At 39.8% G+C, this 72,089-nt stretch overlaps 1 protein-coding gene across 1 annotated transcript; it reads left to right on the top strand.

The window, feature by feature from the left end:
- Positions 1-33,148: 33,148 nt before the first annotated feature.
- Positions 33,149-45,661, top strand: LOC307065001 (uncharacterized protein; the record flags this gene model as incomplete). Its single annotated transcript, XM_079721736.1, has 4 exons — positions 33,149-33,184; positions 43,608-43,745; positions 44,326-45,305; positions 45,394-45,661. The coding sequence occupies exons 2-4, from the start codon at positions 43,608-43,610 to the stop codon at positions 45,659-45,661; spliced, it is 1,386 nt and encodes a 461-aa protein (XP_079577862.1). The 5' UTR covers positions 33,149-33,184.
- Between the last annotated feature and the right edge of the window lie 26,428 nt (positions 45,662-72,089).

Raw genomic sequence — 72,089 nt, 5'->3', positions numbered from 1 at the left:
AACAAACAAAAACCAGAATTATAAAAGCATTTGCCATAGAATATGATACAGAGCATTTCTACGTTTACTGTAGACTATGACTAAATAACGGGGATAAAGGTGACAGAATAACATTTTACATTATATGTTCTAAATATAAATATAATAAACTAACAAAAATGAAGCAGAAGGAGAAAGTGTATGGAAAATAGAGTAAGTCCACTGACTGTCTTATATAAGTATACAATTTTAAGTAAAACCTGGGAGTAAAAGGATATCACTTCAAATTAGATATTGAGGAAGAAAGAAGATGGGGAGAGTGAAAAAGTGTTCAGCAAATTCCATTATTACTTAGAGTAGGGGGTGAATAGACAGTATATTTAAAAAGGAAGGGGATACATATTACATGAAGATGTTACTATAAAAGTAACATTAGAATGAAAATACAAACCCTTCTCAACATCAAAATATATTCCAGGAAAAAAAAAAAGCAAATACAATGACAACATAGTGAATGTTATTTATGTACAAGATATATATTTGCATAAATGTGACATAAAGGAGTGTGGCAGACTGAGGTCAAACATACAATTTATAATAACAATGTAAAAGGCTTAATTCACTATTGAAAGAACAAGTTTTCATACTGGGTCTATGTAAGTCTACGCTTTTTACAAGAGACATTCAAATCCAAGAGATGCAGAAAATTATTTTAAAAGGGATGAGTGGGTAAATAAAAATCAGGAAACTGCAGATTAAAACAAAATTTAAAAAGCAGGGTCATTATCTTGATTCCTGACAAGATAGAATTTGTCAAAAAGCATTAAATAAGACCAAGAAGGAAACTTTAAAATGTCAAAGGCTATAATTTCATAATGAAAATATAACAATTTTTAGTATCTATACTTTCAATAATGTAGCACAAGTCTCATACAAGCAGGAACTACAGTAGATACAAGGACAAATTTATAAAAAAACAGAAATAATAGGGTAAAGGGTACTTTTAGAGTAGAGACAAATTAAACAACACATATATTAAAATATAACTCTTTATATATATAATCTACTAATATACTAACCCAACAATAAAAATATACATTCTACACATGAAATATTTAATATTATGCCACAAAGAAACCCTCAATACATTATTCAACAACAGAAGTAATACAAATCGCATTCTTGCTGGCACATATAGTATCAATGAATGTTGCCAGATCGCTGTTGTTTTTGTTGCTGTTGTTGGAAATTAACAACAGACATATACCCTATTAAACAATTTTTGGATAAAAGGAGATGAATACAAAATGAAATTACAGAACTTTTAGAAAAAAATGACAAACGAGATACCTAAGGACCTAAAGAACACAACTGCATGAATGCTCCAAGGAAAATTCAGAGCCTTAACTACAAGTGAATAAAAATTAAAATAAATGAATTAAATGTACCAATTGAAAAGCTAGAAAAATACCAATGAAGGAAAATATATATATATATGTATGAATTTTAAAAGGTACAAGAAGAAATTGATGGCTAAGAAAGTAGAAAAGTAGTACAAAAAGTAAATAATAAGAAAATAAATAAGCTATTTCTTTGAATAAACTAGGTAGAAAGCAACTAACCAGCCTAATTTTTAAAAAGGTAAAAAAGGTACACATGAGAAAGCACAACTACACAAAATAAGAAATAACAATGGGCAAAAGATATAAACAGATAGTTGACAGAAGAAGTGCAAATGATCCTTAAATATATAAAAAGATGCTAAGGCTTGTTCATACTAATAGAAACACAATTAAAACTATATCAAGATACCATTTCTCACTGTCAGCTTGGCAAAATTCTGAAAGAGAATAGACTTGAGACCAGACTTTCTGAGAATAGACTTCGTCGACAAGGCTGTGGAAAAGAGGTACTACCACATTTTTCTGATGAGAGTGCAAAATGACACAGCCTCAATGGAGGGAATTTGGCAAAATTCATCGTTATTACATCTGCCTGTTTTGCTCTTGCTGTTTCCCCGGACCTGAAGTAGATCTTGGCAGATAACAGTGTTCAAAAATTATTTGTTGAAAAAAATGGAATGACTTCACCTTTTTTTCCCACATACATTAGTTAATATAATCTCTATGCAGACCTGTGACTATGGAAAGGCAGCTATAATCAAGCTCATATCGAATAAGAAAATGGAGTTTCTTTAGTGCTGCCAAAGTCATGCAGTTAGAAAATGGCAGAGGTAGGACTAAACTCAGATCTTTTGGCTATAAACTCAGTGACTGATCACGCCTCACAGAGAAAAAAGGGCACAGGTATGTGTGAGGATCTACCCAAAGGGGTTGGGAAGGAGTCACACAGAGTGGCCCTTCCAGGTCCACCTCCAGCCCCAAAAGGGGATTCAGGCCATGAAAGCATGGAGCCCACTGACGCCTTGGAATAGACCCTACTCTCAGGATCCACATTCTCAGGGAGCTTCCAGGAAGAGGAAGGGGGCTACACTGGAACAGTCAGGGGAAATATGAAGACACATGTGGTTCTGAAAAAGAAGTCAAGCAACCATGAGTCATGGAGAGGCAAAAGCAGGCAGCTCTCCTCTTCTAACCCTCCCTATGTCTTGCTGGATGGATCTGGAAGCTACCATGAGATTCCTCATCCCCCAAGTTTTAGGTATAAATGAATAGGGATTCCTTATAAATATTAAACACTGGAATGGATCAAATCAGAGACACATTCATGGTCAACCTTAAAAAGAAATAATGGTGTCAACCTTAAAAAGAAATAATGGTGTCCAGGTCAACAGAATCTGACTGCAACTTTAATGTACTCACCTTTCATTCAGAAGGGAGGAGGGTTATTCAGCCAATATAGAAAAGGTGAGTCATGGAGCCAGTGAGGCAGGGCCCATATAAGCAGTCTGTCTAGGCAAGAGGGCTACCTCCCATTGACAAGGTCTATGGCGGCAGTGGAGCTCCATCAGGTGAATGGCTGGATGGATGCCCTTAACCTCCAAATCAAAAATTGAACTCTGGGGCCTCCCTGGTGGCGCAGTGGTTGAGAGTCCGCCTGCTGATGCAAGGGATACGGGTTCGTGCCCCGGTCTGGGAGGATCCCATATGCCGCGGAGCGGCTGGGCCCGTGAGCCATGGCCGCTGAGCCTGCGCATCCAGAGCCTGTGCTCCGCAACGGGAGAGGCCACAACAGTGAGAGGCCCGCGTACCGCAAAAAAAAAAAAAAAAAAAAAAATTGAACTCTGCTCCTCTGGTCATGATATGGGTCCCTGTGGGAGAAAGCACTGTCCAGGGGATATGAGTGACTAGTCTTTTCAACGTTCATGTTCCTTGTTGTAAATCAATCAACTGAAATCGTGAAGGTCGGTCTTAGTCTCTGGGCTTGGCAGATGTGAGTCTGCCACTCAAGAAGGCTCTCATCCCAGATTCAGAGCCTGGGGACCTGTGTGTGTGTCCTAGCCCCTGTGAACCAGGGCATTTGTTAAGGTAACAAGGCTGCTCCCTCCCTAACATGCCTCTCCTTCTCTCAGGACTTACTGGCCTTCTTCAGTCGCTTAAAGTTTCCGCACAGATGCTTCTTTCAAACAATGTGCATGTTATCTTAGAGCCACGAGGGAAAACTTGTGGAAAATACACAGGGGCTTGATGGGAATGGAGTTTATTTTTTCACATTCCCTGAGATGGACTCTATTCTCTTTGAAGGATGGGAGACTCAGCCTTCCCCATCATATCAAACAAATTAAAATGCACCTACAGGCCACTTACGTATAATTTTTACTAATTTGGGGGAAAGTTTTAATAATTTTGTTTCTGAAATTATTTATATATAAGTAATACATTTACCTGATTTTAGTTATGATTTCTTTGCAATTACAGTTTGTATTCTTGAGAAAAACTATTAAAAATTGCTTAACAAGTAAGAATTTCTTGTGATTACTAAATTTAACAATGAAGCTTTATTCATGAAGCTTTATTTCTAGATCTATAAACTTTTATAGAATTTAATTTTGCACATTTTTTATTTTGGAGCAGACATACATATATCACATATAGGATGACATCTATTTATTTTTGACTCAAACATCTTGTTGGCCTTTGAAAAGCTCAGAAGCCCCAGTGATACGGTTTGTCGCATGTCAAGTATCCTGTCCCCCTGAGTTGGGTACGCGGGGCTGAAGCCCCATTCCAAATGCCCCACAAACCTTTTCCACCAGGTACTTTCCTTTCACGTAGAAAGGAGGTATACTGCACTGCTGCCCCCTGGCGGTACTGAAGACTGATGCCTCTAAAGGAGCTCCTGCAGGACATTTGCTTACGCTGGAAAGGGAGATGGTATTAGAAACCGGGACAGGCTCAGTAGTGTGGCACTGGGCACAGCAGCATGTGGAGGAAGTGACCCTGAAATCCCAGCAGTGACCCACCCCAGGCTTCTCTGAGCTGCAGGGATGATAGTGGGCGTGTATATGTGTGTCTGTTTGTCGGGCGTGCCCTTCACAGAGCTGCTCCCACTGACAAATGGGCTCCCAGCATCTGGTTTGGGGCAGGCCCTGCCTCATCGCTCTATAGAGCTAGATGTCTTGCCAGGGCTGTGGCTACACTGGGCAGGGACAGCCCTATGCGTGCCTGATTATCCCACCTGGGAAAGTACAGTTCTGGAGCAGCCCATGCAGAGAGGCAGGGAGGTAAACATCCCTTGGCTCTCCCGCCTCAAGGCAGAAGACAGCTGTCTGTGCACTTCTCCTGGGGCCCCTGAGACCAAGGCTGCAGCCCACCCTTGTCCTAGCCACTCACAGGACCACTCTGGACTCATCTCCCAGGGCTGATGTAGGCCACTCGGCTCTGTGTGGAGTGTTCTCAGTGTTCCCCATTTTACACAAGCTACAGGCAATAGATGGTGGTTCCCTTCTCCACATCTCCAGGAAGTGGGCAAAGTTTGGGTGGAGCAGAAACATCCTATTCTTATGTATTTCTTAGCAGAGAGAAAAAAACTATGGAAAAAAAAAAGCCAAATGGCTTTGCCTCTATTGTTGCCTGAATGGTGAGAGGCTTGCGGATCCATAAGGCTAGTGATTGTGGAGGGACTGAGGAGAAGGACTGGGACCCGTTGAAACAGACATGGCTAAACTCTCAAGGCAGCACCACCTCCTATCCATCAGGGCTGAAAGGGGCTCCTGAACCTTCCTCTTCAGCACTAAATAGATGACCAGGGGACGAGGCTCCCCATTCCCTGATGCCACCAGGGTAGCTGAGGCAGTTCTGAGGCCCATGGCTCTGGGTGAAATGTGGAGGAATAGTTCTTCTACTTTATCTGGGGATTCTCCAGAAGACAGCTGACATCACAAAGATAAAATGAACCCAGCTCTAATAGGAATGCTTGTTGGGGTCCTGGAGGCCGTTATAGTAATGCATGCCATTAGAAGCCTCCTCCTTCTCTTGGAGAAAAAAGTAAGACCCATTATGGTAATGAGGCAGCCTGGTGCTGTTCCAGACCCAGAGTTCTGCTTGGGCTTTGTGTCATCCCTTACTGAGCAGGTAGGAACTCAGTCAATGCATGTTTTTAAATATCTTAAATAAGAAAAAAAAAATCTTTTTTTTTTTTTTTTGGCAGAGCTGTGCAGCTTGTGGCATCTTAGTTCTCTGACCAGGGATTGAACCCAGGCCCTCAGTGGTGAAAGCATGGAGTCCTAACCACTGCACTACCGGAATTCCCAAATCCTTTTTTAAATTAAGAAAATTTAGTTTCAAACCATTATATGTTTATCATAGAGAAATCATAAAAGACCCAGCAAAGAGATGATACAAAAAACACCAACAATAAATCCCTTCCACACCCTCCTCTTTATGCAAATTACCATGTAAAATAGCTATATGAAAATGTACATTTATTATTACATGTGCAGATTACTATGGAAATTATATTTGTAAATTATACATCTATATGTAAAACATATAAAAGTTATAATTCTATGAAAATTACATTTATACATATATGCACATACACATTATACAAAGATATATGATTGCAGAATAGCTTCCATGGACTTTTTCCAGTGATTTAGAGCATCCCATGTTAGTAGTGTTTGGTGATTGAGATGAGTGCTAAGGAGCCAGGTTGTCAGGGTTCAGACCTCAGCTGTGTACCTTACGAGAGGTGTGTGCTTGATCAAGGTACCTGTGTTAGTTATCTCACCTCTGTAAAGTGGAGAAATAATGGTATCTCCTCATAGTAGTTGTGAGGATAGATAAATCCATACATAAAAAACTATATGTATGCTTGGTACACGGCATGGTAAGCACTCAAAAATGTTAAGAACTGAATAAAGCATTCTTTAAGGCCAGCTATTTATAAAGCAAAGGATGTTTGAAGAAGGAGGAGAAGCTGCAAATGGTCCTAATCTGCTTGACCTTGATCCAGTATAGAAGATTCTCACGGGTTGGGCTTTCTTCCTATGAGGATAATTATGGCTTTTAGCAGTTGCTCCGGACCAAGCCTCAACTGTGGAGACTTCCATCTCCAAGAAAACCTAAGGATTAGGGCTGAATGTCACAGCATTACTCCAAATGTACCCATGTAACACCAACCCTCCACCCGTCTCTCTCAAGCCCCTATCCAGTCTACCAGGGTAAAATCAGTTTCTCACTGGTCCATCTCTCTCCCTCTCAGGATTACTAGGCTGTTACCTAAGAAGTGGGTAGGGAGTGGATCTCTAATTTTTTCACAAGACTCAGGAAGCGGACCAGAGGATGTGTGTGGTTGGGGAAGGCATAGTCAACCATTAGGGCCTTAACTTTTGCATCTGACTTCGAGAGGCACATTTAACAAACTAGAACAAGCTGGGCCACAGTGACCAGAAAAATCAATCTTTTGTTTTATGAGACCTACTCATCATTTGGGTTCTGTTTTTTTCTTCCAAGGGAAAGTCACCATCCACAGAGGAAAAATTCCCTTACACAGGCTGAAATCTACCTTGTCTTTTAATCCTAATCCCAAATATAAATAATCACAAATAATAAAGATGGGATTCTATGCTACATGCTGATTTGTATATTACTATAAATTTACTGAGTGCCAATTTTATGCTTGGCATATTATAAAATGAACCAGACCTAGTCTCTCTGTCAAGGAACTAACGTGAAATTAGTAGGTATAATGGAAAATATATTGAAATAACCAAAGAATCTTAGCTCAGAGAGCAAAAGCCCATGCTGTCACCTTTGGGCCCCTCCTAAACTAACCTTAGCTTTGGTATGATTCCAGGTGGCTCCGTTACAGCCATCGTCAATCCTGAAAATGGCTCTTTGGGCCTCATTCTCTGGTGCAGAGAAAGATGTTTTGTAAAGACGTTTTGTAACTCTACTCACAAAGACTACAACACCCTCCCCACCAAAAGACACTCTCTGTTATTTCATCAGGGATCTTTTCCACTGCCCACCACTCACAGCAAGCACATAGTTACCCTTATAAAACAGAGGACTAAAATCCACTTCTATTTTCCATGATACACCAGCTAGGAACTCACTGCTCTAATTACCATCTATTTTGTGTTAAGATCAGTAACCATATATATTGTTGAAGTGTTTGTATTATGAAAGGGTGTTGTAATATTTAATTGCACCTCCTTTCCCACAAACAATGAAAGATCAAGTCATGCCTTAACATAACATAGGGTATTATTTATCCCCACTTAAGCAGTAATGCAGTAATCTGAGGTAAACCACAGATTTATGATTTTTCCACCCATGACCTGATCTTTCTCACTTAGCTGGTTCTGGCCATCTGCCTCCCCCTTAGAGTTTTGCCAGCAGAATAAGGTGCTGATTACTCTGCTCTCCACCCTTACATAAGCACCTCACCTAGGAGGATGTGGGGCCTGCAGGTGGCTCTGCTGTGTTTTGTGGGATCTGTTGAAATAAATCAGATTATCTAGTTCAGTAGCATGTCACAAGTGCCAAACCCACACACCTCCATAGGGGAATATGACCATCCACCAAATGGAGGCACCTTTCATCCCCTTATACAGAAGGACAACCCTTACCTCTCCCTGGATCTAGGAACTAACAATAAAATGTGCCTATGCTTTTCATTTTGACCTTGCAACCTTGCCCATCTTCTTTGTCTCTCCTATCTCTCAGGGTTCTGGTCTTCTCCTGAGAGCATCGCGGTGTAGTGGAAAGAGGCCACTGCCAGTCCCCAGGGTCAGACTGTCAGATAGACATTGGCTGAGTCCTGGCTCTACCGCCTACCATCTGCATAACTTTAGAACCCAGGTTCTTTCTGAGCTTCAGTTTCCTCACTGGAAAATGAGGATCATCATATATATCTCCCTTATAGAGTTGTTGGGAGATTAACACCATATGTAAAGCATGTAGAGATGCTTAACAAACTCTCCCCTCTCCATCTGCACTTATCCCTACCACCTCACCAATCTACCTCTTACTTTCTCATACAAGAAAATGCCAGTTTCTGTTCTTTTCCTCTAATAATACTTCCCAAATCTTCTTTCTAATCTATATATCCACAACCTTAGCCAGATAAGTTTCTTGCGAAGCCAAGACCAGAAGTGTGTTATTGGTGGGTCAGTTACCTGGGATGCCAGGTTGCAGAAAGAATGAATTATTTTTAATAAACATTAGAGTAAAGTGGGCAAAACAGTATTGAAGGGTACAAAATTGGAGAAATTTTATGAAAAAAAAATTTATGAATATGCATCAAAAGCTTTTAAAATGTTCATATCTTTTGATAATGATTTTACCTCTAGGAATTTATCATATTAAGGAAATAAACAGATATATTCAAATATTTATGTATAGAATGTTCATTATAGTATTGTAATAGTGAAAAATTAGAAATAATCAAAATATCTAAGAATAGGATTACAAGGTAATGGAGTAAATACTAGGCAGACATTAAAAATCAGGTTTTAAAAGAGTTTATAATGACATTGGAAAATGATCACAATTTGATATAAAATTATGAGTATATTATCAATTTTTAAAATATATAAAACACTGTATTACCACATGAACCAGCAATTCCACTTCTGGGTGTATACCCAAAAGGAGTGAAAGCAGGGACTCAGAACATATTTGTAAACTCATGCTCATAGCAGCATTATTCACAACAGCCAAAAGGTGGAATTAGTTCAAGCATCCATCAGTGGATGAATGGATAAACAAAACGTGGCCTGTACACATACAGTGGAATTTTATTCAATCAAAGGAAGGAAATTCTGACACATGGTACAACATGAATGAATCTTAAGGACATGATGGTGGGTGAAACAGGCCAGTCACAAAAGGACAAATAGCATATGATTCCACTTATATGAGGTACCTGGAGTAGTCAGACTTAGAGACAGAAAAAAAAAAAAGGTGGGTGCCAGGGACTGGGGGGAGGGGGGAATGGGGAGTTAGTGTTTAATGGGTCTAGAGTTTTAGTTTGGGAAGATGAAAAATTTCTGGAGACGGATAGTGGGGATGGTTGCATAACAGTGTGAATGTACTAAATACCAAAGAACCGGACACTTAAAAATGGTTAAAATGGTAAATTGTATTTATTTTTTTATAATAGAAAAATTATATATACATATGTATACATATACATTTATACAATACATGTACACACAGACACACGCATATATAAATGAAACACTAAAAAGCTGTAAGTGTTTCCCTGGTGGCGCACTGGTTAAGAATCCGCCTGCCAGTTCACGGGACACAGGTTCGAGCCCTGGTCCAGGAAGATCCCACATGCCGCGGAGCAACGAAGCCCATGCACCACAACTACTGAGCCTGCGCTCTAGAGCCCGCGAGCCACAGCTACTGAAGCCCGCGCACCTTGGAGCCCGAGCTCCGCAACAAGAGAAGCCACCGCAATGAGAACCCCGCACACTGCAATGAAGAGTAGCCCCCACTCACCTCAACTAGAGAAAGCCCACGTGCAGCAACCAAGACCACACTCAGCCTAATTAATTAATTAATTAATTTCAAAAGCCAACATGCTCATTTAAAAAAAAAGCTATAAGCCAGATGTCAGCAGTGAGTTGTGAAGTCTGAATTGTGAAATTATAAGAGATTTTTACTTTCTTCTTTGTATTTTTTTGCATTTTACAATTTTTCTATCATGAACACGTATTACTTTTTTCAGGGAAAAATCAGTGTTTCTTTAAACCCATTGGAGTTTCCTTGAACGGCCTCCTTGCTTTGGCCAGGGAGGAGGAATGTCCTACAGGCAGATGCACGTGCTCCACAGCAGGAATTTCTCCTCTCCAGGCCTGTGCTCTGCCTTTACAAGGTGGTTTCAGGCTAGCAGACCTCATAAACAGCCTCTCGCCCACACAAGAAATTGTTGGAGTACGAGGTCTCTTAGAATTTTGTAGGTGAATTTATGGCCGTTTCATGAAGGATTCCTCCCTTTGGCCCCAGAAACTATGTTGGGACTGTCCTGCCTGACTTACAGCCAAGAGTCATGTCAAGGCTGCGTGTGGCAGCAGCACAGTGCAGTGAGAAAAGTGCCACACAGGAGTCAGCCACAGAATTCTGCAGTGTGACCATCAGCCAGACCCTCCCCCTCTCTGGCCCTTTCTTCCTTCAGTGATAAGATGAGGGGATCAGACAAACCACGACCCCGTTCCTTAAACCAAGCTCAGGCCTTGCTTGCCCCAGGGAGCCTGAGCTGATGAACTCCTCCAGCCTCTTAGGGGCACTTCAGCAGTCATGGCTTCAGATGCTCCTCTATAAAGTGATGGTCAAGATTTGCCTGTATGTTCTTGAGTGATTTGCATGCGAGTCCTCAACAATGCCTAGGAGTCAGGGTCACAAAGTCTTCCAGTCCCACTTGCCCTTCCATTCCCAGCAGGGAATCTCATTCATTTGCAATTAAATGGGCCTCAGGCAACTCACAAACAGACCCTGCAGTGTACTGAGCACTTCCTCTGCCCTATTTAGAAGCCACCATTGGTTCCCCTTTGCCCTTAAAACAAATTCCAAATGAGGACTTTATTCTGATAAATAGTCACAAGGCCCTATCTGGTCTGCTTTCTGTCTTCCTTTGCCAGACTCAACTTTTGCTTTATCCCTGCTCTGCCCCCGTTTGTATCCTTACCTTCTGGCTATATCAAGCTTCCAGAAATTCCCTAACACACCATGCCCTGTTAAGCAGGGGCCTTTTCATACGCTGGTCCTTCTTCCTCCAGCTGGTGAATGTGATACCCTTCAAGACCCAACTTGCATAGTAACAGCAAACATTACCAGTCCCTTACAGTGTGACTAATAATGTTCTAAGTGCCTTACCTGTAATAACTCATTTTTTTTGCACATAGCCAAATCCTGAGCAGGTTTTTTTTTCTACTGCCTCGCTTTTCTAGTTTTCTGCCTATTTTCTTAACATAGTTCTTTACCCTTCCAGTTGATTCTATAAACCACTAGATAGCCTTCCTATGAAATGCTATTCTGCCTAAGTGAGCCAGAGTTGATGACTGCTGCTTAAAACCAATCATCTTATCTTATAAGGTATTTATCTAGCAAGCCTCCACTGAGTGTCACTGAATTCCAGGCACCTGTGCTGGTGTAGAGGGAATACAAGGCCTCAATTCTGCTCATGAGGAGCTCACATCTGTATGAAAAAAAAAAAGATAAACAGCAATGTGAAGTAATTAAAGGTACTATGTGAATACCTATGAACATATAACTTAACTCTATGGGAACTCAGATGGGGAGTCTGAGAGGGCTTCACAGAAGAGGTGACATCCAAAGAAGCAACGCAGCATCAGTGGCCAGAGTGGGCTCTGAAGCTGGACAACTTGGGTTCACATCCCGCTTCTGCCACACTTTGGATATGTAAGCTTGGGCAAGTTGCTCAATGTATTTGGTCCTCAGTTTCCTCATCCATAAATGAGTGACAATAAGAACATCTACTTAGTAATCATCTCTGCAGCCAGTGCAGTCCGCAGGATCTGTCTATGGAACATACTCCCAGGACTGGTGCCAGCACCATCTGCTTTCTCACCAACCTTACATTGCTGTGGAAAACCATCTGTCTCAAGCCCAAGCCTCAACTCCAGTCACTAATTTATTACTTAGGCTTTTCCCCTAAGTAATGGGGTGGCTGGAAGGGTCATTCTTTTAGTCTTGGACCTAGAACGTGGCTCAGCCTCTCTTTGCTGTTTCCAACTTGACTTGCACTTTAAAAGGTTAAGCTAACATTATTTTAGGCTTAGCTTTCTTATTCACTGAAGAAAAGTCTCTTCATTATGAGTCCAGAATCCACTCTTCTGAGCCTATTCTGAATTGTTCTCTCCAAAGCCACAAAAATACTATGCATTAGCCTTCTAGATTCCCCTAAAAACATCCTCCTTAAACTGAGGAGCCTGGTATAGTAAAAACTCCTAGTCTTCTAGAGTCAGAGAGATCTGGGTTAAATTCACAGATCCTCTAGCTGTGAGACTTCAGTCAAGTCACTAAAACTTCCAAGTCTTTAATATCTATTTCATAGGGTTATTACAATGCCCAAATAAAGAAGATATGTAATAAAACTGTTTTGAGTCTCTTCTTTTTAATTTGCTCCTATTATGTTCTTTATTCCCATTTTGAAATATCTTCTGATGGTCCCATCCCCAGCCATTCTTATTGCTGCCTGTTGTCCCAATTTCTCTACTTTCAACTTTTTCGACTAAAAGTCCTATCTCCCAAGAGTCATATTTCTGAGTTTCTGGTGCTACTTCCTTGGAGCTGCTTGGCATAAAAGCCATGTTCATTGTTCATTCTATTTTAGCTCAATAAAAGTATTTTCATTCCCAATTTAAATGTACATCGTAATTATTCTATTGAATATTATGCTGAAAAGATATGGCATTGAACTTCCACATGGCATTTGGCAAGATTTCTTATACTATCTTTGTGACAAGTTAGAGGAATCTTGAATATATGGACAATTATATTTTGCCAAAACTAAAGGTGATGACTAATGAAATAGAATCTTTATTAAGAAAGCATATAGTATGATGCCAGCAGCCTATCCACATCTTACTCTAGTTAACATTTCTATTAATCACTTGAATGCTGATTTCTAAAACAGACCAATCAAATTTACAGATGACAGAAAACTGGGAAGGTTAATAAACACTTTCAAGTCAGAAAAGGTTTTCAAAAATATATATATATATATCTTAGCACGTTGTATTGATGCTGAATAAAACAAGAAGTTTAAAGGGGGCAAATGTAAAACTCTTTCTTTGACTCCAATATACCAGCAGCACAAGTGCAGGATAAGATTGGTTTAGCAGTAGTCACTCTCCCACAGTCAACTCAGTAAGATTTTATATTGTTATATAATTATCTCCCTAATCAATATAATCTTAGGATGCTTAAACGTCTAGCTTTAGAATAAGGGAGGTAGTGGTCTTCCTTTATCTTATGCAGCTAGATCACACCTCTGGAGTTGAATTCAGCTAAGGGTGACACATTTTAAGAAAGATATTGGTAAAATGAAATGGTTCTCATCTCAAGGAGCTCACATACTAGGTGATTAGTGTTGTGATAGAGGCAGATTCAAAATGGGGAAGAAATGACTAATTTTGCCTGGGGGAGTCAGGAAGTTTTCACAGAAGGGAATGAGGCTGAAACTGAATCTTAAAAATAATGGGGAGGATTTTATCACCAGCAGAGTACGTCATTTGAGGCAAAGGGAACAACACACACTTGAATCCCCAGGGCAGGGATTAACTCAGTGGGTTAAGAAGTAAATGGAGGACTTCCCTGGTGGCGCAGTGGTTAAGAATCCACCTGCCAATGCAGGGGACACGGGTACGAGCCCTGGTCCGGGAAGATCCCATATGCAGCGGAGCAACTAAGCCCGTGTGCCACAACTACTGAGCCTGCACTCTAGAGCCCGCAAGCCACAACTATTGAGCCCTCATGCCTAGAGCCCATGCTCCACAACAAAGACAAGCCACCACAATGAGAAGCCTGCACACCACAACGAAGAGTAGCCCCCGCTCACCGCAACTAGAGAAAGCCCACGCACAGCAGCAAAGACCCAACGCAGCCAAAAATAAATAAATAAATAAATAAATAAATAAATAAATAAATAAATAAATTTATTTATTTTTTAAAAAATAGAGAATATTGAAAGCAACAAGAGAAAAGTGACTTGTCACATACAAGGGGTTCCCCCATAAGACTATAAGCAGATGTCTCAGCAGAAACTTTGCAGGAACAAGTGAAATGATATATTCAAATTGCTGAAAGAAAAATTCCTGCCAACGAGGAATGCTATACCAGCAAAAGAGTCCTTTAAAAATGAAGGCGAGATAAAGACTTTCCAAAACAAACAAAAACTGAGGGAGTTATCACCACTATACCTGCCTTACTAGAAGTGCTAAAGAGAACTCTTCAAGTTGAAACAAAAAAATGCTAAGGGGGGCTTCCCTGGTGGCGCAGTGGTTGAGAATCTGCCTGCCAATGCAGGAGACATGGGTTCGAGCCCTGGTCTGGGAGGATCCCACATGCCGCGGAGTGGCTGGGCCCGTGAGCCACAACTACTGAGCCTGCGCGTTTGGAGCCTGTGTTTTGCAACGGGAGGGGCCGCGACGGTGGGAGGCCCGCGCACCTTGATGAGGAGTGGCCCCCGCTCGCCGCAGCTGGAGACGGCCCTCGCGCAGAAACGAAGACCCAATACAGCCAGAAATAAATAAATAAATAAATAAGTTTAAAAAAAAATGCTAAACAACAACATAAAAGCATACGAAAGTATAAATCTCACTGGTAGGGGTAAGTATATAGACAAAAAGCAGAATAACATAATAGGTTGAGTGGTGTGTAAGTCACTTTTAACTCCAATATAAAAGTTAAAAAACAAGGTATTAAGAAAAACTATAAACACAAGAATTGGTTAATGTAAACACAATATATAAAAAAAGAAAATTCTGACATCAATAACATGGTGTGTGGGAGACTGGTTCAAGATGGTGGAGTAGAAGGATGTGTGCTCACTCCCTCTTGCGAGAGCACCAGAATCACAATTAACTGCTGAACAATCACCAACAGGAAGACACTGAAACTCACCAAAAAAGATACCCTACATCCAAAGACAAAGGAGAAGCTGCAATGAGACAGTAGGAGGGGCGCAATCACAATAAAATCAAATCCCGTAACTGCTGGGTGGGTGACTCACAAACTGGAGAACACTTATACCACAGAAGTCCACCCACTGGAGTGAAGGTTCTGAGCCCTATGTCAGGCTTCCCAACCTGGGGGTCTGTCAATGGAAGGAGGAATTCCCAGAGAATCAGACTTTGAAGGCTAGCGAGATTTGATTGCAGGACTTCGACAGGACTGGGGGAAACAGAGACTCCACTCTTGGAGGGCACACGCAAACTAGTGTGTGCATCAAGACCCAGGGGGAAGAAGCAGTGACCGCATACGAGACTGAACCAGACCTACTTGCTAGTGTTGGAGGGTCTCCTGCAGAGGTGGGGGGTGGATGTGGCTCACCGAGGGGACAAGGACACTGGCAGCAGAAGTTCTGGGAAGTACTCCTTGGTGTGAGCCCCCCCAGAGTCTGCCATTAGCCCCACCAAAGAGCCTGTAGCCTCCAGTGCTGGGTCACCTCAGGCCAAACAACCAACAGGGAGGGAACTCAGCCCCAGCCATCAGCAGACAAGCAGATTAAAGTTTTACTGAGCTCTGCTCACCAGAGCAACACCTAGCTCTACCCACCACCAGTCCCTCCCATCAGGAAGCTTGCACAGGCCTCTTAGATAGCCTCATCCACCAGAAGGCAGACAGCAGAAGCAAGAACTACAGTCCTGCAGCCTGTGGAACGAAAACCACATTCAGAGAAAGACAGACAAAATGAAAAGGCAGAGGACTACGTACCAGATGAAGGAAGAAGATAAAACCCCAGACAAACAACTAAATGAAGTGGAGACAGGCAACCTTCCAGAAAAAGAATTCAGAATAATGATAGTGAAGATGATACAGGAACTCACTGGAATTCACTGCTGTGGAACAGAATAAAGAATAAAAAATGAAAAGAAATGAAGACAGCCTAAGAGACCTCTGGGACAACATTAAACGCACCAACATTTGCATTATAGGGGTCCCAGAAGGAGAAGAGAGAGAGAAACACCCAAGAAAATATTTGAAGAGATCATAGTCGAAAAATTCCCTAACATGGGAAAGGAAGTAGCCACCCAAGTCCAGGAAGCACAGAGAGTCCCAAGCAGGATAAACCCGAGGAGAAACATGCCAAGACATATAGTAATCAAACTGACAAAAATTAAAGACAAAAAAAAATTATTAAAAGCAACAAGGGAAAAAATGATAAATAACATATAAGGGAACTCCCATAAGGTTAACAGCTGATTTCTCAGCAGAAACTCTACAAGCCAGAAGAGAGTGGCATGTTATATTTAAAGTGATGAAAGGGAAGAACCTACAACCAAGATTACTCTATCCAGCAAGGATCTCATTCAGATATGATGGAGAAATCAAAACCTTTACAGACAAGCAAAAGCTAAGAGAATTCAGCACCACCAAACCAGCTCTACAACAAATGCTAAAGGAAATTCTCTAAGTGGGAAACACAAGAGAAGAAAAGGACCTACAAAAAAAAAAAAAAAACCCAAAACAATTAAGAAAATGATAATAGGAACATACATATCAATAATTACCTTAAATATGAATGGATTAAATGCTCCAACCCAAAGTCATAGGCTGGCTGAATGGATACAAAAACAAGACCTATATATATGCTGTCTATAAGAGACAGGACACATACAGACTGAAAGTGAGGGCATGGAAAAAGATATTCCATGAAAATGTAAGTCAAAAGAAAGCTGGAGTAGCAATATTCATATCAGATAAAATAGACTTTAAAATAAAGAATGTTACAAGAGACAAGGAAGGACACTACATAATGATCAAGGGAACAATCTAAGAAGAAGATATAACAATGGTAAATATTTATGCACCCAACATAGGAGCACCTCAATACATAAGGCAACTGCTAACAGCTCTAAAAGAGGAAATCAACAGTAACACAATAATAGTGGGGGATTTTAACACCTCACTTACACCAATGGGCAGATCATCCAGACAGAAAATTAATAGGGAAACAAAAGTTTTAAATGACACAATAGACCAGATAGATTTAATTGATATTTATAGGACATTCCATCCGAAAACAGCAGATTACACTTTCTTCAAGTGCACATGGAACATTCTCTAGGATAGATCACATCTTGGGTCAAAAATCAAGCTTCAGTAAATTTAAGAAAACTGAAATCATATCAAGCATCTTTTCCAACCACAACGCTATGAGATTAGAAATCAGTTACAGGGAAAAAAAGGTAAAAAACACAAACACATGGAGGCTAAACAATACATCACTAAATAACCAAGAGATCAGTGAAGAAATCAAAGATGAAATAAAAAAATACCTAGAGAAAAATGACAACAAAAACACAATGATCCAAAACCTATGGGATGAAGCAAAAGCAGTTCTAAGAGGGAAGTTTATAGAAATACAACCCTACCTCAAGAAACAAGAAAAATCTCAAATGAACAACCTAACCTTACACCTAAAGGAACTAGAGAAAGAAGAGCAAATAAAACCCAAAACTAGTAGAAGGAAAGAAATCATAAAGATCAGAGCAGAAATAAATGAAATAGAAACAAAGAAACAATAGCAAAAATCAATAAAAGTAAAAACTGACTCTTTGAGAAGTTAAACAAAATTGATAAACCTTTAGCCAGACTCATCAAGAAAAAGAGGGAAAGGACTCAAATCAATAAAATTAGAAATGAAAAAGGAGAAGTTACAACGGACAATGCAGAAATACAAAGCATCCTAAGAGACTACTACAAGCAGCTCTATGCCAATAAAATGGACAACCTGGAAGAAATGGACAAATTCTTAGAAAGCTATAAACTTCCAAGACTGAACCAGGAAGAAATAGAAAATATGAACAGACCAATAACAAGTAATGAAATTGAAACTGTGATTAAAAATCTCCCAACAGTGCTCGCTTCGGCAGCACATATACTAAAATTGGAATGATACAGAGAACATTAGCATGGCCCCTGCGCAAGGATGACATGCAAATTCGTGAAGCGTTCCATATTTTTGGCTTTCTGACCACCTAGATGGGTGGGATATGGAGGGTGGGAGAGAGGGAGACGCAAGAGGGAAGAGATATGGGAACAGATGTATATGTATAACTGATTCACTTTGTTATAAAGCAGAAACTAACACACCATTGTAAAGCAATTATACTCCAATAAAGATGTTAAAAAATAAATAAAATAAAATAAAAATAAAAGTTGAGTTTAAAAAAAAATCTCCCAACAAACAAAAGTCCAGGACCAGGTAGCTTCACAGGTGAATTCTATCAAACATTTAGAGAAGAGCTAACACCCATCCTTCTCAAGCTCTTTCAAAAAATTGCAGAGGAAGGAACACTCCCAAACTCATTCTATGAGGCCACCATCACCCTGATACCAAAACCAGACAAAGATACTACAAAAAAAGGAAATTACAGACCAATACCACTGATGAATATAGATGCAAAAATCCTCAACAAAATAGTAGCAAACAGAATCCAACAACACATTAAAAGGATCATACACCATGATCAAGTGGGATTTATCCCAGGGATGCAAGGTCTCTTCAATATATGCAAATCAATCAATGTGATACACCATATTAACAAATTGAAGAATAAAAACCATATGATCATCTCAATAGATGTAGAAAAAGCTTTTGACAAAATTCAACACCGATTTATGATAAAAAGTTTCCAGAAAGTGGGCATAGAGGGAACCCACCTCAACATAACAAAGGCCATATATGACAAACCCACAGCAAACATCATTCTCAATGGTGAAAAACTGAAAGCGTTTCCTCTAAGATCAGGAACAAGACAAGGATGTCCACTCTCACCACTATTATTCAACATAGCTTTGGAAGTCCTGGCAACAGCAATCAGAGAAGAAAAAGAAATAAAAGGAATCCAAACTGGAAAAGAAGTAGAACTGTCACTGTTTGCAGATGACATGATACTATACTTAGATAATCCTAAAGATGCCACCAGAAAACCACGAGAGCTAATCAATGAATTTGGTAAAGTTGCAGGATACAAAATTAATGCACAGAAATCTCTTGCAGTCCTATATACTAACAACAAAAGATCAGAAAGAGAAATTAAGGAAACAATTCCATTCACCATTGCACCAAAAAGAATAAAATACCTAGGAATAAACCTAAATAAGGAGGTAAAAGACCTGTGCTCAGAAAACTATAAGACACTGATGAAAGAAATCAAAGATGACACAAGCAGATGGAAAGATATACCATGTTCTTCGATTGGAAGAATCAATATTGTGAAAATGACTATACTACCCAAAGCAATCTACAGATCCAATGCAATCCCTATCAAATTACCAATGGCATGTTTTACAGACCTAGAACAAAAAATCTTAAAATCCGTATGGAGACACAAAAGACCCCGAATAGCCAAAGTAATCTGGAGGGAAAAAAACAGAGCTGGAGGAATCAGACTCCCTGATTTCAGACTATGCTACAAAGCTACAATAATGAAGACAATATGGTACTGGCATACAAACAGAAATGTAGATTAATGGAACAGGATAGAAAGCCCAGAGATAAACCCATGCACCTATGGTCAACTAATCTATGACAAAGGAGGCAAGGATATACAATGGAGAAAAGACAGTCTCTTCAATAAGTGGTGCTGGGACTTCCCTGGTGGCGCAGTGATTGAGAATCTGCCTGCTAATGCAGGGGACACGGGTTCGAGCCCTGGTCTGGGAGGATCCCACATGCCACGGAGCGGCTGGGCCTGTAAGCCATGGCCGCTGAGCCTGTGCGTCCGGAGCCTGTGCTCCACAACAAGAGAGGCCGCAACAGTGAGAGGCCCGCGCACTGCGATGAAGAGTGACCCCCACTTGCCACAACTAGAGAAAGCCCTCGCACAGAAATGAAGACCCAACACAGCCAAAAATAAATTAATTAATTAATTAATTTTTAAAAATAAATAAATAAATAAAAATAAAAATAAGTGGTGCTGGGAAAACTGGACAACTACATGCAAAAAGCAGCCGCATAGCACAGGGAGATCAGATCGGTGCTTTGTGACCGCCTGGAGGGGTGGGATAGGGAGGGTGGGAGGGAGGGAGACGCAAGAGGGAAGAGATATGGGAACATATGTATATGTATAACTGATTCACTTTGTTATAAAGCAGAAACTAACACACCATTGTGAAGCAATTTTACTCCAATAAAGTTGTAAAAATAAAAAAAAAAGAATGAAATTAGAACACTCCCTATCACCATACACAAAAATAAACTCAAAATGGATTAAAGACCTAAATGTAAGACCAGACACTATAAAACTCTTAGAGGAAAACATAGGAAGAACATTCTTTGATATAAATCACAGCAAAATCTTTTTTGACCCACCTCCTACAGTAATGGAAATAAAAACAAAAATAAACAAATGGGACCTAATGAAAGTTCAAAGCTTTTGCACAGCAAAGGAAACTATGAACAAGACAAAAAGACAACCCTCAGAATGGGAGAAAATATTTGCAAACGAATCAATGGACAAAGGATTAACCTCCAAAATATATAAACAGCTCATGCAGCTCAATATTAGAGAAACAAACAACCCAATCAAAAAATGGGCAGAAGACCTAAATAGACATTTCTCCAAAGACATACAGATGGCCAAGAGACATATGAAAAGCTGCTCAGCATTGCTACTTATTAGAGAAATGCAAATTAAAACTACAATGAGGTATCACCTCACACCAGTTAGAATGGGCATAATCAGAAAATCTACAAACAACAAATGCTGGAGAGGGTGTGGAGAAAAGGGAACCCTCTTGCGTTGGTGGGAATGTAAATTGATACAGTCACTATGGAGAACAGTATGGAGGTTCCTTAAAAAAAGAAAAATACAATTACCATACGACCCATCAATCCCACTACTGGGCATATACCCAGAGAAAACCATAAGTCAAAAAGGCACATGCAGGGCTTCCCTGGTGGCGCAGTGGTTGAGAGTCCACCTGCCAATGCAGGGGACACGGGTTTGTGCCCCGGTCCGGGAGGGTCCCACGTGCCACAGAGCGGCTAGGCCCGTGAGCCATGGCCGCTAAGCCTGCGCATCCAGAGCCTGTGCTCCGCAACGGGAGAGGCCACAACAGTGAGAGGCCCACGTACCTCAAAAAAAAAAAAAAAAAAGAATATACAAGGAACTCTTTCTAAAAAAATTAACAGAAAAATGGGAAATACATTTGAACAGGCAATTTATGGAATAGATAATCAAAGTACTTTAGAAACATACACAGAGATGCTCAAACTTATTAATTAGGGAAACACAAATGGAAATAACAGTGAAATAGACTAGATAAGCTAGGTGTCGGTTGGGGTGGATGTGGGTTTAGGAAACACTTTGGGTAGAAAAGTAAAGTAGTATAGCTGTTCCAAAGAACGGTCTCAGTATTTTGTCAAATCAAGCATATACATACCCTACTCTACTTTTGTGTTTAGAGCCTCAGAAAACACTTCTCAAACATCCTTAATGAACATAAAAGGATGTTCATTGTTTTTCATACTGGGGAATTGCAAGCCATATGAGTGTCCATTACTGGGGAAGCACATAACTATACAGATAAGTACACATCAGTGGCACAGTTACAAGCAATGGGGTAGATATACATAGAGCAGGATGGATGTTAAGTGAAAAAGGTAAGAAACAGAATGAGCTCTACCACATAATAGCACTTACATAAAAGAAAACTACATGCACACAAAAATAACAATGCATATTTTAAAGAACATATACAAAATAAAAAGATATACAGTAAACTCATTAGAACAATTGTCTAGTGGGTGAGGGACAGAGGAATGTGACTGAAGAATGGGGATATAAGTTAATCAATCAGTCAACCATTCCAAAAAAATCTGCATAGACCAATAAGGATAATATGCCATGTTTAACAAATATAAATTAAGTGAATGAATGCATGGATAAATAAATTGATCCAATGTATAATATAAATTTTTAAGTTAAAAGAGTTATCTTAGTTTCACAGGACAGTTACTAGACCTTTAGAGTTAGTAGACATCTTTAATCCTTACAATAAAATTCAACACAATTTGTTGTTGAACTGGAATTCTGGTTTTCTAGCCAAATATAACAGCCTTACCATATCCTAGAATTGATAACATGGTGGTAAAGTCAAATTGAGGCTTTGACTTTGTACTTGGCCATGAACACACTGCTTAGCATTTTTCTTGTTAAAAAAAAAAAAGGATAATATGCCATGAAGTGAGGAACATGATTAACTCAAATCTCTATAACTGGAATTTAAGAAAAAAATGTCCTTGGTGTCCTGGGCATTGATGGTCTCAAGTCAGCAAAAAGTCTGGGGTCAAAGTCTATGAAAAGTAATATTATAAGATCACAACACTGTCTATGAGAAGGGGAAAACACCTTGGGAAGAGTGAAGGCACAGGAAAGAATAAAAGACCTAAGAACAAATGGATTCTGGATCTCTGACTTCAGAAGATAAAAGGATAGTTAGACAAGGGAAAATTAAATCATCTTCTAAATAGGAACCATGCTTAGACTGCCAGGTAGCTTCCAATGTTGGATAGGGCAGGAGCCACAGACACACACTCCTCTTTCTGCAGGGGTTCCAGAAGCGGGCTTCCAACATCCTCAGGCAGGCCCCTACTCTTGCTCACAAAAGAATATATCCTTTAAAAAGAAGTATAATGTGATGATCTTTGGTTTGGAGGGAAAAGGAAGCCATGAAAGAATTGGCAGAGAGGGCTTGTTTTTCCCCCTCCTCCCCTTTCTCTATTATCACTCTTTCCTTAACATGCCCTAGTTGCTATGTTTTTTATATTTATTATATGTGCAGAACACAGTAAAAAGCAAATAGCAATTATAGCAGTTAGTTCTACTTCCATCTGAAGTAACAGAAAAATTCAACTCAAACTTTATTAAATGAAAAGGGGAATTTATTGGTTCATGTAATCAAAAAGTTCTGCATGGGTCTTGCAGACAGTACTCAATCCAAGGCTCAAATGGTATCATCAGGGTTGAGGGAGTCTCTTAATTTCTAGCTCTGCTTTCCTCTCTGCTGACTCTATTTTCAGGCAGACTGCTGACATATAGTTGCAAGATGGCTGCAGTAGTTCAGACTACATGCTTCCAGGTTCAAAGCTCAAGGTGTAGCGGGTGGGGGAGCATGGAATGATGTCTCTTTACTGGTGGTTTCCACAAGAGTCCTGAGATTCACTCTGCCTGAATCAGTCCAGGTTACATGCCCACCTACTGCTACCAGTTATATCCAAGAGACATTCTTCACCTCAGAGTCAAAGCTAGACCTTCCACCCCACCCAACCACATGGAATAAGAATGGGAAATGGGTGAATTCTGATGTGAAAATCAGGGGCTGTTGCAGAAGGTGGAATGTACAGAAAGGAGACAAATAATAAATGTACCTAGAGTAATTTTCACCAAGTTTTTTTTTAGTATTTTCATTTATCATTCACTGTTCCCTTAAAGCTACTCTTTTCCTAAAACAGATGAAAACCTTCTCCCTGATCTCCCAGAGTTAGTAAAGGAATCCAACAGACCACCCTGCACCTTTCAATAACCTCCACATTCTCATGGAAAGGGGATCAAATATTGAAGAAAAACGAAAAGAGGTATATTTCCTGCTCTTCTCTCGTGGTGAAAACGTGTAAAAATCAAATCAAAATAAGAATGTGTCACATTGAGTTACCAATTCTGTTAAGATTTCATAATAACATACTAGTAATTATCATTTATTGAACACCTGCTATAATGTCAGGCAAAGTGCCAGACCACTGACATATAATTCACTTAATATCGTTGACAACCATGCATATTATGTATTATTATCCCTACTTTAAAGATGAGGAAACAGAGTCAAGAAGGTTAAGAAGGGCTTCCCTGGTGGTGCAGTGGTTGGGAATCCATCTGACAATGCAGGGGACATGGGTTCGAGCCCTGGTCCGGGGGGATCCCACATGCCGCAGAGCAACTAAGCCCGTGCGCCACAACTACTGAAGCCCCTGCACCTGCAGCCTGTGCTCCGCAGAGGGAGGGGCCGCCATAGTGAGAGGCCAGCACACGGCAGCGAAGAGTGGCCCTGCTTGCCGCAGCTGGGGGCGGGGAGGGGGGGGCCACGCGCAGCAACGAAGACCCAACACAGCCAAAAATAAATATATATAAAAAAAATTTTTTTTAATAAAAAAAATAAAGGTTAAGAAATCTGCTCAGAATCACAGAGCTGGTACTTCGAGGAGCCAATAGTCAAAGGCAATCTGTAGGACTTGTGAGACTGGGCTCTCAACACTATACCATGGACTTTGGGATCTGGGCACCAATTAGGCACCAATATTGTGACCACAGTGTTATTTCAATGTAATCCTTTCATGTACCTCATCTGAAAAGTTCTTATAATTAGGAATTTCATGGAGAAAATGAAGTGATTAGTTGAGGATTACTAGATTTATACTATAAAAAGAACTGCAAATAGTCTTCTATGAACTGCTTTAAGCACAGATATATATGAAATGCTACCAGAGTATACTTTGCAAGTGTAACTGATGGCCTGGTTAGAAAAATGATAGAATGAGTTCAAGAGGCAGAATCTGGGAAATATGGGTTTAAATGATTAAACACAAATTGAGAACAAAAAATACTTCAATTTCTCAAGGACTGCCACAGCAGAGCAGAAAAGTCATCCTGAAAAAAGCCAAAGACAGAAGATCTAGGTTCCAGACTAACACAGTGGTTTGATAATCAACACTGTAGGATGCCAAGAAAAGATGTCTGATACAGCCCTGGAGGACTTTGCCCCAAGTTGTTAAGATATCCTAAAATGAGATAAATCCCTTGAAATGAATGCTTTTAGAAATTGAGAAAATCTGGTCATACTTTAGGCAACACTGGTAAAACAAGTAGAAATGTTGGTGGGCCAAGAGTCTACCTCTACTTCAGCAAGATCACCATTGATGAGGAAATCTATGAGGTTAAAAGAGCATTATTCATCTCATGAAGTCACATTTAAGGACTTCGGAGCCTTCGGTCTCAGTGATTCTGGACATATATGGTAGTTTAGAGTCTGAATGACTGCTTTTAATTTTTGCTGTAAGCAGAAATTATAAATAATATGCCAGAGTGGTTCTGATGTTCACCTTCTGAACCCATCAGTCCCCAAACTATTAGACTTCTGGCCCTATAGCTAAGCCGCATACATTATTCCGGGCCCTCCCCCAACTACACCTGGGTGACAGGGGCGTGATGTAGTCAATATCTGGAGCTGGGCTACACCAATAGTCATGGAGATTATCAGCCAAACATGTGCCTAATCTACAGGGTGTAGGTGGTGAATTATGAGTAACTAGAAGATTTGCAAGGGGGAACTAATGTCCAAGTTGATGAAAAGTGGGTGCAGAGCAGTTAGAGGGGTCTTCAGGTACTGGAAGTTCAGTGAGATCCCTCATCACCCAGTACAAGTACTGACCTTCAGCAGGAGGAATTTAAGAATGGAAGTTCCCCAAAGTTCAGGAATCAGCATCAGGCCACCTGTTTTACCACTCTGGCTTTGATCCCTCTCAGTGGTGATAACTAGGTCTCTGCTTGGTTCCTGGTCCTTGAGTGTCCCATGTTAGGAGCTCTTCTTTGTTTTTCTGTCTTCCCTACTTCCAAAATTAAAATCCTGCTACCCATGAGCTGGTATTGTTGATACCAACTCCCCATCACCTCCCCATCTAAATCTCCTATTCCTGGCTTCTCAATCATTGAGTTCTGTCCACCTGTCAGACCCTACTTTACTGAGGCTGCCCCTCCCTAACCTGTCTGCCTACACCAGCTATTGCCAGCCCCTCCCTAACCTGTCTGCCTACACCAGCTGTTGCCAAAACTCTAACATATTGCCTCTTGTTTTTTTCCCTCCCTCAACCTCTGTGTCCAATGCATTGTCAAGCTCTAATTCTGAAATGTCTCTTCTCTTCAATCCCACTGCCAACACCTTAGTTTGGTACCTCATTATCTCCCTTCTTTTTTCAAACTGGCTGCACCCTTGCCTGTATCAAATTCAATTCACCATCCATACTCCTACAGTTATTCTTACTAAATAAAAATCTGATTCTGTCACTTTTCTACTTAAAATTCTTCAGTTGTTCTCCAATGTAAATAAGATAACATCACATGACTTAGCATGGCTTTTGAGACCTTTCCATATGGCCTTTCAGGTCAATCTTCCCATGTTCTGTCCCACAAAATCCAGTAAATGCAATCTTTAAAGCTCAGCTCAAATATCATCTCCTTTTCAACTCTCTAAAGGAGAATGAGCTAAAATAAACAAGAGGGACTACATCAAACTAGAACTTCAAATAATACATTGAAAAGGCAACCTACAAGTTGGGAGAAAATATTTACAAATCATATATCTGATAAAGGGTTAATATAAAAATATATAAAGAACTCACACAACTCAACAGCAAAAAAGCAAATAATCCAATTTAAAAGTGAGCAAAGGATCTGAATAGATATTTTTCCCCAAAAGACATACAAATAGCCAATAGGTACACGAAAAGGTGCTCAGCATCACTAATAAACAAAGAAAGGCAAAGCAAAACCATGATATCACCTCACACCTGTTAGGACGGCTATTATGAAAAAGACAGGAGATAAGTTTTGAGGATGTGGAGAAAAGGCAGCACTTATACACTGTTGGTAGGAATATAAATTGATAGAGCCACTGTGGAAAACATTATGGAGGTTCCTCAAAAAACTAAAAATAGAACTACCATATAATCCAGCAATCCCACTCTTGGGTATTTAACTAAAGTATCAGTATCTCGAAGAGATATTCTCATACTCATTGCAGCATTAGTCACAATACCAAGATATAAAAACAACTTAAATGTTCTTCAACATATGAATGGATAAAGAAAATTTGATATAAAATATATATATTTATATATAATATATATAATGGAATATTTTTCAGCCATAAAAAAAGGAAATCCTGCCATTAGTAATAACACAGATGAAGCAAAGGATGTTACACTAAGTGAAATAAGAAAGACAAATACTGTAAAGTATCGCTTATATGTGGAATCTAAAAAAAGTTGAGTTCATGGAAACAGAGAACAGAATGGTGGCTGCCAGGACCTGGAAAGTAGGGGAAATAGGGAAAATGGGGAGATGTAGGTCAAAGCATATAGACTCTCAGATGTGAGAAGAATAAGTCCTGAGGATCTAATGTGTAGCATGGTGACTATAGTTAATACAGTATTGTACAATTGAAACCTGCTGAGAGTAGATCTTAGGTGTTCTCACCACAAAAAGAAAAGAGTTAACTATGTGAGGTGATACATGTGTTAATTATCTTTATCTTGGTATTCACTCCATAGTATATATTTATATCAGATCAACACACTGTACCCTGAATATATACAATTATATTTGTCAATTATTCCTCAATAATGTTTGGGGAAAAGTTAAAAAGTGGAAGAAAATGAGTTGCTTCCTCATCTGTCTTTCCATTATGATTTATAAATACCTTCACCATAACACATATCACATTGTATATATGTCTGTTTTTTTCATTAGATTATGAACCCTTTGAGGACAGGGAGAATGACTTCTTCATTGATGGCCCCATGACTGCTATGATGACTGGTAGGCAGTCAGCTGGTAACAGATGCTTGTTGAATGACTGAATGATCCCTGAATACTGTGACCTGTTCTTCATCTGAACTTCCCTCTGACACCTGCAGAAATTTTCCCTCCAGAATACACTCTAATCTATCTTCTGTCTATAATATCCCTATATATAAAGGGAGCATGTAAGAAGGGGAGTAGGAGCTTATTCCAAGTTCTAGCCCCTCCTGATCTTCCACATTCTCCTGTAATTACTGACGTATGCTAGACCCCATCTGAACAGGTGATATTGGTGAAGTCTGGTCATAATGGCTATAATGTCTCTGTCCTAGCTTGCTCCTGGATTCTTTTTTTCCAGTTTCCTAATGCTGAACCACTCTGTTATCAAAACTCAGTTTCTATGGAACATGGAATGGGGACTAGTCAATCCTTTAGTGCTGATACTAGTCTTTGCCAATGTGGCCACTCTGAAGATCTCATAATCCCTCTGTTCATAACCATTCAAAAATTAAGTCATGAAGGCTTTTTCTTTAACTACAATGAGATGATCAGTTGCATTTGTATCATCTCTTCTATTATTTTTTTCTCTTCTTACTTTGTCCCTAATTGTTAGAGAAAACTTTCATATAACACAGTACTGCATAGATGCTACTCCCATCTCACTCTAGAAAGCTTCTGGCCATCTCTGCATTGTACTTGAGGGGTGTAATAAACCACCATGATTTTTAGAAAAGTAACATCTTATTGATGTAAGTGCTCCTGGGAAACATTTCCCCACTATTCAAAAGACATGTCTTTAATCCTTGTTTTCTCTGTGAACGTCTCTCTCATATATATTCTCATTTTGTGTGTGTGTGTGTGTGTGTGTGCGTGCGTGTGTGTGCATGCGCGTATGTGACTCTTCCATCTGCATTAGCTGGAATGATGTGTTACACACACACACGTGCGCGCACACACACACATACAAGATTAAAGTAAGAAGAACCTGAGGTCACTAATGGGAACTTGAAATTTTTCCTTGGGCTCAACATTACTTTCTTTTACTATTGTCTTGGTAAATACAAGCTATGAGTAAAGGTGCTCCTGCCAGATACTGCTCCACCACTGGATAGCTAAGCAGGAACATCAGCTACAACTATGCCAAGGAATCCAAGAGAATATTCAACCTGGAAAAACTCCACCTCCAAAACAGCACCTCCCAGGAAATGACTACAACTCCTGTAGAAAATCATTTAACCACAAATTCCAACTCCCCTTCACTCCTACAGCCTCACACATCTCAAAGGGCTGTTCCCTTGAATTGTGACAACCTGACCCACATAAGCAGCCCAGAGGCCATATGGCAGCATAATGCCTTTCTAGCCCATTGGATAGGAAAAGGGAGGGACAACCACTAATGAATAATTGCAATTGAAATCCTATAATTTCTAACGTGTCAATAACTCCTGACATTTGGGGCATTTCTTCATCCCATAACAAATCCTGGTAGCTACAAGATGTAACTGTGGACACCTAAAATGCCTCTGAAACCATTTCATTGTCTGGTAACGACAAGGCAAAGAATAAGTTCTCCCTGAGGATAGAGAAGATGCCCCACATCCCAGAGTTTACTATTCCATGGTCAGTAATTTTAAAGGTTTAGGGGGGAAATCCTTTGGTATTTAAAGGTAAAAGCTAATATGCAAGAGGGATCAGGTCTGTTTGCAGGAAGTGGAATATGAAAATATACCCCATGTATATATAGGGTATAGTGGAAATTCCACTATAAAGTGGAATTGATAGTCCTGTTACCCCTGCAGTTAGTAAACTGCACTGATCAAATAGCCGTATGAGCTGAGTTTAATCAAGTCAGGCAAAGAAATTTACTTGAATCATAGAATCACAGCTCTCAGGTGGAAAGAGGGATTTATCAGACATCCCCCCCAGTGTTCCTCTACTTAATGACCCTCCAAAATATCCCTGTCTCATGCTCATCTCCCAGTAATAGATGTAACCTGGTGCAACACAAAGTGAATTTGGAGTGAAAAATCTGAGTTGGAGGCCTAGGTCTTGAATTGCTGATTAATCAGCCATGCAACATTTGACCTCCTGGTCGTCAGCCACAATGTGAGGAGCCTAGGCTAACTGACTGCCAGCAGCTCATCCAATTCCACATTCTCTAAGCAGTCACAGAGAAACATCTCCAAAGATAATTCTTTTCATGTTTGGACAATTCTGACTATTAAAATGTTCTTACTTATACTAAGCCAAAATACGCTTCCCTACAGTTTCTACCTATTTATCTGAGTTTTTATACAACCCAAGCATAATAAGAGCTTCTCGTATCATTGAAAACAGATATTCTTCTCCCACCATCTGCTTCTCACGCGGTTCCCTTTACCACCCATCTAGCCAATCACCCTGTTTACTTGACTCAGAACACATAACAATTTGACAACATCCCTATTGAGAAGTCAGTATCAGAACTGAATTTAAAAGCTACAGAAACAACCTGACAAGTGCTGAGTGAAGAATACCATCACTTATTTTGTTCTAATTAATGTGCTCTTTTAATGCAGTCTGAAATAGCATTACCTTTTGGGCTACTACATCACACTGCCACTACCACAATACCCCTTCTTTTACTCATGGCTTCTACCCTGCCCTTGTGAAGTTTAATTTAGAACCAAAGTCAGAATCTTACTTTTACTTCAGTAAGATTCACTTTTATTAAATTTGAGCTATTTGTGTGACATGCTAAAATCTCCTTGGATCTTCAGTCTATCCTAAAAATATTTGCCATCTGCCCACATTTTCTTTTCTTTTTCTTTTTCTTTTTTCTTTATTTCTGGCTGCACCATGCAGGATCTTAGTTCCCCGACAAGGGATGGAATCTGAACGGTTCCTGTGTTGGAACCGTGGAGTCTTAACCACTGGGCCACTAGGGAAGTCCCTCTGCCCACATTTTCATGCAAGTTATTGGTTAGAATATAATGATCATAACATGGTCAAGAAAACAATCCTGGAGCAGACTACTAGGACTGCCCTCTATATTGATAGGAACCTGTAAGATTTGTGTCTTCTGGGTGTTAAACATCAGATCCCAGATTACTCCATCCTTGCCACTCTCTAGACTCCACTTTTCTCAGCTCACTCACACTGCTGGCCCTGCAAACGATTTCCACAGTTAAGGTCACCCAGGACATAGGGCCCTTTGAGAGAAACCACTGTTTAAATTACCAAAAAATATAAGGAGAAAAGCTCACAGCCAAAGCAATGTGGTGTACTGGAAGTAATGTGGGAGTTGGAGTGAGAATGACCTGGGACTGAATCTTTGGTCTGTAACTTACTCACTGGGTAACCTTGTGCACCCCATCACTATCAGTTTCCTCATCTCGAAATTACAGGTAATAATAATGTCCTCACAGGGTTGTTCTGAGCGTTAGAAGAAATACGTGCAAAATCTTAGCACATTCTTGGCACATGATGGGCATGCAATATAGATTACTACTATTATTATAGCCTGGTAAGAGAGAGACAATAACAAAAACTCCTGGCACAAAAAGACAATTAAACGCAGGAAGAAAAGAGGAGAAAATGAAGAGCTGTGTTCTGTGGATGTTAACTAATGTTCCACAAAAGAAAAGAAAGAACTGGTGGTCTCTTAAGGTTAAAAACGAGGGCATTAAACAAAGTTTTTAAAACTCAGACATATGAATACCTCACTGACTCTAAAACAAGATCACCTCTCCACCCACCCCCCGCAACCATCCCACCCTTGCAGTTATTTGATCATGTCTCGGGAACTATTACAGGGCCCAAGAACACAAAAGATGATTCAAGACCCAGTCAATACCAGGGTGAGAAGAAACACAAAATGGGGCACTGGGCACTACAGACACATAAGTAAATAATTAAAATAAAATATCACCAGTTTTATAAGAGAGATGAATACAGAGTATGTGTGGGAACAGCGATCCATCTGGAGATGTAAGGTAAGGCTTTATGAAGGAGGTGGCGATTCTGGAGGATCTTAAAGGATAAAGATAAGCTAAGGTTGAGGGACTCCCCAGGTAGTAAGGACAGCATGTAGAGAATTTGAACAGCGGTGGACCATTAAAATAACATGCGAGGAATGTGGATCAGGCTAGAGTGACTTTCCCATAAAATACAGGTGATGAGAGAAGCAGCTAAAAAGATACAAATTCACTCCTACTGTGAAGGGTATAAGAAATTTGGAATTTTCCAGGCAAGCAGGAGTCACCAGAAGGAATGATATGATAAGAGTAAAAGATGAATCAGGCAGGCTAATAGTGGAGGGGCTAGTTATGACACTTTTTATTAATGTCCAATCCAAAGATGGTGAGGTCTAGAACTAAAATTGCTGCACTAGATATAGAGAACAGGCCTGCATATTAAGAATACAAGTCTAGGTAAAAGTGACATGTCATGACATGAGCATGAGGGCTAAAGAGAGGGAGAAATGGAAAATGACTTTGCGGGGTTTTGGACACTCAGTGGATGGAGATGTCATTGACCAATATGTGAAGGATGGTATATTTTGGTATAAGGCATGATAATGAGTTCAGTTTTGAACAGTATGGACTGAACTAATTAGGGGACATCCAAATGGAAACATAATCTGTTCAACATACAGTCTGGAAATTAAGAGAGAGGCCAAAGATAAGTGTCTCCTGTATATTTATGAGGTTAATGAGAAAACCCACAGGAAGAGTAAACAGGTCTCTGATACCCCAATGTAATAAACTTGAAAATGATTCTTGCCCAATAAGTTCATGCCAGCTCAGAGTGATCACTGCTTCTAACTCAAGAGCCCACTTTCTTGTTCTCTTTTGGAAAGTCAAAATTAAATTTGCCTACCTCCTCTGAATTGCATACTCTGTAGAAGATTAACATTCATCATGGCAAGTTCTCTCAGGATTCAGAGATGGAATTCATAGATATAAAGGGACAGGCAGGTAGGTGCTTGTGATGTTTGCTTAAACATAAATTGAATTTAAGTTTTTCAGAAATGTATATTCTACTCCTCTAGAGACAAGGATAAGGAAGTACACTTATCAATAGATATTTATCAACCACCCACCATTCAAAGCAGGGGTAACAACAACCACAACAAAACCTAGAAGGTGTGGACCCTGCACACTAAGAACCCATGCTAGCCAAAGTGTACCTTCCATAAAATCTCCAGTATATGAGAATAATGTAAAGCTAAATTTGGAACTTGGCAAAACAAGTACAGATGAGGACGTGAAGAAGTTGGGAGGCAAACACATTGCTAGAGAAATAATAGAGGTGGAGATATGGGTGGATCTGGGTTCGGTTAGGAATGAATCAGACCAACCTACAGAAGACGGCTCCTCCCTGGATGGACCTGCTATAAAAAGGCCATTATCCCAGACTTCAGCACACAGCAAGCTCCTTCAGGCTACATTCTACTTGCTCTTCTGGTGAAGGAAGGAAGTAAGTAAGAGGAAATACATCTAACCTTGTCTACTTGCTCTTAAGCAAGGTGGAGATCTGGATGGATGTGTGGTCTGAGGCTAAAAGTTCTGGATGTTTCGGGTTCTTTATTTTTAGTGGCAACGTTACTAAAAGTTTATTTTGACATAGGAGGAAGATGAGGGCACAACTTTGCTTTCCACAAGGCTACTCTCTTAATATTGCTGGATTATCTATTTATCCATTCACTGAACAAATATGTATTAACTACCTTCTATTTGCCAAGTGCTGCTTGGCTGATTATGTGGCAGTGAACAACGTAAACTCCCTACTCCTGGGAGCTTACATTTAGTAGGGGGAGACATTCAGTAACAATAAATGAATAAAAATTTCAAATAGTGATAAGAACAATGAAGAAAATAAGAGAGTGATATAGTAAAGTAATAGGAGGAGAGTACTTTAGATTGGAGGGTTAGAAAATGCCCCTCGGGGAATTATCTTTTGAGCAGGGATCTTAATGACAGACGAAACCAGTCGAGGCAAATGAGAGGATTCTAAAGCAGGAGTAAACTTGCTTTAAAGGACAAAAAGAAGCTAGTGTGCCTAGAGCATGTTTAACAGGAGGAACAGTGGTATATGGTGATGTCACAGAGCTAGACAGGGGTAGACCATGTAAACAGAGGAACAGTAGAGTTTGTACATCATTTTAAGTATATGAGAAGCCACTGGAGAGTATTAAGCAGAAGGAGTAAAAAGATCATTCTGAGCTGCTATGTAGAAAATAGGATAATAGGGAACGGTGGGAGCAGGGAGATGGGCTGCAGTTTAGATGAGAGATGACAGCGTAATAGAAATAGTGAGAATTTTTTTTCCCCACATCTTTACTGGAGTATAATTGCTTTACAATGTTGTGTTAGTTTCTGCTGTACAACAAAGTGAATCCGCTATATGTATCCATATATCCCCATATCCCCTCCCTCTTGAGCCTCCTTAATGGAATATTACTCAGCCCTAAAAAGGAACAAAACTAAGTTATTTGTAGTGAGGTGGATGGACCTAGAATCTGTCATAAAGAATGCAGTAAGTTAGGGGGTGGCGCAGTGGTTGAGAGTCCGCCTGCCGATGCAGGGGACACGGGTTCGTGCCCCGGTCTGGGAAGATCCCACATGCTGCGGAATGGCTGGGCCCGTGAGCCATGGCCACTGAGCCTGTGCGTCCGGAGCCTGTGCTCCGCAACGGGAGAGGCCACAACAGTGAGAGGCCCGTGTACCGGAAAAAAAAAAAAAAGAATGCAGTAAGTCAGAAAGAGAAAAACAAATACCATCTGCTGACGCACATATGCAGAATCTAAAAAAGCAGTACTGATGAACCTAGTGGCAGGACAGGAATAAACACACAGACGTAGAGAATGGACTTGAGGACATGGAGGGTAAGGGGAAGCTGGGACAAAGTGAGAGAGTGGCACTGACATATATACACTACCAAATGTAAAATGGATGGCTAGTGGGAAGCTGTTGCATAGCACATGGAGATCAACTCGATGATTTGTTGACGACCTAGAGAAATAATTCTTTGCTCAAACCAAAATCTAGAAGTTATGCGTGATTCCAGTCTTTCCTTTACACCACACTGATTCATCACCCTGACCAGCCAACTCTGATTATAAGACATGCCAATCCATCTTTCTCCCTGTCCACCACTATCATCCTAGTCGAGGCTATCCTTCACTCCCACCTCTATTATATGAAAATACCACAATTTATTGTTTTAATTGATAGATATTTGGGTTGTTTCCATTTGGGGAGGTATTATAAATAATGGGGCTATGAACATTTTTGTACATGATTTTTGGTTACAAATGTGTATATATTTCTACTGGGAATATTCCTAGGAGTAAATTACTGGTTTTAGGTATTACCAAACAATTTTTGAAAGTACTTCTGCCAGTTTATGTTCCTTCTAGCAGTGTATGAAAGATCCAGTTTCTCCATATTCTCGTCAATATTTGGAATTAGGATTCTTTTCCCCGTTTGTCTATTTTGTCATTTTGGTGGGGGTACTACTGTCTCACACTGTAATTTTAATTTGTATTACCCTGATGATTAACAAGGTTAACTTTTTGTGTTTATTAGTCATTTGGATATCCTGTTTTGTAAAGCTCCTCTGCTCTCTACCCATTTTTCTATTGGGCTGTCTGTATTTTTTGTACTGATTTATAGGAGTTATTTTTATATTCAGGATAGAGTCCTTTATTGGTTAAATGTGTTGCATATATCCTCCCACTCAATGGCTTTCCTTCTCTCCTTTAATAGAGTCTTTGAATAAACAGATGTTCCTATTTTTAATGCAGTCCAATTAATCCATCTTTTTCTTTATCATTAATATTTTTTGAGTTCTATTTAAGAAGTATTACTCTACCCCAAGTTCTTGAATATATTCTCCTATGTTGTCTCCTTTATATTTTTATATGTAAAATCCACCTGGGAACAAATTCATTTTTCCATATGGGAATTCAATTAACATAGTACCATGTATTCAAAAGACCATCCTTTCCCTGACAACTCTCACCAGTCTTTTTCATAAATTAAATGTGCATAATGATGTAGGTCTGATTTTGGATTCCTATCTTTCATTTATCCATTTGCTTGGCATTGCACTAATGTCACGCTGTCTTCTTTCATAATGTACTTTGACATCCAGTATGTCCACAAACTTGGTCTTCTTCAATGTTGTCCTGGCTAATCCTGGGCCCCCATATTTTAATATAAATTTTAGACACTGTAGAAAATTTTTCTATATACAGTAGTCACATCATTCTCAGTAATGACAGTTTTGTTACTTCCTTTCCAATTATTCTGTTTTTCATCCTTTGTCTTAACTGTTGCTCTGGCTAGGACCTTCAATACAATGTTGAATAGGATATTAGCAGGTGTACTGATCTCATCCCCAAACTCAGAGAGAAAAGCTTTCAGCATTTAACCATTAAGTATGATGTTTGCTATACCATCTTCATAGATATAATTGATACCTCTTATTTATAAAGCAAAATTAATATTGGATTTTATCAAATGTTTTTTTGCATCTGTTGAGAGGTTCATAGAATTTTTCCCCAGTATTCTATCAGAGTAGTTAATTAATCAGTTCTCAAATGTTAAACCAAACTTGAATTTTTGTATTAAAATTTTCTTAAGTATGATATATATTCTTTTTGTACAACACTAGATTCAGTTTATTATCTTCTTTCAGATTTTTGCATCTATATTTATGAAGGAAATTGTCTTGAAAATTGTTTCTTGTAATATTCTTGTCAGGTTATGGGTACTGAGGTTATGCTGGATTCATAAAATGAGTGTTCCCCCTTTTTCATTTCCCTCAAACAATCTGTGTGATGTTAGGGTTATTTCTTACACATTAAATAAAATTCACTAGTAAAGCCATCTGATTTGTAGTCACCCCTCCCCCCAACATGGAATATGTATTCATTTAAGATTTAATTTCTTTAATAGATATAGGAATATTTAGGTTTTCTATTTCTTGTTGTTTCCATTTGCATAAGAAGCATTTTTCTAGAATGTGTCTATTTCATTTAAATTTTCAAAAATTTTGGTTGTTTTTTATAATATGCACTTATCTTTCTAATATCTGTAAAATCTAGAGCAATGTCCCCTTTTATTTTCCTGATATTGGTTACTTATGCCTTTCTCCTCTTTTCTTGATTAATTTTTCAGGGTTTCTCAGTTTTATTAATTTTTCAAAAATCTTGGCTTTTTGGTTCTCTAAATTTGTTTTCTATTTCATTAATATCAGTTCTTACTTTATTATTTCCTTTAGTATACTTTCTTTGGGCAGAATCTGTTGTTGTTTTTCAAACTTCTTGAGGTGCATGGTTAGGTTATTGGTTTTTCAACCTTTCTTCTTTTTTAATATATGTATTTAAGCTATACATTTTTCTTTAGGCATGGAATGAATGTATCCCACAAGTTTTGCTATTTCATATTTTTCTCATACTCATTTATTTCAAAATATTTTCTAATTTCCATTGTAATTTATTCTATAACCTATTTGTTATTTAGAAGTTATTGCTTAATTTCCAAACATTGGACATTTTTGTAGGTTTCTTTCTATCATTGAAATCTAGCTTCATTCCACTGTGGTACAAAACAAATTCTGCATGATTTCAATCCTTTAAAATTTGTTGAAACTTGCTTTATGACCAGCATATAGTAAATTTTTTAAAGTCTCATATTCATTTCAGTAGGATGTGTATAATAGATTTGTTAGATGCAATGTTCAATACATATTAGTTAAAGTTTTATGATTAATTTTGTGGAGCTCTTCTACATCCTTACAATATTTTTATTTACTTGTTCTATCAGTTGCTGAGAGAAGTGTGTTACCCATTATAATTATAGATTTGTCAATTTGTCCTTATAATTCTGTCATTTTTTGTTGTATGTATTATGAGGCTATGTTATTAAGTACATATCAATTTAGATTTTTATATCTTCCTCATGAACTAATCATTTATTGTTATGAAGTTTTCTTCTAGTTATACTTTTTGTCTTAAAGTCTATTCTACAGATATTAATATAGCAACAACAGCTTTCCTTTAGTATTTGAATAATATATCTTTTTTCCATCATATATCATATTTAAGTGTGTCTCTTGTAGGCATCATGTACTTGTTTTCTTTCAATCTAGTCTGACAATCTTTGTTTTTAAATTACAGTATTTAGTCCACTCATACTCAGTATTATTACTGTTTAAATCTATTTGGTTTAAATCTACCATATTACAACTTGGTTTCTATTATCCCACCTCTTCTATATTTCTTTTTCTCTTCTTGACTTTTTTGAATGAATTACATATTTGTCAGTTAATTTTTGGCATATTGGCTTATTAATTATACATTCTTTTACTATTCTTTTCATGCTTACCCTAGGGATTACAACACCTATCCTTGAGTTATTAGAATATATTATAAAAAATACTTTAACACTACTCAAACAATTCAAGTATCCTATAGTACTTGAACTCAATTTACCCCCTCCAGCCTTATTTGATATTGTTATGCATGACCATAAATCCTGAAAAATATTATTATTGTTGTTGTTTTCAATCAATATCCATTTAGATTTCCCCACACACTTACTCTGTTGACATTTCTTCATTCTTTCCTGCCTCTCTGTGCTTCCAACTAGGATCATTCCTTACTATTTCCTTTACGGATCTGCTGGTGATTGGTTTTGTTTTTGTTTGCCTGAAAATATCCTTAGGCAAGCTTTCTTCTTCTTGTATACTTTCGCTGGGTATAGAATTCTAGTACAGAACTTACTTTCCTACAGAAAGATGAGGAAAACATTTCATTGTCTCCTGGCTTCCATTATTTCTTTTGAAAAGTCAGCTGTCGGTCTTATAGTTGCTCCTTTGAAGATAATATGTGTTTTTTCCCTGGCTGCTTTTAAGATTTCCTCATTGTCTTAAGTGTTCAGAAGGTTTTTATTATGTGTCTAGGCATGGTTTTCTTTTATATACCCTGCTTGGAGTTGATAATAGTTTTTGATTCTGTGGCTTGATATCTTTCATCATTTTTTTAAAAAACTGTAGTTATTTAACCCCCCAAATTACTGTACTTCCCTTCCAATCTGAATGTAGGCTTCAATAAATTGTCACAATTTTGGTAGCATTATGACACCTTCACACACACACACACACACACACACACACACACACAACCAGCTTTCTAGTTGTTCTTAAAGTAATCTTACTCTGAAACAACCTACTAAGCCATTCCACAAAGTGATCCCTTAAAAACTGAATTATACTAGATTACTCTGTTACAAAAAAAAAATCATTTAGTGACTTCCCATCACATTTAGAATAAAATGCACAAATATTACCCTATTTAGAAGATCATCATTTTCTGACCCCTTTCTGTAAATCTGACTTTAAGTTGTATCACTCCTGATTTGTTCTGGAGTTGTATTTTTTCTATATCACTAACATTCCAAGTTGATTCCCATGTTGGGATCACTGCACTGTTACTTTTACTTAAAATTCTTCAACTAGTCAACAAGGTTAGTTGCTTCCTATTTTTCCATTTTAAGCTCTAATATCCTCTTTACCACAAAATCTTCTCTGATTAATCTAAAGTACATTCCCCATAATAACTCTATATAGCACCATTGTTATTTTAATGTATGTATATCACTTCTCAATATCTAATGGCTTCATTCATTTGTTTGTTTACTGTCTTTATAAGAATAGGCATCTCATTTATCTTGTTTATTAGTATATCCCCAAAGCATAAAACAGTACTTAATCCTGTGGTAGGTGTTCAATATTTGTTAAATAAATTAAGGTGTGAATGAAAGTGTAGAAATCAAGGTGAGGTCATGCTTGGAGGTATCAATCTGGAAGTCATCAGATAGATAGTATCTGAAGTCAAGGGATCCAATGAGATTTTGAAGTGAATAGATACACGGACATGGGCCATGGGGATTTCCAACATTTGGAGATTAAGCAGATGAGAGGTTAGCAAAGAATACTGAGAAACAGCAGCCAATAGATAAGAGGTATATCAGGAGAATGTAGTCTTGAGATCCAAGAAACAAACAAACAAAATTCCATGAATGGTTAGGGAAAGGTTAACTCTACTTTACACCACCAAGAGGTTGAGTAAGATGGTGATGAGATGGAACCGACCACTGTATTTAGCAACTTGGAGATCATAGGTTATTTGACACAAATCAGTTTCAAGTGTTTTGGAGACAGAAAATTGAGAGAACTGGGTTTAAATGAATGGTAAACATAAAATGAGGGAAAGCACAGAAAACTCTTTGAAGACTCTTTGGTGAGAAAGTAAACAATTCATTAGGAGAGCTGGATGGGGTGGAACATCCTGGTGGAGGGGGAAATACTGTTCAAGGGAACAAACTTATCTTCAAGATGATACAAAGTCCAGCATGTTTTTGTTATGGATCAAAATTAATTACTAGATAAGGCAATAGTATGGAGGTAGGAAAAGTGACCAGCTTCAGGGATATTTTTAAAGTACACTGAATAAAACGTTGATGAATTAAATACAGGATGTGAGAAAAAGGAGAACCAAGACTAATTCCCAGGTTTGTGGCTTGGGCAATCAGCGAGATAGGGATAGCTGGGGAGGAGAGGGTGTGGGGTAAAGTAGTTGGAAATGAAGACTTCTATCTTGAACATGGTAGGTTTAAGACCTCTCTTAGGCCCAAATAGAAATATTTGATAGGTATTTAGATATACACATGTCAAGCTTAGAGGAGACGTTATAGCTGGACATATAAACTTGGGAGTTGTGAACCTATACATAGGATTTAAAATTATAGGGCTAGATGAGATCCCCTCCACCCCGTTCAAGGGAACATAAATAGAGAAAAGAAACTAAGGAGTCAATCTCAGGCACATAGACATTAGGGGCTGAAAGAGGAGACTAACAGCAAATAGGCAGTGAGGTTAGAAGAGAAACAAGAGAGCACGGGGTCTCTGAAAGAGGATGTAGCCACCTGCATCAGATGCTGCTGATATGTCAAGCACATGTGAAATGAAAATGGATAGTTGGATGTAGTAAGATAAAGGACTTTTTTTATCTTCATAAGAGCTTTAGTGGATTTTTCAGAGAGAAAGATAATTTGAGTGAAATAGGAAGTGAACAAGAAATATAGGCATATCTTTTGAGGGGTTTTGCTATAAAAGTGAAAAGATAAATCAGGTGGTTTCTAAAGGAAGATGTAGGATGGGAGGAGAGGATGTTAATAAGAGACACTTCAGCATAAATACATGCTGAAGGGAATGATCCAGCAGAGAAAAAGAAATTGATGATGCAGGAGAAAAAGTGGACAACTGCAAAAGCAAGTTGTTTGAATAGGCAAGAGAGTGAGGTCCATTGCTGAAACAGAGGAGAGAAGCATAGTTTATCCACCAAAACAGTAGTGAAGGTTAAGGTATGTGGATACAAATGCAATAGGTTGGGTGAATAGATATTGGAAAAATGAAATTATCTTCTAATGGCTCCCAAGTTTTCAGTGAAATAAAAAGCAAGGCCAGGGCTTCCCTGGTGGCACAGTGGTTGAGAGTCCGCCTGCCGGTGCAGGGGACACGGGTTTGTGCCCCGGTCGGGGAAGATCCCACACGCTGCGGAGCGGCTGGGCCCGTGAGCCATGGCCACTGAGCCTGCGCGTCTGGAGCCTGTGCTCTGCAAAGGGAGAGGTCACGACAGTGAGAGGCCTGCGTACCGCAAAAAAAAAAAAAAAAAAAAAAAAAGCAAGCCCATCTTCTGAGATAAAGGAAAGGAAGAAGCTGTTGGGGCTTTGCCAATGAGTACAAGAAAGAGTGGGACAAGAAACAGAGGGTGTATGCAAGGAGTAATGATGGAGATGAACTATAATGTCTAACCAAGGTAAAAAGAGAAGTGAGTACATAAAGCAGTAAAAAGTGAGGTTAAAGAATTATTGAAGTATAGGTACAAGAGGAAGTCAGAGAGTAAATCCATGAGAGTGAGATTTTGGAGACAGTGCCATTACAATTAAGTCCAGGTCTGAAATATCACCACAAATAACAGTAGCTGAAAAAAATCTTAAAATCTTAGGTGTGTTTTTGTAAAAAGCCTATAACTGTATTTTTAATTCAATCTTTATAATCTGCCCTTTAACCAGCAAGTCTGGCCTATTTTACATCTACTGTAACTAATGATAAAATTATATTTAATTCTACTCTTTTATATTTTCTGTTTATCCTGCCTTTTCTATGCTTTTTATTTTCTTTTCCCCTGGCTTCTATCAAATTGATCAAGGTTTTTTTATTTGTTTTTTCTTCTCTTAATGGTTTAGAAGTTATAAATTCTATCCTTCTAGTTCTTATCCATAAACTTATCAAAATACGTATTTAACCATGTCAAAAATTAATCAGTACCTATTTCCTCTTACCAAACAATCTAAGGTCCATAAATGCTATAGATCTGACTACTACAGTAATGCCTTTCATGCTATTATTTTCTACGGCTTCCAAATTCTCAGTGAAATAAAAATCAAGGACATCTTCTGCCTGGTTTTATAAGTCCTAAAGTAGTCATTATAATGCTTTTATATAATAAATGCTTGCTTAGATTTGTTGACATGTTTAGTAATTCCTTTGTTCAATGAGATAAACTGAACATTCCTTAAATGCTACTCCTTAAATGGCAAAATGAAAGCTAGTCAACAAAATATTTTTTATTTTTTATTTTTATTGGAGTATAGTTGATTTATTACAATGTTGTGTTAGTTTGAGGTGTACAGCAAAGTCAATCAGTTATACATATACATATAGCCACTCTTTTTTTTTTTTAGATTTTTTTTCCCATATAGGCCATTACAGAGAATTGAGTGGAGTTCCGTGTGCTATACAGCAGGTTCTTACTAGTTATCTATTTTATATATAGTAGTGTGTACATGTCAGTCCCAATCTCCCAATTTATCCCTCCCCCCTCTTACCCCTGGTAGCCATAAGTTTGTTTTCTATATCTGTGCCTCTACTTCTGTTTTGTGAATAAGTTCAGTTATGTCCTTTTTTTTAGATTCCACATATAAGCGATATCATATATTTGTCTTTCTGTGTCTGACTTACTTGACTCAGTATGACAATCTCTAGGTCCATCCATGTTGCTGAAAATGCCATTATTTTGTTCTTTTTTATTGCTGAGTAATATTCCATTGTGTATATATACCACATCTTCTTTATCTATTCCTCTGTTGGTGGACATTTAGGTTGCTTCCATGTCCTGGCTATTGTAAACAGTTCTGCAATGAAAATATTTCTTATAATATTGAAAATTTATTAAAGCCATTTGATCCAATCAAACCCTTTTTATAATATTGAAAAGCTATTAAGCCATTATATCCAATCAAAACCAAAAAAAAAAAAAAAGTAAACTGAAAGGATGTTTGTTCATTGACTGTCTCAGCCATTTGACAAACTGGCTTGCAGAAAATAGTCTCTCAACATACATTTAGCAAATTAGTTTTCGGAGGACGGATTTTTAGCAAATTGGTATGAGTAAATTTTCCTGCTTCTGACGAGTAGCCTTTCTTAAATCCTGTTATGGACAATGGCCAGATCAGAAAAGGGTGTCTTATGTACAGCACACTAAGGTCTGTGAGAGTATCTAAATCCTGCTGTGAATGAGTTCAAGGCCAAAATGTTGGCATTTTTTTAGTAAGCAGTTCAGTCAAACTCTGTGTTAATATTCACCATGTAGATAATAGATAGAAATTTTTCGTGGCCATCTTCCATTTTTAAAGCTGGACTACATAGGGAAAGATGTAGGTTATAAATGTGGAAATTCATCACAATAACTGATATGACCTACAAAATAAAAGAAATATAAGAAAAGTACATTTTAATTTTTTTCTAGGTTCACCTATACTTCCAAAAGATGTCTACTCTCCTGGAAAACATCATTGCCATCATCAAACTATTTCACGAATATTCAAAAACAGATAAGGAGACTGACACATTGAGTACAAAAGAGCTGAAGGAACTTCTGGAAGCAGAGTTTCAGCCAATCCTGAAGGTAAAAGATATTTGCCAGGATTAAAGGGTATATCATTTTTGTTCTGCATCAAACAATCTGTCAAAATATTACTGTGAAATCTTTGTGAGTTGTTTCTTTTGGAAGAGGAACAAATGTAATCTTATTTCAAAACAGATATAATTTGTTCAACTTCTTTATACCTCTATATATACTACACACACACACTGTGAAAAAATATATATAAATATTTAGGACAAATAAGTGAAAAACAGTTAGTTAATTCATTGTAATATTCCCCCTAATTTCAAGAATGTAAAGAGGGTACAGCTAAAAGACAATTCAGTTTAAGAAATTTATAAAATACTGACATTTGAAGAAGTAAAAAGAACTTGCCCCATCAAATTTTTTGTGTCACCATAATAGTGTTGAAGATTTATTTTTTTTAGGACAGTACCAACAGCTCCCTGCTGAGTCAGGATAAGATAAATATTATTAAAGAAAAAATTAGGTTCTACTTTCCTGTACCAAGAATTCACATTCCCTAAGTTAACTTTAATTATTTAATTACCCATTTGAGTCAGTCTCATGGACTTTCCCTCTCTGTCTTCCTTGTATACAGAATCCAGATGACCCAGATACTGCTGATGTTTTCATGCATATCCTCGATGTAGATCACAACGATAAAATAGACTTTACAGAGTTTTTCCTGATGGTATTCAAGTTGGCTCAAGCATATTATTATACCCAGAGACAGAATTTCAAGACATTAGGGAAAAAGCAGAAAAAGTATAGATACCATTCTGAAGATGAAACAGAAGAAGAGGGTAAAGAAGAAAGAGAAAGAAAGTCCAGTCATTCAAGAAGAAGTGATGGAAAGAAAAAAGATAGAACAGAGAGCCCAAGAGGAGGAAGAAGAAACAGAAATGGGTCTAGTTCTGGAAGGGAAGGAAGAAGAGATGACAGAGCTACTTCTGGACAGAGACAGAGATGTGGGAAGAAACATCATGAATCAAGTAGGGAAAAGAAAAGCAGAGCGAGTTCTACTGAACTAAAAGAAAGAAGTCACATGTCAAGTGTTAGCCCCACCAGGGAAAATGAAGGAAAAGAAGAACGTGGTTACGAAAATAAAGGTAGAGGATGTGAAAAATGTATAGGATCAGAGCGTCAGGGCTCATATCAAGTTTGTGAAGAAACTGTGACTATGGATTTTCAACCCGGTTGCAGTACACACCGGCTTTCCAGTATCAGTAAGGGCAGCGACAGCAAAGAATATTCACAACATTCAGGTAGACAATCAGTGATCACTCATGGAAGGTCGCCATCCAGCTCAAGGAACCAACATGGGTGTTCCCACGACCAGTCAGGAGACAGCCCTAGGCACTCAGAGTCGCATCAAGGGAGGACAGACACACACAGGAAGAGTGAATCTGTCCACGGAAAGTCAGGATCCAGCACTAGGCATAGACAGGGGCACCACCATGAGCAGGAAAAAGACAGCTCCAGACTCGCTGGAACTGGACATGGACACGCCTCAACTGGATCCGGAAGCAGTAGGCACAGGGAATCCAGTGTTAGTCAGTCCAGTGACAGTGAAGGACAGTCAGGATATTCAGGTAGATATTCTGTGACCACTCATGGAAGGTCTGGGTCCAGCTCAAAGAACCAACATGGATCTTCTCATGGCCAGTCAGGAGACAGTTCTAGGCACTCAGAGATACATCAAGGAAGGACAGACACACACAGGAAGAGTGAATCTGTCCACGGAAAGTCAGGATCCAGTACTACCCAAAGACAGGGGCTCCATCATGAGCAGGAAAGAGACAGCTCCAGATACTCTGGAACTGGACATGGACACACCTCAGATGGATCCAGAAGTGGGAAAGACAGGGAATCCAGTGTTGGTCAGGCCAGTGACAGAAAAGGACATTCAAGAGATTCAGGGAGATATTCGGTGACCACTCATGGAAGCTCTGGGTCGAGCTCAAGGAACCAACATGGGTTTTCCCATGATCAGTCAGGAGACAGCACTAGGCACTCAGAGTCACATCAAAGGAGGACAGACACACACAGGAAGAGTGAATCTGTCCATGGAGAGTCAGGATCCAGCACTACGCAAAGACAGGGGCGTCACCATGAGCAGGAAAGAGACAACTCAAGACACTCTGGAATTGGACATGGACACGCCTCAGATGGATCCAGAAGCAGCAGGCAGAGAGAATCCAGTGTTGGTCAGTCCAGTGACAGTGAAGGACAGTCAGAAGATTCAGGTAGACATTCTGTGACCACTCATGGAAGGTCTGGGTCCAGCTCAAGGAACCAACATGGGTCTTCCCGTGGCCAGTCAAGAGACAGCACTAGGCACTCAGAGTCACAAAAAGGTAGGACAGACACACACAGGAAGAGTGAATCTGTCCATGGAGAGTCAGGATCCAGCACTACGCAAAGACAGGGGCGCCACCATGAGCAGGAAAGAGACAACTCAAGACACTCTGGACACGCCTCAGATGGATCCAGAAGCGGCAGGCAGAGGGAATCCAGTGTTGGTCAGTCCAGTGACAGTGAAGGACAGTCAGAAGATTCAGGTAGACATTCTGTGACCACTCATGGAAGGTCTGGGTCCAGCTCAAGGAACCAACATGGGTCTTCCCATGGCCAGTCAAGAGACAGCACTAGGCACTCAGAGTCACAGCAAGGTAGGACAGACACACACAGGAAGAGTGAATCTGTCCATGGAGAGTCAGGATCCAGCACTACGCAAAGACAGGGGCGCCACGATGAGCAGGAAAGAGACAACTCAAGACACTCTGGAATTGGACATGGACACATCTCAGATGGATCCAGAAGCAGCAGACAAAGGGAATCCAGTGTTGGTCAGTCCAGTGACAGTGAAGGACAGTCAGAAGATTCAGGTAGACATTCTGTGACCACTCATGGAAGGTCTGGGTCCAGCTCAAGAAACCAACATGGGTCTTCCCATGGCCGGTCAGGAGACAGCTCTAGGCACTCAGAGTCGCATCAAGGGAGGACAACACACAGGAAGAGTGAATCTGTTCATGGAAAGTCAGGATCCAGCACTGCTCAAAGACAGGGGCACCACCACGAGCAGGAAAGAGACAGCTCCAGACACTCTGGAACTGGACATGAACACTCCTCAACTGGATCCAGAAATGGGAAAGACAGGGAATCCAGTGTTGGTCAGGCCAGAGACAGCGAAGGACATTCAAGAGATTCAGGGAGATATTCTGTGACCACTCATGGAAGGTCTGGGTCGAGCTCAAGGAACCAACATGGGTTTTCTCACGGCCAGTCAGGAGACAGCTCTAGGCACTCAGAGTCACATCAAGGGAGATCAGCATACAGGAAGAGTGAAGCTGGCCACAGCAAGTCAGGGTCCAGCACTACTCAAAGACAGGGGCGCCACCATGAGCAGGAAAGAGACAGATCCAGATACTCTGGAACTGGACATGGACACACCTCAACTGGATCTGGAAGCAAGAGACACAGGGAATCCAGTGTTGGTTGGTCCAGCGATGGTGAAGGGCAGTCAGGTGATTCAGGTAGACATTCTGTGACCACTCATGGAAGGTCTGGGTCCAGCTCAAGGAACCAACATGGGTCTTTCCATGGCCAGTCAGGTGACAGCTCTAGGCACTCAGAGTCACAACAAGGTAGGACAGACACACGCAGGAAGAGTGAATCTGTCCATGGAAAGTCAGGATCCAGCACTACTCAAAGACAGGGGCGCCACCACGAGCAGGAAAGAGACAGCTCCAGACACTCTGGGACTGAACACGGACACACCTCAACTATTTCTGGTAGCGGCAGACACAAGGAATCAAATATCAGTCAGGCTAGCAACACAGAAGGACATTCAGGAGATTCAGGTAGACAGCCCTTGACCACCCAAAGATGGTCTGCATTCTATTCAAGGAACCAAAGTCATGGTTCAGATCAAGGTTGGAAACATGGCAGCTATGGCAGTGCAGATTATGACTATGGGCAGTTCAGGGTTTGGCCATTCTCAGGATGGAAGTGTCAGTCATGATTCCAGCCATATGGGAGCCAGGAACAGATTTGAATATAGGAGCATTTATGGGATCCAATATAACAGGCAGTAACATACACCCTGCAACATATGGCCATTCAAATTATATTTCAAAATGGTTGGGGTTTGGACAGTCACAAAGACACTATTATTATGAGTGAGAAACTATTAAATAAAGTATTAACCCAAAGAATTGGAGAATGACCAAGACAACTTTGAGTCAAGAAAATGTTCATTATACTTTCAGTGAGGTTATCTTTTCTTGTCATTCTTTAAAAAATTAGTTACACTATTTCTTTACATTAGTGATAGTTTCTTTTCATTCTATAGGAAGCTTTGAACTTTATAGTTAGGAACTGGTTAATGGGAGAAAGCAATATCATGGAGTGCTAAATTTGGAAAACCATAAGTATTTGGGGAGGTTAGGGTTAAGTAAGGATTTTTCTTTTGAGAGGTTAAGTTTCAGAACCTCTCCAGATTGGTACATATTTGTAAAAAAAAAAAAAATCAAAGGAACCAATAGTATAAAATCACTATTCTGTCAGCCAAAGCTGCTATATTAATATTAAGGGTCATCACACCTGCCTCTATTATCCTTCTATTGGAACTCTGTATTATTCTTCATTCATTAATCACCTTGGGCACATAGAATCCAAGAAAAGTGAACTGCATGAAAATTGAAAATAAACAATTGATCATATATCATACTGTGTCTCTTCCATGCTTCTCACAGACCCAAAAAGACTTATCTCCCCATAGTAAGAATGACATATTTTCCTCTGTCACTGAAAACTATATGTCCAAATGGCAGATGTACACCATGCAAAAGAAATAAGGAGTCCAAAGAAGAAAAAATTTAATCAAATCCCATATCATTCTCCAAAATAGTCACTGTTCCACGTAGTCACCATCAGGATGAAAAAAGGCTTAGCTCAATCATAGATAGCATGATAATTATTACAAAACATCAACCCGGGGCTTCCCTGGTGGCACAGTGGTTGGGAGTCCGCCTGCCGATGCAGGGGACATGGGTTTGTGCCCCGGTCTGGGAGGATCCCACATGCCGCGGAGCGGCTGGGCCCGTGAGCCATGGCCGCTGAGCCTGCATGTCTGGAGCCTGTGCTCCGCAACCGGAGAGGCCACAGCAGTGAGAGGCCCGTGTACCGCAAAACAAAAAAACAAACAAATAAAAAACATCAACCCAAGTGGCTATTAGCAAAGTCAAACCAAGATCAGGAAACAAAATACTGACCATAGGTCCTTCTTATAAAGATACGAAAAGATATTTTCCAATGGAAACTAATGAGAGCAGAAAAACTGTGCTGAAATTTCTTGACAAAGGAAAAGTGATAAAGAAAATTGTCTCCTGTCCTGGAAAGAAAACATATATTCATATATTTTATGACTAGGCAGGAGATCTAATAATTTTAGTAAAAATGTGAACAAGCTTCTACCATTAAAAGGAATATCTCTCTGTGAGAATCATACCCCAAGTTTTCCTTCTCCATGATATCAGACCAGTAGGAATATTAGACAATATCTAGTCCAATGTTCACATTTTGCAGATGATTCTATCACAGAAATAATCCATACCAAATACCTCAAGTCCCCAACTCTGAGTTTAGTGGTTTTATAAAACCACTTATCAAAGCTGACTTTCTTTGACTTTTAGTTACATAAATTAAGCTAAACCTAAATTACCTGTCAAAGTTAAAATGATCTGCAATGTACACAGGGATTGAGTGAAAAGCAACAAGCAAGCTCATTTTTCTAATTAGTCTCAAACAATATTATGTCTATGTTTGTGCTCCATTAGCCAAATGAAGGGAGCACCAACCCCAATGGGAATCCTGCTTCCCTGCTTGAAGTACTGTCCCCAAATACCCCTACAAAGCTGCAAAGTCCAGACAGTGCCAAGAACACAGTCAGCATCCAGTAAATGTTTGCCATTAAGGATGGAATTATAGGCATGATTGAGTGAGGGGATGGAGAGTGAGAACCAAGGAAAGTATATTGAGAAAACCCACCGTTAAAAGTTCTGCCCAGGTCACATAACAAGTAGGCAGTGGAAACAAAATTTGAAACCCGATTCTATCTTCCAAGTATATGTTCTCCTCACTGAAAAGGAGAGAGTGTTATCAAAGTTTCAATAGTTCAAATTTCAGGTAAAATGAAGAATGAAATACGTTCATTGATTTTGTTAACTTGACATTTGGGACGTGGAAACAGTTATTTCTGTGGAGAGGTGATGATGTAAACTCTGTTGGAAAGCTTACAAGTGAGTGGTTTTTAAAGAACTGGAAACAATAAAGGAAGTTCAGAGTAAGTATCTAACCACACTTCTCCTGTGAAAAAGCCAAAAATTAATTTCCAACCAAATCCCTTAGGTTCTTCCCATCACTAAGTGTCCTGGGGTAGAGAGATTCTGGGGGTGAAGGCTGGGAAAACAGTCTGTGGGAGATAATTTTTGAGAATTAAGTAGGGATCATATCATGTAATATCTTGGAAGCCACAGGAAAGAGATTAGAGTTCTTTTTAAATTTGTAGTAAAAAAACCACATAACATAAAATTTTATCATTTTATCCATTTTTAAGTACACATTTTAGTAGTATTAAGTATATTCACATCGTTTAGCAACCAATCCCCAGAACTTTTTCATCTGCAAAACTGAAACTCTGTACCCATTAAAAAACAAATCCCTATTTCCCCCTCCCTGCAGCCCCTGGTAACCACCATTCGACCTTCTGTTTATCTTAATTTGACTACTAAAGATACCTCATATAAGTGGAATCATGAAGTACTTGTCTTTTTGTGACTGGCTTATTTCGCTTAGCATAATGTTCTCAAGGCTCATCCATGTTGTAGCATGTCAGATTTTCCCCTTTTTAAGGCTGAATAATATTCCATTGTATGTATACCACATTTTGTTTATCCATTTGTCTGCTGGATGGACATTTAGGTTTCTTCCACTTTTTGGCTATTTTGAATGCTTCTATGAACCTGGCTGGGCAAATGTATCTTCCAGACCCTGCTTTCAATTCTTTTGGATTGAAATGGGATTGCTGGATCATATGGTAATTTCATATTTAACTTTTTGAGGCACTATCATACTTTTTTTCCGTAGGAGCTGTAGCATTTTACATTCCCACCAACAGTGCACAAGTGTTCCAATTTCTCCAGGTCCTCACCAACACCTGTTATTTTTTGGGGTTTTTTGTTGTTGTTGTTGTTTGTTTGTTTGTTTGTTTTGCGGTACGCGGGCTTCTCACTGTTGTGGCCTTTCCCATTGCTGAGCACAGGCTCCGGACGCGAAGGCTCAGCGGCCATGGCTCACAGACCCAGCCGCTCCAAGGCATGTGGGATCTTTCTGGCCCGGGGCGGGCACGAACCCGTGTCCCCTGCATCGGCAGGCGGACTCTCAACCACTGCCCACCAGGGAAGCCCAATTTTTTTGTGTGTGTGTGGTATGCGGGCCTCTCACTGTTGTGGCCTCTCCCGTTGCGGAGCACAGGCTCCGGAAGCGCAGGCTCAGTGGCCATGGCTCACGGGCCTAGCCGCTCCGCGGCATGTGGGATCCTCCCGGACCGGGACACGAACCTGTGTCCGCTGAATCAGCAGGCGGACTCTCAACCACTGCGCCACCAGGGAAGCCTGTTTTTTTGATAGTGGCTATCCGAATGAGTATGAGGTGGTATCTCATTATGGTTTTAATTTGCATTTCTCTAATAATTGTGGTATTGCGCCTCTGATCTTTTACATCATCTTTGGGTAAATATCAATTCAAGTCCTTTGCCCATTTTTTTTATTAGTTTTTGTTGTTGTTGTCGATATGTAATAGGACTTCTTCATATATTTTGGATACTAGCCCCTTATGAGGTATGTAATTTGTAAATATTTTCTCCTATAACATAGGTTGCCTTTTCATTCTGTTCTACCTTTTGATGCACAAAACTTTTTAAGCTTGATGTAGTCCCATTTGTCTATTTTTGGTTTTGGTGCCTGTGCAGAAGGCTACATTTTATTCTGATCTGACAGGAAGTCTTTGAAGAATTTTGAGCAGTGGAGTGGTAATAATGTGATTTTTAATTTTAAAAACATTTTAACTGTCTGATGGAGGATCTATCTCCATTGGGATTAAAGGCAAGACTGGAAAAAGAGTAACAGGAGTCAATACAAAATATTATAGTAGTTGGGATGAGGGCAGAGGTAATAGAGGGAGTAAGAAGTAGTTATAATTGGTATATATTTTAAAAACAGAATCAATAGAACTTGCTGATGGATTGGCTTTGGAGTGTAAGAGAGAGTGTAGATTCAAGGGTGACTCCCAGATCTTTGGGCTTGGAAGGGCTTGGCTGAACAGTTCTCACTTGGGGTCTCTCATGCAGTTATAAGTAATAGTTAGATGTCATCTGGGGTTTCAATCATCTGAAGGCTCAACTAGATCAAACGTACAAGATGGTTCATCCACATGACTGGCAGCTGATACTGGCTGTCAGCTGGGAGCTGAGCTTGGCCACTGACTGTGGGCACCTCTATGTGGCCTCTCCAACCTGGCAATCCCAAAGAAGTATGATGTCTTACAAGACACCCAGCCTTCCCCAGAGAAAGCATGCCAAGAAAACCAAGTGGAAGCTGAGTGGTCTTTTCTGAACTAGCCTCAGAAATGACACAGAATCACTTCCTCTGTATTCTACTAGTTACAAGCAAGTTACGAAGTTTGACTCAAATTCAAACAGGACCGCCATCTTTCAAAAAGAGAAATGCCAAACAATTTGAGGATGTGTTTCAAAACCACTACACTTACAATGTCAACTTTTTCTAGGATAAAAATTTTAAAGGTAAGAATGTAAGTGAATCCCTCAATTAGAACATAAATATGAGAGACAGAAGAGAGGCCAGCTTCCTAGAGGTAACAGAATATGTGGAAACTTGGAATACAATTGGATAATCTGTGTGGGCTCAAACATGAAATCTAAGGGACTCAAGGACAGAAGTCAAGCTTGAATACCATCAGCTTAAAGTTAAGATTCATCCAAGGCAACACACTGAATAGGAGAAAACATTTGCAAGTCATATATCTGATAAGGGGTTAATATCTAAAATATATGAAGAACTCATACAACTCAACAGCAAAAAAAAAAAAACAATTTGTAAAAAATAGGCAGATCTGAATGGAATTTTTCCAAAGAAGACGTACAGATGGCCAACAGATATATGAAAAGACCCTCAACACAACTAGTTATGAGGAAAATGCAAATCAAAATCACAGTGAGATATCACCTCAGACCTGTTAGAATGGCTATTATCAAAAAGACAAGAGATAACAAGTGTTGGTGAGAATGTGGAGAAAAGAGAACCCTTGTGCACTGCTGGTGGGAAGGTAAATCAGTGCAGCCACTATGTAAAATGGTATGGAGATTCCTCAAAAAATTAAAATTAGAACTACCATACAATCCATCAATTCAACTTCTGGGTATTTATCCAAAGAAAACAAAAACACTAACTCAAAAAGATATATGAACCCCCATGTTCACTGCAACATTACTTACAATAACCATGATCTGGAAACAACCTTAAGTGTCCATAAGTAGATAAATGGATAAAGAAAACGTGGCATGCATATATATATATATATATATATATGCACATACATACACATGCACACATATACATACAATGGAATATTATTCAGCCATAAAAAGGAATGAAATCTTGCCATTTGTGTCAACATGGATGGGCCTTGAGGGCATTATGCTAAGGGAAATAAGTCAGACAGAGGAAGAAAAATACCATATCATCTCACTTACATGTGGAATGTAAAAGAAACAAACAATAAAAAGAGAAAAGAAGCTCATAGATACAGAGAAGTTGCAGGGTGGTCAAAATGGGTATAGGGTGACAAAACTTATCAACTTTCAGTTGTAAAATAAGTAAGTCATGGGGATATAATGCACAGTATGTTAACTACAGTTAATAATACTGTGTTGCATATTTGAAAGTGCTGGGAGAGTATGTCTTAAAAGTTCTCATCACAAGAAAAAAAAATTGTGTAAATATATATGGTGATGGATGTTAAGTAGACTTATCATGGTAATCATTTGTAATCATTTTGCAGTGTATACAAATATTGAATCATTATGTTGTACACCTGAAACTGAAACAGAGCAGGACCTTATGGTCCTTGCCCCCCCACCATGTCCTCAGCCTGCCTTTTGTCTGTGGAAAAACTTTAGCCAAAGAATAAGTTTAATCAGAGAAATGAGAAAATACAGAAACAGAGGAAAACAGTCAAAGGAGACCAAATAATAATAGTTTAGTCATTAAGCATAGTCAAGGACCTTTAGTTCCTCCTTAAGGGCTATAGATAATATTCTGAGCCATATCCTGTGAGCTTTCTTATAGATACTGAAACCCTCACCAGGTGCAACAAGTTAACTACATGATGACCAAGCTGTAGCCATGACATAAGCTGCCACAGTTCTGAGAACTGGCCTCAAAGAAATGGAAACAAACCCACCCTGGAGCTGAAGATTAACCGTGCCTAACATAATCCAGATGATGCTGGTCAGACCACTGATGACCAATTTCAAGATAACTGTCAGAGCTGACTGTACTGTTTCTGCATGTAGCCCCTCCCTCAACCTATAAAAGCTCTTGCCCAATGGTTGCAGGAGGCAGGGAGTCGGCCTTTGGACAGGGGTCTGCCCTCCCTGCCAGTTGCCGGCATCCAAAATGAAGCAAAGTTTCCTTTCCACCAAACTTGCCTCCTTATTGGCTTTTGAGCGGCAAGCAGCCAGATCCCACTTTTGGTTACAAAACGAATATAATGTTATATGTCAATTATACCTAAATTAAAAAAATATTCATCCACAGCTAGCAATGTTCTACTTTACTGGTAGTAACTTGCTATAAGTTGACCTTATTCAAAATACTTAATAACGATGTTATTTTTTCTACCATAAAAAAAAGAGAATGGAAATTTATTGATTTCTCACTGCACATCACCTTCCTCACAATACAGCAAGATAAAAAAATTATAATTTACCCTTTACAAATTATAAAACTGATGAGCAAAGACATCAACAATAACTTATCTAAAGGCGTGAACTGAGTGATAAAGCCTCAAATTGAGCCCAGTCCCTTCTACTACGACATACTGACTAGCACAGTTTCTGGCACACAATGGATCCAGATTAGACAACAGTTTCCCTTCTTGACTTCCTCTAAAGAGCAGTTTAGGGTACCATTTTTAGAGCCTAAAAAGAGAAGGCATATCTTCATATTAACTCAGCAAGGTCTCTTTCCTTCCTTGGCAGTAAGGCTTTAATAGAAGATAAGTTGAACCCAAAATTCTCAAAATAAAACTTTATCATAATCCAAGAAGAGACTCGTCTTTGTTCTATAAAGATATACTATTAAAATGTACAAAAACATTAATCATTTCCTATGGTGTCATTTCAGGTTCTAAACAAGCGGTGTTGTTCAGAAATCACACCACCACGGCGACCACTTACTGCTAAGATGTTAACATTTAGGGAAGTAGAGGACATGAGAAGAAAATGAGTAAATTACAATCATGTCCTAGGCTATTACCAAAGTGACTGAGCTTTTGGCAATAAGATTGTGGTTTTAATTTAACAAATGATTTATTTATATAGCTTCATATGAAAATGAACAAAATAGTCCCTACCTCTTTGTGGGGCTATACAGCCATCAGTTTTCATTGCTCTTCCCTTCCAAGGACTTGTTCCACTCTTCTCAGCACCTCTCCCAACCTGTCACGTGAAGAAAGGATTGGCAATACATATCAATGGATGTCTGGGCTCTAGACAAACACATTTCCACACATCTTCAAATACAAAGCTGAGAATAAGGATTAGACTGATCAGAATCCAAATAATACAGTTGTTGGTTGGCTCTTGATGAATATTACTTCATTCTTTCATCAGGAGGATTCAAGGAAATTAAATATTAATCATTTAGTTGTCAGTCTCTATACTAGATGTTGGAGTTACAAAGATGAGACAGATCCGTTCCTTCAAGAGATCACTAACAATGAAGGAAAGACATAATAGCATAAGTAGATTTAAAAAGATATTATTAGGGCTTCCCTGGTGGCGCAGTGGTTGAGAGTCCGCCTGCCGATGCAGGGGACACGGGTTCGTGCCCCAGTCCGGGAAGATCCCACATGCTGCGGAACGGCTGGGCCCGTGAGCCATGGCCGCTGAGCCTGCGCAGCCCGAGCCTGCGCTCCGCAACGGGAGAGGCCACAAACAGTGAGAGGCCCACGTACCGCAAAAAATATATATATATATATATATATATTATTAATGTGCAGCGGTGGTTGAAAACTATAAGGTGCTAGCTAACTGTATTTAGTGGTAAGAAAGACCTGGTTCAGGGCTTCCCTGGTGGTGCAGCGGTTACAAATCTGCCTGTCAATGCAGGGGACACGGGTCCGGGAAGATCCCACATGCCGCAGAGCAACTAAGCCCATGCGCCACAACTACTGAGCCTGCGCTCTAGAGCCCGCGAGCCACAACTACTGAAGCCTGCGTGCCACAACTACTGAAGCCCGCACGCCTAGAGCCCGTGCTCAACAAGCGAAGCCACCGCAATGAGAAGCCTGTACGCCACACCGAAGAGTAGCCCCTGATCGCCGCAAGTAGAGAAAGCCCGCACGCAGCAATGAAGACCCAACGCAGCCAAAAATAAAATAAATAAATTTAAAAAAAGACCTGGTTGAGATAAACCTTTTGAATTTAGGAGAAACGTGCACTAAATCTCTAAAAATGGCCGGAAATGTGCCAGGTTGACTTGGGAAGGAGAGTATTCCAGGGTGGTTAACCATCCTGTGCAAAATCCCAAAGATGAAAAAATAAATAAATTAAGGTGCTGTAAAGGAAGTGATAGTAGCTCAGCGTAGCTAAGATATAAGATGAATGTTGGGACATGGCATAAGGTGATTCTGGAATCCTTGGAACCAGATTGAAAGGCTCTTAGTAAGCCATCCTAAAGGATTTGGTCTAAATGGTCGGATAGGAAGAGCCAACAAAGGGTTTTAAACAGAGAACATGATTACGTTTGCATTTTAAAAGATCATTTGGTGTGAAGACATGGAAGGGATGACGTCAGTGGCAAGAAGACTAGCTAGGAGACCACTGCAATATCTTGGCAAAATTATGTTAGGAGTCAGTAAGAGCAAAGCAGAACTGAATGTCACAGACATGACTGAGATAAAGTGAATATGATTTGGGGATAGATTGAATGTGGTGATTGTGCAAGAGGAAAGTCTTAGATAATCTACCAGCTTTCTGGCTTGGATTTCTAAGTAAATAGAGCACATCAGAGGTGAAAAACAATACCTTAATAGATGAAAGTACTTTACTGGGAACCTTCTAACAGTTTTAAAGTTGAATCACATCCCAACCAGTGGTTATAAACTAGTCACCTAAAGGCCAAATCTAGCCTACAGATGTGTTTTATTTGGCCTGCACCATTTTAGCTCAAGTATTCTGAATCTGATTTAGTTGGATGATTCCACATAAAAGCATGCATAGCTGCCTTCTTTCAAAATTGTAAGATAAGGCATGGGTTCATTAGCATCTTTTTCAGAGGACAATCAGCAATACTTAAGAAGTAAGACTGCCACCTATTGGCTGGACATATACCAGCCTGTTCATTCAGATCCATTATATCCACTGTCTCTCCTCCACTGAAAGCTGCCTCATTTATCTAGGTCATCTACCTGCCTGACCCCATTAGGGATATAGATATGTGACCCCTCCTCCAAGCCTAAAGCACACTGAAGCTCTCCTCACCACTAGCAACCCCCATTTCCCCCCACACAGTCACAAGGGGAACTTGAAGTCAGTCAAGGGTGAACTGGTACAACAATTACACAGTGGGGGTCACTGGAAGGAGGGGTGGACCTTTTAATGATGGTGTAAAGAGGCTTAAAATTCTCTTCCTCTTACGAGATCTCTTATGTGTTCCTTTGTTCTGAGATACTTGGTTGTATTAAGTACAAAGAGGGAATCAGAGTGGGATTAGGAGGAAAGGACCTAAAAGAAGCTACTAGTACTAGCCACTCTTCCAGGTCTTAAATTAAAGGACTACAAGAAATTTATGAAGTTCTCCTTGGTCACAAAGTTGATCTGGGTGATAGAGCAGATAGAGGTTTGGGCTGAACCTTGGGAAGTGTGCATGTACCCTTGGGTAGTTATCTTCCTGGAACAGAGTTCATAAGCTGTCAGCTATGGGAAGTGAACGAATTTTCACATTAAATTCATTATGAAGAATTCTCAAAAGAAAGGCAAATAGAGTAAGAAAATAAACTATCTTTGCAGAGGGAAACTGCATGCTCCTTGTGGCAGATTTTTTTTTTTTTTTTTTGCTGTACGCGGGCCTCTCACTGTGTGGCCTCTCCCGTTGCGGAGCACAGGCTCCGGACATGCAGGCTCAGCGGCCATGGCTCACGGGCCCAGCCACTCCACGGCATGCGGGATCTTCTCGGACCGGGGCATGAACCCGTGTCCCCTGCATCAGCAGGCGGACTCTCTACCACTGCGCCACCAGGGAAGTCCTGTGGCAGATTTTAAATGGCTACAAATTCGTTAACACTCCTGGCATCAAGAGGTGGAGTCTATGTCCACTCCCCTTGAATCTGGCTGTCCCGTGACTGCTTGGGCCAACAAAGTGGAGTTAAACCTGTGCCATTTCCAGGGCTAGTCTTTAAGAAAACTGGCAGATTGGCCCTAAGAGACTGAACATACAAACAAATAATGGCCAGATCATATATAAAAACAGAATTCTGATCCACAACCTGCAGAAACCTGCCCAGGAAACCAACCCCTTATCTACAATAAACCACCCAGGAAGCCAGCCTGCTATAAGTCAGATTTGTAGTTAGACTGTTATCTTTAATAATAATCCAGGAAGCTAAACAATTACTTTTGCAACAGCCAATCCAAATGGCCAGGACTCAGCTAATAACTGACAGCTTCCCTGAGTTTTATCCCTGACTCCCACTTAAGACCAAACAGATAAAGCCAAATATGCACCCCCATCCAATCATACAGGATGTTCTAATTAGCCCACCTACAGCTTCCCCATGCCAATGGGGAATGTGACTTTAGACAGCAGATCACTTTTCATTTGGAGGAGATAGAGCACATAACACAGGACACCTAAAGTCAGTCAAGGACAAAAAGAGGAAAGGATAAATGCAATGTTTTGGTTTTTAACCATTTGGAAACATAGTCATTCCCCACCTTCACCCCATTCCCCTAACACTATTTTCTTCTTACCATGTTCCTGGCTCTTGTGTTATGTTTTTCCAGTAAGGTCTTCATTCATAGGGTCTGAAGATACAGAGCAAAGAAAAAAAGCACTATTTGGAGGAACTCTACTCACAAGTCACAGTTTCCCTAAGGCTGTACTCCAAGTGACGTGAAAACCTACCATGAGTTTCCAAAGTTTAGGAAGGGGATTGGGCAGCACCCAGATCACACTGCACCCACTGCATTATGCCTCATGAGGGAAGCATACTTCCAGGGAAGTATCCCCTAAAATGAAAAGTCCTGAAAAAGACATTTACATTCTTAGATCTTCTCCTGCTCGAAACACATAAGTCTACCCAATTAAGACAGTCAATATTAGGCTGACAACTAAACTCTGATAATTTTATGATAAATTACTATCTATGAGTTTTAATATAACTAAACTTTGAGGCAATGTGCCAGATAACTGACAGAATTAACTTATTTAATACTCTCAAAGGCCCTTTAAAACAGGCATTTTACCCTCACCTTAAAGATAAGGAAACAGACTCAAAAAGGCTAGGTAACTTGCCTGACATCATAGAGCCATAAATGGAAGAGCCGGGGGTAAACTCAGGTGGGTCAGACTCCAAAACTTTAGCAGCTGACATTGCTCCAGGTTGGCTTGTGGCCTTGTCTACTCAAGAAGGGCAACAATATAGTGGCGGGTGTGTTTTTTAGGTCAACCCCATTATGTAAACTTACCTCACAAGATTTTTTTTTTTTTTTTTTTTTTTTTGCGGTAAACAGGACTCTCACTGTTGTGGCCTCTCCCGTTGCGGAGCACAGGCTCCGGACGCACAGGCTCAGGGGCCATGGCTAAGGGCCTAGCCGCTCTGCAGCATGTGGGATCTTTCCGGACCGGGGCACGAACCCGTGTCCCCTGCCTCGGCAGGTGGACTCTCAACCACTGTACCACCAGGGAAGCCCTCACAAGATTTTTTTAAAATAGGAATTGTTACCAAGTCCAAGATCATTCTGCTCACCACACAACAGGCCAACAAATTGGAGATGAGGTGTTGAGGCAAGGATTAATGACTTTATTCAGAAAGCCAGTCATCTGAGAAGATGGTGGACTAGCATCCTAGAGTACCATCTTATCGGGGTCTAGATGCTAGTTTCTTTTATAGAACAGAGAGGGGGAGGAGGTGAGGAAGTAAAGTAAAAAGGTCATAAGTCTTGCAAAATATCTCCTGGTTTTGGCCATCCTCGGGGAGGGGATGTGTTAACTTCTTCCTTCCTGCAGCCATTCACAGGTGGGCAGGGTCAGGGTGTTTTCCTATGGGCTGAACAAAGGCACTTTGGTTTAACATTCAGGCAGAGGGGTAGGGCTCCCCGAGGCAGGCAATTATGTATGCCTATATCTATAGACAGAACAAAAGCAATGGAAAGCAAAGGTCAAAGTAAAAGAAACAGATCCAACATGGAGTCAGAGTTTGTTCTTCCCTGTTACAGAATTGCATTAAAAAAAAAATTAGTTGAAATATAACCATACTACACATGAATTACATATAATTCAGTGATAGTTATCTTGAGTGATAGGGGTACACTGTACATAAGCACTAGTAAAAAAGTGGGAGAAGAGTTGGTGTGCTCACCACCACTGGGGATACCACTAAAAATACCTGATCCAGCCTGAAGGGATTTTGCCCTAAGTTGGTCAGGAAATCCCAAAGTAGAGCTGGGAAACTACAGGAAACTGTGAACACAGTTCAATACTGAGATGCTGATGAAGGAATTAAAATGCTGATGGAGAGACTAAGCCAGGCTTCATCATGAGATCAGCACTGCTTGAGGAATCAGCTTTTTCAACATAAAAACACATCATTGGTGACACGAGGTCATGACTGAAGGCCTTTTGGAACTGTATCTCAGTAATTATTCTGTTTTTATAGAGGTTCACAGCTCAGGATAATTTTTATACTATTGTTATTTTCTGCTACCTTTTGAATATCCTCCCCCAACTTATATGTGGGCAGGAAATTACAAATAATATGCAATGTGGTATAGACAGAGTCTTGTGCAAAGCTAGATCAATAATCTCGAAGATTAGGGATGCTATTTTATTCCCAAGCTCAGATTTTAATATTTAGCATTATTAAAATGATCTCTGTTAAATTTTCATTCCAGCCTATAATATCTTCAGTGGTATTGAATCTTACATACAACATATTGGCCACCTATTCACACTGTTGTTCAAGTCACTGATTAAAACGGTGACCTATACACAATCAAGGGAACCAGCACAACAGCTAACCACCCTACAGACTATTAGCAACCCATGAGTCAACAAGATTCAGAAACCCTTCCATCATATGGACAGACCCTGTCACCATTCCCCTGAAGGCCTCAGCCACCTCATAATTTCCATCAAGGTGGCTGGAGTCATTAAGTGACAAAACCCTCTGAATAAGAGAAGAGGTAGACAAAGAGAAAAGAAATGTAAGAGAAGCTAATGCTGACAAGAAAGGAAAACATGGATTTTTTTTTGTCCTTTTATTATGCTTCAGAGAGTATTTGATACAGGGCAGCATTTCCCTCACTGTGTTCCCTAATAATACATGTTCTTCAAAAGAAGAATTCCAAGGGGAAAAACATTTGGGAAACCCTGGTTAGACAAGGGTCTTTGGTACAGCACAGCTTCTCAGAGTCAGAGCCTTTAATAGTCTAATGCACATTGTACGTCCAAGAGAATTGTGTGTGCTTTCCCTAACGGTCCGAACACTATAACTTATTTCTCGCAGAGCACCTATTAATACCCTATATCCCTGATGGTATGAAGATGAGCAAAAAGGAGACTTTATCATGAAGATGGGGACACAGCAATGAGGGTAATGGGATGACAGATCCATGAACAAACAATTAGAATACAATGTGACAAGAGCCATGGGAAAACCCTATGTAGATGCAAGTGATTTCAGTAGAACAAATGACCTCAGGGGAAGTCACATATAAGCGATGACATTTCAGAAAGATCTTACAGTATATATGAGAGCTTGTTGGGCAGAGAAGAAATACAGCAGAGGAAGCAGCATGTGCAATGACATGAGATCAAGAGTGAGGGTGGTATGATCAAGGATAGTAGTTAACATTCAAAGGGACAATCCCATAAGAGACAGTTTGTAGAAGAGGAGGCTAAAAAAGTGGATTCCCGTCTGATTTCAAGGTGGTTTGTGGGCCCAAATTTAAAATAATTTGAATTTATTCTATAGGCAAAAGAGAGATGCCACAAGCTTTAAGGCAGGGAAATGACATGATAAGGTTTGTTTATAAGAAGATGAACCTGGCAGCAGTATAGAAGGGATAGTAGGAAGATATCCTGGTGGTAGAGAAAGACTGATTACAAAGCTGCTGGAAATGGTCAAGAGGCAAGGTGACCAGGGTCAAAATCAGATTAGCAGTGCTAGGACAGAAGAGGGCTGGGTCCAGGAGACAAGTCTGCAGTAGCACTGACAGGATAGGATGTGGTGGTCATCTGTGGATGAGGGTGGGAAAAAGGGGGAGAAATGAAGAATGACTACAGAAGTTCTTAGCCTGAGACACTCAAGAACGATGATGTTACTGATATGACAGTAGACAACAGGAGAAAAGATACTTCTCATTATATATTATAATGGAATCAGTTTGAACCTTTTAGGTTTCAGATGACAGGGATATCTAAATACGTGAAGAGATCATATAGGCAGTGAAATATAACGATCTAGGGGAAAAAAGTGCAAGTTTGAGCATGTTCTGCAAAGAGATAGTGGTGTTTTTATAGGAGTGAACACACAGTATATGGCACGTGTCTGATATTCCAGGGTAATAACAATGATAAAAAGAGAAAAGTAGACCCTCCTCCCAACTTGGGATGATATAACTAAATTTTTGCACCTCCAATGTCCTCTCTGTTCTCATTTACCACAGTACTTCAAAGACTGCTATTAGTGATTTAATTATCTCATAGGCAGGTTTCTTCAATACTCAGAGATGGAATTTACAGTAACCAATGAGGTCACATTAAATCCTAGGTGGGCACACTCTTTTTTTACACTCTTCACCTCTCTTGGATTTCAGAGCCCTCTTACACATGCATATTCTATCACTCTCAGTTCAAGGATCACTGCTCTTCAGCAAATATATATATCAAGCATTGTTAAGTCACCACGGCAGACACAAAAACGTATAAGGGATGACAGATGTATACAAGGAACGTGTGATTTCCAAAGAGACTCTTCTGTAAAATTTCTGGTAGAAAGGACTAATATTAATCTAAATCTGGAAGTTGCTAATATAAGCAGAAATGAGTAAAGAAGTTGTGAAATAAACAGTAGAGAAAGAAAGGTGGGGATAAGGGTGGATCAGAATATGATTATGAATGAATTAGACCATCTCATAAAGGATGGCTCCTCCTGAGAATGAAGCTTTCGTTGCTATAAAAGGCCACTCTCCTGACCTTCGTTCGGCACCCTGCCAGCTCCTTCAGTCCACACCATAACTTGTACTTTTGGCAAACTATGTAAGAAAAAAATCTATCCAACTATTCCTACTTAGTATTACCCAAGATGGAAATCTAGGAATGTGCTCTAAGGCATAATACCACTGGGAGCTTAGCTTTTTTTCCTTTATTTTATGTTCCCTATTATCATAAGACTCCATATAGAGAGGAAACTAAGGACAGAAATGTACCTTTTCTGAGATTACTCAGTACTCTCTTTGCAGTGCTGCATTGTACAGCCCTAAGACATGGGAGGCCATAAGAGCGTCAGCATTATTGATAGTCTCTACTATCTTCAGAGAGCTTTATCTAAATGTCATACAGCTCTTACTGCCTCCTGCACTGTTGAATCTAAAGATGCAGGGAATTCTTGTGTCCTCCTACAACCTTTGGGATATATGATAATTTAGACAAGGCTTCAGTAAGATAGAAGCTGATCTTAGGAAACCAATCCCATGACTCTCTATTATCTAGATTAATGATAGCTAAATTCTAATTCAATGATTCATTTAATCCTAATTCAATGATTCCATTTTTTCAGGTAATATTTATGCAGTTCTACCACTGAACAGGTGCTTTCATATATGTTGGAGATACAAAGATGAATAAGCTGTGGATATACAAAAATCTGTAAACTAGCCTCACAAAGATCACTTACCACATGAGACAATCCCATAAAATGCTAACTATAATTTAGTATATTACATGATATGTATAGAACGAAAAGGACACAGTATGAACAGTGTGCTAAGGAAAAATGAAGGAAGGAGACCCTACATAGATTAATTTGTTCAATTAATTTGTTAATCTTCATTTGTACAATCATGCAACAGATATTAATAAGTGCCTACTCTAAGCCAGACTATTCTAGGTTTTGGGTTTACTGCAGATGGCAAAACAAATAAATCACTCTCTCAAAGAGCTTATTCTGTTGGGGGAGATAGGTACTACACAAATTTCAAATGGTAATAAATGCTGTAAAGAAATAAACATGTCAGAGTATCTAGCAGGAAGGAGGGTTACTCTGAGGAGGCATCATCTGAGCACAGACCAGAATTACAAACAGAAGTCAGCTATGTGGAGAACAAAGAATCAATAACCAAGTCAGAGAACAAGGTCTTCTGGAAGGTACAGGCTGAAAAAGACATGATATTCTTCTGAGCTGAGAACTCAGTGTGTCTTCAGCATGGTGAAAAAAGGGAGAATAGAGGTACGAAATGAGATCACAGAGGCAGATGGGGGTCCAATCACAAAGTGAGTAGTGGTAAGAAGTTGTCAACTAAGTATGATGAAAAGCTCTTGGAGTGCTTTAAACAAGAAAGTAACATTTTGATTTACATTTTTTAAACTTCAGTCTATTACTGTATTGATAGTAGATCATGGAATAAAGCAAAAAGAAAGAGGGAGACTAATTGCACAGTATAGTTGAAATGATGGTGGCTGGGACTAGGTTGGTGACAGTAAAGATGGGAAAAAAGAGATGAATGGAGGATATTTTGAAGGGAAAGTCAATAGGACTTGTTGATGTACATTAAAGATGAGGAAAACAGGAATGAAAGATGACTTCTAACAGTTTATTCTGACCAAGCTGACAGATGATGGTGCCTCTTCTGGTTCCATTTATTTTGGTCATGTTAAGTTTGAATGCCTACAAACATCTGGAAACTCAAAAAGGCAGCTGGATAACATCCATGTGCCAAACTGAGTGTTCATTTTCACTGCTTGATACCTTAGCAGCACTTAGCACAGTTGACCTGTCCCTCCTGATTCCTCCTGGCTCCCATGACACCATGTTCTCATGGACTCCTCCTACCTCATTGTCACTACTTTTGGGTCTGCTTGGCTGGCTCTGCTTGACCTCTAAAGGTTGAAGGTCTCCACAGTTCTATCCTTGGCTTTTTTCCTTATACAGCTACACATCTACTAGGTTGTCTCAATCTAGTCGTTTGGCCTGCCATCACTATGTCAGTGAGACAGCTATAGTCAGTCCAGTGATAGTAAGGGACAATCAGAAGATGCAGAAGAATAGTCAGTGTTCCCCCATCATCAGTTTTAGTATGGCAATAGGCAATATGGATCCAGCACAAGAGGAAAACAAAACTCTCATCATGGTCAAAGAGGAAGCAACGCTAGACAGTCAGGATCTCAGCAGGGCCAAATACCCAGTCTTGGATAGCTTGGTTCTATGCAAGAAAATATGGGTCAAGTATAAGAGGACATGCATCCAGTCATGGACAGTCAGGAAAGAGTTCCAGACATTCAGCATCATCTCATAGCAAATCATTATCTGTAGAGTCTGGAATCAGTACAAATGACAATGGTGCCTAGTATAGTCAATCTAGTGATAGTGAAAGACAATCAGAAAACTTAGCATCAACCCATGAACAGTCTGGGTGTGGCCATAAACAATCAAAATCTGACAAAATAGGAAAAAGGCTCTAGCCTCATGCTAGACTCTCAGGACCAACATCTACCAATGGACAGTCTGGATCTACACATGTAGAATCTGGGCCCAACACAAGAAGACATGGATCCAGCCACAGTCATTTAGGAGAAAGCTCCAAATACTTCTCACAGACAATCATCACCTCTGCAGTCTAGATTCAGTACAAACAGTAGAGATATAACTTTACTCAGTCCAGTGGTAATGAAGGACAGTTAGGTGACTGGATAGACAGTCACTCTCTTCCCACAGTCCACCTGAATATAGACATGGGCAGTCTGGATCTAGCACAAGAAAAAGAAATGGCTCCAGCCATGGACACTTAAAAGATAGGCCAGGGACTCATCAAAGATGGGTATCCGGGCTTCCCTGGTGGCGCAGTGGTTGAGAGTCCGCCTGCCAATGCAGGGGACACGGGTTCGTGCCCCGGTCTGGGAAGATCCCACATGCCGCGGAGCGGCTAGGCCCGTGAGCCGTGGCTGCTGGGCCTGCGCGTCCACAGCCTGTGCTCCGCAACGGGAGAGGCCACAGCAGTGAGAAGCCCGTGTAATGCAAAAAAAAAAAAAAAAAAAAAAAAAAAAAAAAAAAAAGATGGGTATCCACTCAATCTGGGTCTTCCAATGAAGAATCTGTGTTCAACACATGAGAAAGAAATGGATCCACCTATGGACAATCAAAAGGCAGCACTGGAACTTCAGGGTCAACTCACAGACAAGCACCATTAATATTCTACAGACATTAACAGTGATGCAGACATCAAGAGACACAGTTATACCCAGGCCAGTAATGATGAAATACAATCTGGAGATAGAGAGAAAGAATCACAATAAACCCACTGGCAGTCTGAGTATAGACAAAGATAGTTGGGCTCTAACACAAGAGAAAAACAAGGATTGAGTCTTAGAAACTGAAAAGATAGCTCTATAAACCCTATGAACTCTAGGGCTTGTCAGAGCCAGACATCCACTAATGGTCACTCTGAATCTACAAATGAAATCTCAGGATCCAACTCTAGAAAGAGACAAACAGCCAACCATGAACAGACATGAGAGCTTTGGAAAATCAGTGTCCCGTCATGGCCACATAAAAATTCATGAACAGTTGGGTCTCGTCATGAAGAGGCTCAGATAGAGAGTGAGGATTAATCCATGAAAAGTTTAGGTCCAGCATAAAAAAGAGACAAGTATCTAGCCATAAAAAGGAGATGGCAGTGGACATTCAGTGTCTACATCCACACAGCCTCTACCACTGTAAGCAGGAAACAGACATCAGTTATAATCAATCTAGTGATAGTAAAAGGCAATCAGGAGATTGAATAGACAGTCAGCTTCCACTCATGGTCAGTCTGAGTGTAGTCATAAGCAATCTTGGTCTAGCACAAGAGGAAAACAAGGCTCTACCAAGGAGAATTAGAAGACAACTCTAGACATTCAGAATGTCAACATGGCCAGACAGCAATTCATGGACATTCTGGATCTACCCAAAGAGAATCTGAGTCCACTATAACAGGAAGACGTGTACAGTATTTGGCTATGGAAAATCAGGAGATAGCTCTGAATACTCCAGTTCTGCTTACAGACAATCTGCACATACAAGGTCTAAATCAAGTATAAGCACCGAGGATCCAGTTATAGTTGATAACACAATCAGGAGACTCACATAGAAAGTCAACATTAGTCCATGCATGGTCTGAGTATGATTATGGACAGTTGAGAAACAGGAAGTCAGAAGACGGGTTTATATACTCAGAGTCTCACAAGGACAGACACACACTGGAAGACAGTCTGGACCTACTCATGAACAGCCCAGATCTAGCACCAAAAGCATATAAGGTGGTTATGGACAATCAAGAGATAGCTGTGGACACTCAGGATCTACCCACACACAATCATTTACAAAGTCTGGTTATAGTATCAACAGAGAAAGGGGATCCAGTTATAGTCAGTCCAGTATATTGAAGGACAATCAGAAGACAGGGAACAACAGTCTTCACCTTCCCATGATGAGTCTGAGTATGGATCTAGTAGCACATGAGGAATAAATTACTCTAGCCACGGGAAATCTGGAGATAGGCCAGAGTTCTATCAAAAATGGACATTTATTCAGAGGCAAGCTAGGTCTACCCATGCAGAATTAGAGTTTAACACAAGACAAAGATATGGGTTTATTTATGGACAATCTGGGTCATCCCACAGGCAATCATCATCTATACAGACTGGATCTGGAATAAGCAGACACAAGGATCCAGTTACAGTCAGGCCAGTGATAGTGAAGGGCAATCAGAAGATTCAGAGAGACAGTCAGAATAAACCCATGGCTGGTCTAAGTCCAGTTCAAAAAACCAGTAGGAATCCACTCATGGCCAGTCACTACACAAATCTAGATATTCAGGGTCTCATCAAGGCCAGAGAGCCTTCCCATGGACACTCAGAATCCAGCAGAGGAATAAATCAAGGATCCTGCCACAAGCAGTCAAGACATAGCTCTGACACTCAGGGTCTCTTGAAGGGCTGATGACAATTTATGGACAGTCTGATTCTTCCCATGGATCATCAAGATCAAGCACGAAGGAAAGATAAAGATCCCCCGTGAACATATAGGACACAGATCTAGAGACAGCCTGGGTATGCAGCAAGCAGACATCGAGGATCCAGTTCCGGTCAGGCCAGTGATAGTGAAGGGAAATCAGAAGATTCAGAGAGAGCATCAGCATCAACTCACGGACAGTCTGGATGTAGACATGTGAAATAGCTTTCAGGAGGACAAAGAGATAGGCCCATACAGTCAGAATCTCAAAAGAGCCAGAAAGCCACCCAGGGACAGTCAAGATTCAGCCCAGCAAGCAGATAAGCCTCTAACTAGGAGCACACAGGACACTGCACTAGATATTCACAATCTCATCATGCCCAGATATCCACCAGCAGACAGTCTGGGTCCACCCATGAGAGATTCAGGTACAGCACAACAGAAGGACATGTATCCAGCTATCAACAATCAGAAAATAGCTTGACACTCAGGGTCAGCCTACAAACTTCATCCATACAATCTGACCCTAGTAAAACTAGAAAATGAGCATACAATTATTGTCAGTTTAGTGGTGGTGAAGGAGACTCAAATAGAGAGTCAACATAAACCCATGGACAATCAGAGCCCCAGAAAATAAGCCCCCCAAAAGACCCATTCATGAACATTTCTGAAGACCAAGTTAGAAATTCAGAGTCTAGTCAACTACCCATGAGCAGTCAGAATCCAATACCAAAAGAATAATGTATACAACAAATTCTTTCCAGGAAAAAGTCAGAGTCATAATCAGGCAAGAGATAGCACACTCAGAAGCCAGACACATCAAACCCAAGGTCAATTTGGGTCTAATCATATTCAGACAGTCATTAGTAGAGACAAAGGCAAGGATCTGGGTTATAATTGCAAACATGGCAGCTATGGAAGTGCTGAATATGACTATGGATGGTCTGAAAACAATAGAACAGAACATTTAGCTTTGATTCCAGTCCACTGAAATCTGGGACTAAAAGTACAAACAAGCCTAGGCTCGATCAGTCAGGATCTGCTTCTGATCATTCAGAGTCCAGATCAACAGGTAAGATAGAAAGGCAAGGATTTAATTTTGGATACTCAAGAATAAGTTATACACTTAATTTGATACCGATGATCAGCCTGAATCTATCAGAGGTGTAAGACCATCAACTGCTTATAGCAGGTCCCCTGAATGACCTTAGACAATTGGAATCTAGTCATTTTCTAACTACTTCCCCTATTGTCCATAATTCACTTCAGCTAGAAAACAGGCATCTAACAATAGACATTCTAGTAACTCTGAAGTTCAGACAGGATAATCAAACAGAAAATCATCATCTACTAGTGGACAGATGACTTCTGGCCATGAAAGACCAGGATTCAACTCAACAATACTGGAAGACAGGAGTGCAATAACACCCACCCAAGCGAGTTACACCTACAATAATTTTGAGTCCAGTACAAATGGAAAGCAGGATAATAATGTCCAATCTAGTGATACATCCAGGCAATCACGGTATGAACAAGGACAATCAAGTTCCCCAAAGTGAAAATCACATCTCTAGTTCTTACAAATCTGGTGACAGCAAAGCCCCACCTCCCCCCCAAAAAAATAGGAGAATGAAACTATTGCTATACATTCAGTACCAAAACCAAAGGGTTCAATGGAAGGTATAAAAAGGAATCTAGCCATACTCAGCTACGGGACAGTGGAAGGTACAGCCAGGATGAGGATATTTATCAAGATGGCAGTTCTGAGACAACAAGTAACAATGGAAACAAGCGAAAACCAAGTTTTTACTACTTTTTGTAGCAACACTCCACTCTATAAATACATCCACGAGTAAAGGGACAATTACCATAAGTGAAACACCAACAGGAGAGGAACTAACTCAAAAAACTAAGCAAAGACACGAGAAAAATACATAAAGCACAGGAATTTGTAGTGAAAAACTGCTTTTTAAAGACAGTTATCTGTCTCTATTATTTTCTTTAAAAATGTAATTCTACTTTAATCATTATACTTCCTGTTAATCTTCCTTTAAAGAATAGTATATACTTCTCCCCCTCAGCTATATGTTAGTGATATAAGTTTAAATGTAATAATATAATACAAAAAATTTTGCTGTTTAGGGTTCAGTAAGAGTTAAGTATGAGCACTTAAGTTTTGAAGTTTCTGCCAAGTTTGATATTACATGTGACTCAAAAGTGACATATTAGGTCTTACAGCATCATCAGATTACTTTGACTGCAATACCTTGAGTTAATAGACAGAGCTTTCAAGTCTTTGGTTTCAGACTATCTACTGCATAAAAATTGCCAATATAAAAGTATAAACACTATGTCTTGCCTCTTCCCTTCTCCATTATCTTACTATATAAATGGTAAAAACTGACCCAAACAGGCAGAGAACTAAGGATGCTTTGCAGAACAAAAGCATTTAAGCACAACCATGGAAGATGAGCCCTCAAAAAGCCTGAAAGAGGGCATGAAACTCAGGTTGTAAAGGGCTGATGAGTAAACAGAAGATAAGGGAGTCAGAGACAGGGAGTGCTTACTGCTCTTTCAAAAAGTGAGTTATGAAGAGGTGGAAAGAATTAGATGATGGTGATAACTTAGATGACAAGTCATCATCCTTCCCCCATCTCAAGCCCTCCCTTTAAGACGTATTGCTTTTCTCAGTGTGTATGATAATATAATCATCCAAGCCAGAAGCCTTGGTTACTTCCATTCCCTCATCTCTCAACTGACTGATCTTCCTTATTCTACCTCATGTCCCTATGGTCTAGTATCAACATAGCAGTGAGTCAGATCATGTCTCTCCTCTGCTCAAAACCCTGCACAATAAATAAGCCAACAATACTCTAGTATGTCAGATGTATGTATCACATAGAAAAGGCAGGGAGGCCTTGTGAGATGGTAATATTTCAGCAAAGACTTGAAGGAGATAAAGGATTAAACCAAATGGATATCTGAAGGAAGACGTTCTTGAAATAAAATTCCTAAGGAAAAAGTGTGCCTGAAGGTTTTGGAGAACAGCAAGGAAGCAGCATGGCTTCAGCAGAGTCTATGAGAAGAGGGAAAGCAGGAGGAGAAAAGGTCAGAGAGGAAACTGAGGCCCAATTAAGCTTCACACTCATTACATTCGCTACATTCCCTCTCCCCTCCCTGTCCCTCTCCCTCTCCCCCTGCCCCTCCCCCTACCCGTTCCCTTACCCCGCCCCCGCAAAAGCACACACACTAAAAGACAAAGGTTCTGGATCTGACTCTCGTCAACCAAGGTCTATATGTCTCGCTTTTTCCCCTCCATACTTAAAGCTCGGACATCCCCTCTGCTGTCTCCCATGCTAGCAGGTCTTTTATGCCACCTCTGTAACATCTGGAGGATCCCTAAGGAGCACTCCCAAACACTTTCTCCATCTGCCCACTTTGAGAGACCACATCTGCATGCAGAAAGCCTCAAGTAGGTAGGAACAAAGGGATACAGGCTATAAATGGCCATGCCAATAAGAGAATCAAACAGCAAGTTAAGGAGATGGAAACACACTAGTGAAAGATATT

The sequence above is a fragment of the Hyperoodon ampullatus genome (assembly GCF_949752795.1).
Source record: "Hyperoodon ampullatus genome assembly, chromosome: 2".
NCBI classification, from domain to species: domain Eukaryota; kingdom Metazoa; phylum Chordata; class Mammalia; order Artiodactyla; family Ziphiidae; genus Hyperoodon; species Hyperoodon ampullatus.
This window is presented reverse-complemented; position numbering and strand designations above follow the sequence as displayed.